The sequence below is a fragment of the Lynx rufus genome, unplaced genomic scaffold (genome assembly GCF_022079265.1).
Source record: "Lynx rufus isolate CCGP_SWC_20201006 ecotype Redwood Valley unplaced genomic scaffold, mLynRuf1.p SCAF_2, whole genome shotgun sequence".
NCBI classification, from domain to species: Eukaryota; Metazoa; Chordata; class Mammalia; order Carnivora; family Felidae; genus Lynx; species Lynx rufus.
This window is the reverse complement of record NW_025814834.1, coordinates 153,708,662-153,780,750: the sequence shown is the minus strand read 5'-3', so window position 1 is coordinate 153,780,750 and position 72,089 is coordinate 153,708,662. Positions and strand designations below refer to the sequence as shown.

At 34.3% G+C, this 72,089-nt stretch overlaps 1 protein-coding gene across 1 annotated transcript; it reads left to right on the top strand.

Moving 5' to 3' along the window:
• The first annotated feature begins 29,078 nt into the window (after window positions 1–29,078).
• On the top strand, window positions 29,079–71,569 carry ADGRL2 (adhesion G protein-coupled receptor L2). Its single transcript, XM_047085027.1, has 15 exons — window positions 29,079–29,522; window positions 30,069–30,172; window positions 31,052–31,237; window positions 34,951–35,134; window positions 45,221–45,346; window positions 45,619–45,824; window positions 46,922–47,095; window positions 48,069–48,278; window positions 49,216–49,436; window positions 50,769–50,835; window positions 58,846–58,937; window positions 60,777–60,945; window positions 63,569–63,697; window positions 64,256–64,352; window positions 69,559–71,569. The coding sequence occupies exons 1-15, from the start codon at window positions 29,318–29,320 to the stop codon at window positions 70,311–70,313; spliced, it is 2,925 nt and encodes a 974-aa protein (XP_046940983.1). The 5' UTR covers window positions 29,079–29,317; the 3' UTR covers window positions 70,314–71,569.
• The last annotated feature ends 520 nt before the right edge of the window (window positions 71,570–72,089 follow it).

Sequence of the window (72,089 nt, the reverse complement as noted above, 5' to 3'; positions counted from 1 at the left end):
CTTAAACTAAGGGAATTTTAAGTTGAGTAAGGTTTAAACAAATTTTTAAGAATGATACTAATGGGCTTTGCTTTTATACTTTTTTCCCATTTTTCCCACTCCCCATATTTGGAAGTTTCCTGCACCCTCACCCCAGACTCCTATTGCAGCCAAGAATCTTATGGAGGAAAAATATGACTTTTAAGTTACTTTTCTTTAGTAATGATTTCAGGTCCATAAGATCCGTAATCAAAAAGTCTTTTAGTAAATCAAACATTTTTTTTTCCTTACTACTCTTGGAATTTTCCAAAACAATGCATCAAGAGGAGGCAAGGGAAAGTATGCCAATTTTTCTAGGACATGTTATAATTTGGTATTTTTTTTCATACATTAAATTATCTTATGACCCAGTCCTAAGATGTTCTCATTGTTAATTCATGGGATTCTGTATATATAATTTAAAAGAATGTTTATAAGTAACTTTTGAAATCTATTTGTGGGTTGTTAGGTGAATGAGACTCTACCCTTTGGAAATGTAAATAAACAGATATGTTAGACAGAAAGATAGATAATGGTCATTACAAATACATTATCTGATAAGTTGATTTGAGACCTTTATATGTGCATTGCCATTTATTTCCACCCTTGACGAGTAGACCTTTATTAAGCTGTGATGATTACTGAATATGAAATGTAACCAAGATTATTTTTTATTCAAATATAATTTAAATATTCATCAAAGAGAAGCTATGCTTGAGACTGACAGAGACTATTAACATCAAAAAATATAATTAACTGCATTGGGTATCATGAAGCAGAGTTAGCCAAATAGCCGAGAGGTCTAATTGCTCTAGAGTTTGAGAAGCAATGGTTTTATTTTATGCCGTAGCTGTGGAATTAATAGTAATGCGGTTGCCTATGTGGGCCAATTAAAAGCTGCCTGTTAAGGTTCATTGCTCTATAGGAAACCCTTTGAATATCGCTTAGTAAACAGGATTGACATGTCAGTGTGTACAAGAAGATGCAATACAATAAAATCTGTGAAAATGAGAAGTAACGTTAAAAGAACTGTTTTTGAAAACAATTCATTAAACTCTGTACAAGTACAGTGTTGTAGTGGCTGTCGTGGTGTGCCCTCGGATTCCCCATTCAGGATGGGGGACTCTTTCCCTCAGCTGCCAAGGCTGTTGCCTGCTGATGGGCTCTCTGTGAGTCCCCGCCCAGGACCGTGGGCTGAAGGGATCTTAAACCCTTCTCCCCAGAGGCAGCCCTCACCGAATGCCAAAGTACAAAGGCTTTGCCTCCTCATCTTTTGCTTCATTTTGACACAGCTCCGAAGGGCCTTCCCAATTCCAGAGCTCCCTCCCTGAGGAATTTGAGGGGCCTTTGTTGCAACTGCATTAGACTTCTCCCCAGTCCCGCTTCCCTGATAGTTCTAAGAGCTGTGAGCCTCCCAGAGATCTCTGCCTCAAATTCTGCTTCCCATGTTACCCAACCTGAGAAAGGTACTGATGATAAATATAAAAACAAGTCCTGTCAGTGGTACTGGTTACATACATTGTAGGAATCTGGCAACTAAACACTAAAGTAGTTTTAACCACTCCCCCCAATTGCCCAATTCAGGTCTACAAGTGGCATTTTATCTTTGTCATGTGATCCTTTTTCTTTAATAAAGGTAATATGCCGACCTTTGTGATGCTATTACGCTTTTTAGCTGAATACAAAAAGAAAGCACTCCTGATTGAACCCAAAAGATTTTGCCTTGCCCAGACTGTAGAGATTTAAAAGTGGGCAGACATTCTCATGACACTTTGACCTTAACGAGGTTGTTGAAATGGAAAGTTGAAGGGCCAAAGATAAGAGCAGTCGCAAAGCTCTTCTCGTGTTTCTTTTCTTAATGATGATATATCAAATACACTTAATAAATTGTGATTCCTAACAAAATATGTAATGTTATGCGTTGAGTGTAGTATTTTAAGGATTAGAATACTTTTTTGCAAATAAAAATAATTCTAACACTGTAAATTATGCAACCTCAAATACAGTTTATTAAATTAAGATATCCTATTTATCTGTTATAAGACATGTCAAAAACTTAGATTAGCTTAATAGGTCTTAATATGCATGAAGTAATAAGGTGTACCTTTTGCCTTTCGTCTGCAGTGATAAAGATGTTTTCCTAGACATCCATTATTTAATATGCTTACCCTGTTTATATCTGTGGCCCAAGACTGCATGTCAGCTTTCAGCGGAGTGGCGTTGCTGCTTCACAACACACAGCCCTGTACTCCCAAGCCTGTACATGGTGTTAGCGGTATTTTAAAGCTCTTGAGTCTAACATTTTATAGGTCACAACGAACTGAGCCTTTCAGACAAGTTACTGATAGGAAGCTAATTCCGGCTAGGAATATAACATGGAATGGAAGGCCCTGCCTTCATTGTAGTTTTTAAAAACTTACACAAACCATGTAAATCAGAAACGTTTTAATTTGGTTTCTGTCCTATGGGTATGGAACTCTGCTTGACTTCTGAAAATTGTATTTTATCTTTCATTCATTGATTTATGCTCCCAAATAATTACTGAGCTGCAGGATGTACAAGCTAATGTGCCGAACACTGTAAAGGTATTTATGAACAACCGGTAAGAATATATACTTGCAAGCCTACATACTGATGTTTATAGAATTAATAAATTTTAGACTAAGACACAGCATTAGGCACTGCACATATTTCGGGGATTCTTAAACTGAGCGTGAACCCCTCAAAGATGTAGTCTGGTGAAGAAGATGAGATGTGTACAGAAATAAGTATGATACCAAATCTCTCAGCACAATAAACTTCCAAAACCTGATGGAGAAGGGAAAGTGATGAGCAATCTCCTGAGGTGGGAAGATATACTATATGTTGAGGGAATACTGAGTAGCTCTGTTTAGGGAGTTATTCAACTTCTGACCTTACCCTCTCAAACTTTTATACTCTGAAGCATCTTACCAGCTTGCTTCTTCCTTTTGGACATTCTTAATTCTCCCCTTGTACTTAGGCTAAGGAAGAAAGGATCTTTCAAAGATTGTGTTCTTTATGTTTCTCAAAATATGGAATAATTCTATACCATGTATTTAAAAAATACATTTTTAACCCTGTAATGTGAACATGGCAAATGACACTAGGGCCTCAGGTCCTTTGTATTAATTCTGAAACGACGACTTCATTTTTTTATAGCAGAGAACTGTAATACACAATTTCACATCCACTTCTTCATTTTCTTCTGCATAGATATTATTTAGTCTGGTTTATTTAGGGTATTACTATGCTTTCAAAATTGTAGGTATTTCTACACCTAGAATGTAATAGCATATGATGTCTTATATTGCTGTTTCTAGTGCCAGAATCACAGGTGGATATTAAATTATCGTGTCCTTCCTTCCTTCCTTCCTTCCTTCCTTCCTTCCTTCCTTCCTCTTCCTTCCTTCCTCTCTCCCTCCCTCCCTCCCTCCCTTCCTTCCTTCCTATTTATTTATTTCTCTATCTCTCTTTATCCGTCATCTATCTATTTATAGATAATTTCTTGCCCTTGAGACTGAATTGCAGTAAGAGGACACTTCCCTTGATCTGTGCTTTTTTAGAAAAAGAGCACTTTGGGTTAATATGCTGAAGACTGAATGCTTATGAGTAGGTAGGTGTTCAGTTATCAAGAATGCCATGAGCAATGCCTTGTTGCTTTCTTATCAGCTACTTCCTGCTGTCAGCTTGGCACTTATTTCAATAGAAAAGGATTTGCATCAAATGTAATGCCTTATTATATACAGCTAACACGGGGTTTTTAATTGTGCAAACACATGAGACTCCTGCAGTGATAGTCAATTTGATAAAAGGATTAGATTATGAATATTTTGTCATGATTAAAGATTAGTTCTGATTTATCATAAGTAAGCCAGTGAAATTTGCCATATTATTTATCAGTCAGGTGAGACTCCATTAATTTTGAGAGTGTATGAACCACAAAGTATCCACCTCTTTATAGAGTCTCTAATGAATTCAATTATTTATATTCAGATTATAGGTATTAAGGATTGTTTTTAGCCTTCCACACCTGCTCTACTGCTAAGAGTATCCCATGAGTCTGTGGTTCCAGCTTTTTGCCTTTATTGTTTTTCATCTCTTGTCTTTCAGAACAGTTAGGTAAACATCTGTACAAAATTTCCACAGTTTTTATTAAAGAAGTGACAACTAGTATGTATCAACAGGACATTTTGAGTTGTCCCTTTGATTAAAAGGAAAAAAAAACCTGAATAAAAAAATAGAAGAGTGAGAATTCTAATTTAGAAAGTATTTATTGAGTGAGTACTTGTTGCTGTAAACAAGACTGGGCATTCTGGTGGATTTAAAAGAAACTTAACAACATCTAACTGGAGAGGGAAGACTAGTGTCCTAGAAATAAGACCTGATACAAATAAGTGCCCGGCACTCTTAGGGGTTGTCTGCAAAAGAATGTAAACAAAACATAACGAGTATATCACTTAATTCTAAACATGGAACATACTTACCAAGTTAAATAAAAACTAAAATGTGAACTATACAAGAGATGACACAAAGTAGAATATGACTAATTGCCAAATTAGTTATATAGACCATTCCTGCCATAGGGAAAGGAGACAAAGATCACTTCCGGTTTGGATAATCAGGGAAGAAAGTATATTATACTGTTTGGCCAGCATAGTTTATGTGTTGGCCTTCTCTGTACCTCCTCCTTACCTGATGCTTCCTGCAAATGTGTTTGCCTCCCTCACACTTAAGTACAGGACAACAAGTTGCTACTCTTAGACTTGTATAGAGAGCACCGCTGTGAGATGGAAAACAGCAGTTCAACGCTAGTAGCCTAGTGTTCTCAGCTCTAAAAATGTTCTGCCTCAGAGACTTAAGGTCCTTCATATGGTGCTTCATATTAAGAAAGAAATAGTTCAAGATATATACATAGTAATTTCTGTGAGAAGTCTGTTCTGGTGCATCTTTCTAGATGAGCAAGAACAACATAAGGAAAACACAGATAATGGTTTTTATGGGATGCAACATTAAAACTAGATAATAAAAACATCCATACCTTTTAGAACAATTATGTAGCACTTTGTTTTCAGAATGACAGTGTTTTCCCTTTGTTGACCTTTTGGAGAAATATTAACTCTATGTACTCTGCTCCAACATTAATTTTTTTCAATTTGTATTAATTAAGATAACTACTCATTCTTTTGCGTCTCCTTTTACACAAGGCATTCCTATACATTTGTTTAAAAGCTATGTCACATATTTTACTACCAAAACATTTCATAAGTTGCATGAGTAAAATCGATTACTTTAAAATAAAAGTAATGTAAGAAAAGTGGATTTAGCTGAAAATTTTTGATGAAGAAATCATAGTAGTAAAATATGTAAAAGATTTTATGCCAAAAGAATTCACTTCAGGTAAAGAATAGCAGTGTTTTCTTGCCTCTTGATTAAAAAAAAATCAAGGCACTTATATAGAATGTAGTCATTTTCATTAAAAAATGACAAAACTTTTCCTGAGTCAGTTAAATGCTTTAGCAAAAGTTATGTTTAGTCTTAAGATTTGCATAGATGGAAATTTTTTTAAAGCCATGCTATCAGAGTCTTAATATTTTATTTCTTTGCTTGCAGTTTAATTGGTATAGGAGTTCTGCGAACATTTGTTGCTGTGCTGTAATCAAAGTGAGGTCTGTAAAAGCAGAAATTATATTAATTGTCAATTAGACCAGATACGTGTTTGTTTTATATGTAGAGATTTATAATACTGACCAAATGATGCCCCATCAAACATCTTGGGAAACAAAAAATGTATTTATGGCATAATTTTCTTGTTTATCAAAATCCTATCCAAACCAAGGGAGTAATCTTTAAGGTGAATTTAAAATAGCGATGACAAAAATCTAGTTTACTCACTGTTGTCCTCTAAAACTCCTTTTAGTTGCAGGTTCTTTTGCATTATCTCAAACTCTAATCCTCTGAGCGGGTAATTAACGGACCAGAAAAGCCATTTGTGAAAAAGAAGAGCCATAAGAGTGGAAATATTTCTTCACAGAATGATCTCTAAGAAGTAAATAATTACAAAAGGAAAAGATTTGGGATGACCAATCTAAATCTGAGGATAATTAGAAGGAATAGAGTATGAAAATCGAAATGCTTGCCATGTACAACAATTCTCATATCATAACAAGACTAATTAAATATTTAGAAACCAAAAATCCCCTCACAATTTGAAGAAAAATAACCCACGACAAAAGGGTCTGCAACTTTGCAGATAATTAGCAAGGGTTATAGGAAGGAAGAACATCACAGATTGGCTCCAAGGCTCTGCAAGGTCATGTCTTATTAGGCTGTGTCTTTTATATGGTCTGGTAACAAGTTTCTTGCTAATTTAATCTAACTAGGGCATCCCATAGCGATTTCCCATTTCCCTTGTTAAAAATGTGATAGTTTCTGCAAGTGCAAACTGTAGTAGGTTAACATTTTTATAAATAATAGCTTTTAATTGATACAGGTCATAATAAATTTTTGAATTATTTAAAGCAGTAGTCTTGAAAATTTGGACATAGAAGCAATATTTTTTAAGTATTTCAAAATTTTATAGTTTTTATCCCCACTTGAATTATCTTATTCCTTTCATTAAGTAGTTAGACCTGATGACCCTGTGAATGAAACTTAGTCTCAGTGGCATGCTTTGTAAATAAATACTTCTTATTTTGCTAATAAAAGCAAGCACATTTATGTTGAATGTGCATTTCTGCAAACAAGAGATTTTGCACTGGATTAATAAGGCTCTGAGTGAGTCAAGCCTAATTTGCATTAAACTGACCCCAAGGTCCAGTAAAAACTGCAAGGAATTTCAGAGGTTTCTAAAACATAGTAAGTTGTTTTTAGCAAGTCCGCACTGCCATTTCAAATGCTTATTTTTGTAATTAATGTGGAATTTTTGAGGAATATTTTTAAGTTTCTAAGATGCAAATTTAACTATAAATATTAACATATGCAAACTTTCTGGTTATAATTCCTGATACAGTATTTTATTCAGACACAAAGTGATTGTGGAAGGCGTCACTTTTATTTTATTCCTGTTTTTATCGTACTCAAAAACGGAATGACAATATTCTGGACATGGGCTTAAACAGGATTTTACTGTCAAAGCTTTTGTTGACTTGCTGTGGGTTACCTGCCTGGTATTTATTTGTCTATTTATATTACACACTGTACACTTTTTTAGTCAAATAGGTTTATGTTTATATATTGATAGTACAGAAAGATATTTTGTATTTTTGCTTCTGGTTATCCAATTAATAAATTGGCTTTTTCTATACCTTTTTCTTTCAAATACAGTTGCAAAGGTTTAGTAAGAGGGGCAGTTTTGTTGTTGTTGTTGTTTTTTGAAATAAGGAATGTTTTGAAAAATTTTGAGAACACCAGCATATAGGAAACTAAATGGAATAGAAATTATTTTTTCCAAATTATGTATCCATGAAAGTACTATTAATACTCAAGCATATTTTCCTAGAGATTCTACTAGTAACTTTATTTCTATAATTTAGCTTTACCTCAGTGACTTTAAAATAGTTCTAACAAGACATATTCTGTAATGCTTCAAGTATAATGTTTTAACATGCTTAAAGAATTAAATACCGTGATGGGTAGAAATCTTCTAGAATACACAAATTATTAAATAAATTATGAGAACATAGTTATGTGACAAATGGGAACATTACTATAGAACACCTCTTCTTTTACCATAATAATTACACACCATTTGGCTTCCTAATGTTATGTTTACCTAGCAATTAGTTAGACTCACAAATCATCATTAATAAATATTTAAAGAGAGCGAGCCCACTTTCCTTAGCTCTACATAATAGAAGTTTAGCTGCTAACAGAGCATTGTATACAATAATAAAATAAGAGGTTTGATGTAACATTCAACTTGGTTTCCCTCTTTGATTTGTGAAAATGATTGTCACCTTATATCTTGGAACATAACTCCTTTTTTATCCCGTCAGTTTTCTTGAGTAAATCTGTTTGCATTGGGAACTTACCTGTTCATATTATGTGCATAAAAATTTATTCTAAATGTAGACTCAAGGTCAGAGGGGTTCTAGTGCCTATAGTACTATACGTTCCTTGGTCTTTTGGAATTGTTAGTGCATGAAGTGATTTGGAAGCTTAAAGGGCACTTTCTTCCTCTGCCTTTAGTCTATCTCCTAAGTGCTGTATTATTGGCCTTCATGAAACAAAATTATGTCCAAATTGACAGAATTCTCTGAGAATCAGGTTCAGCTGATTGAGGCAAAACTGGATGTGTGGTATTTATTTTCTACTAACTGTGTTTATTTACAGGCAGAAATAGCCAGGCTAACCATTCATCATTTCATTCATTCAAAACAATTACTGAATTTCTATTAAGTGCCAGGCATATAATCACCTCCAGAGAAAATGTATAGGCTGATAGTGTCCTTTTTCTTTTGTTTCTTTTTATTTTTGCCCTTTGTAGAAACATAGTAACATTTCTAGATTTTTTTACTCTTGTGTATTTGAGTAGAATAAAGTTTACTTACAGACATAAGATAATGGGTTTCTTTTAGTAATTGAGACTCTGTTTTTTTAATGAGAGAATGGATTTAGTTACAGTAATTCAACTGTAGGTGTTGTATTCATTTAAAAGAAATAATCTCCCATGTGGATGTGGTTTAAACCCTTCCAGCGTGCTCTAGTGAATGTTCTGCTTATACATGACACTTTGGAAAGGAGTGTCATCACATGATGCCCCGGTACCTTGAAAGCATTTATTTTGTCTCCAAAAAGTGAGCAGTTTTAACTAAGATAGAAGATTGCTCATGAAAGAAAACAGAGCTGTTATTGCTAGTATTTTCTAATTGAATTTAAAATGTGACAGATGCCACGAAGAGACTGAAATTGTTGAAGCAATCTTCCCTGAACCTATAGGCTCAATAAAGAATTGGACTGATTCTAGAGGATGACTCCAAATTTCAGCAAACATTAATTTTTAGTTTCTGTCATGATATACTGAGCTTTTCTGTTGAATGTTGGAGTATTTGTTCAAGTCGGTAGATTTTGCATTTTTAATCTTCCTTAGAACTGTGGTGAATAATGGCCCCTGGCAGGAGATAATGAAATTTTCTTAATTTATATTTTCAAGCAGAAGCTTCAATTGAAAATGGCATCCTATGGCCTGGAGACATAGCTCTAGTGCAAGTTTCAGGGGGGATGCAATAATAATGCAGTGCCATCGAGACAGGGAATGATGGGACAGTGAAGAAGTAATTTAAGGAAGAAAAGAGAATGTACCAAAGCTTTATTGTAGCATATCTAATGATCTGCTGAAGATTCCCAATGGTTTTTGGAGCATGACTGGAGAAACTAATGTTATCTTGCCAAAACAGAAGCCCCTGCTTAATCAGCAGAACAAGGCTATTGATTAAAACACCTCTCACAATAGATTACACATGGAATCTCATCTCCATACTTTGCACTTGGTAAAGTGTAATAATGAGCATAAGATAATCAAAAGTAGAGTAAAAGCAATTTGTTGGGCATTGTACAATTCAAGATTAGAGTTGGAAAGGAAACAAATTTGCATGAATAGTGGGCCTGCTTTTAAAGCTGTACACAGGAAATCCTTTGTGTAGTGTAGGAACTACTCTGGAGCAGTAAAAGATATTCTGCCCCTTTAAGGTTTGCAAATCTGTGTCCATCTTATACAAAGGAGTGTACTTATTATTGATGTATTTATTGTTGTTAGTAATTCATATTTGTTGAGGCATTGTGCAGAGAGTTTGCCTCCGTTATCTTATCTATCCTTAAAAACAAACTTCTAAAGAAGGCTCAAAGGTTTAATACATTGCTTACAGACTCATAGTTTAAGTAAGCAGACAAACTGTAACTTAAATTGCAGGGTTTTTTCTGATTCTAAAGCCTCTGCTTCTAAACACTAATCTTCCCAAATAGCAAATGACTCCGCTTCTGAACAGAGTCAAATGATATGCTGTATTGTTGTTTTTTATACTTTATTCCCAGATTATAAGTAATGTGTGCATTAAGCCCTCTTTCATTCAGTTTTAAAAGATTAAGGAAAAGCAACATATTAATAGTTTGTTTGCATTATTAATATTTCATTAGTGATGACTCACTATTATCTCCAAAATAAAAAAGATAATGTTTCTTCAAAGTACTGCTAATTTGGGCATGACAGTTTCTAAGGTAATTTCCATGTAGTAGTATGTAAATTAATGATAATACACATTTATAAAATGCCTTTTCATCAACTACACCTTTTTGTTGGCAACGTTTATCCTAATTTTAAAAATGATTGTGGATGCTTTGAAAGTTAATATTGAAATCTGAGAATATTGATTACATCTGGAAGGTAAAATACACAGTTTTAATACTTTAACTAACTTTTACTATCTGCTAATTGTAATGGTTAAGAGATTCATTAGATACTTTGTATTTTTCTCTTACATATTATGCACAAACCTGAAGAATATCACTGACTTTAAATGTTACACTCTAAATTTTAAAAAAACAAATCTATCAGCATACTTTTATGCATGAGAAGTAAACTAATAAAGCATTAATCTCCAAAATCATGCAGGTTTATTTTCTTAAGATTTTGAGATGTACAAATGACTTCATTCCCAAATAGAATTTTTTTTTTTTCATTTAGAGTAGAAAGACTTGCAGGAATGAATTTTAAACTGATTTTTAAAATTCAGGGTTTTTGCTCCATTAAAAGCAGCTTTACGACCTATAAAGTAGGATTTAGGATTTTCTTCATGGTAGATGATGAGTTTATGATTAAAATACAAGTTTTATGAATATTAATGTAAGAAAATACTTTTATTCTGGTGTTTGAATTTGATAATGTTATAAAGCATTTATTACTGGATTTATTTTAGTTAACATGGAGTTCTCAGGATGAATGTTGTACTTTGCTTTTTACATTTGTAAGAAAATCAGAGGAAAAAATATTCAATATGATAGAAAGTTGCAATCTAAAATAATGTGTAGAAATATTAATATAGGTGAAAATTTTGATAGAGGTTTTAAAACACTGATGTTTTTCACATCAGTGAAATTAGCTTTTTGTCTATACATGCCAACTTCTGGAAATTTTTGGAAGTATGCTTAGAATATTAAAAATGACTAAATGCTTAGAATTTGAGACAGAGTGCTTATTCTGTACCTCCACATTTATTTGCTGTGTGGTGTTATTATTTGCAAGGCCTGCCTTTATGCCCCTTTAGTTCTAAAAATGATATATTGTCTTCCTGTAGTTTAGCCACGTATTACAATTTATTTTGAGAAAGAAGTCGAAGGTTATATATAGAAAAATTTACAGTGATTACAGTGGATCTTTTTGTTGTTGTCATTCTTAATGACATCCTTCCAGGAAACATAGTGTCTTTTCATAGATTGTCAAAAATTTTATTTCCAGATTTATTTAGTGTTAGAAATTTTCATTGGCTAGCAAATATTAGGAAAAGATTATACTTGCCTTTAGTTGTTAAAAATGGGTGTACAGGTCATGTATACATGTACTTAGAAATTATACTAATATAGACCCTCCATGTTAGGAATTTATGGATAAATAACTAGTCTGCTTGCTCAAAATTGCAGCTCCTAAAACCCTTGATTCTTTTGATTAAAATTAGCAAGAGAAGAAGACATGTTTAACACTGTAAACTCTATTAAGAACTTGCTGCTTAAATTATACTCATAGCTTAATGATTTTGTTTCATTTGTAATTTAATAAGATTTATAGAGCAAAAAGCATGAGTTTCCAAATATATTTATTCAAAGTCTGACTTGTCTTAACACAGTGGTTCTCATATGCCAGAATCATTTGCAGATCTAGTTAAAAAACAGAGTGCTGGTTAATTATTTGCCTCTGGAGTTTCCTAGTCTGTTGATCTTGGGTGGGACCTGAGCGTGTTTTTCTAACAAGTTCCCAGTTGATGCTGGTGCTCCTGGTCTAAGGACCACATTTTGAAAGTCAGTGCTTTGACTATTTTAATTCATCTGTGCATCTTTACAAATACAAAATAAAATAAAGTAAAATAAGGTCAGTTATTTAAATCTGAAGTGTTTAAAATATATGTAGCATTAATTTTTTATGACAGTAATTGTATTCAAGTCGTAACTAAAAATCCACCTATTTAAAAAAAAACTTTATTCTTCTGCCTTATTCTCATTCATACTTAATTTTTACGCTCCACATGTAAGAAAAGTCATTTTTAACATAATGAATCCACATAGTATTACCAAAATATGCTGATAACGTGATGGTTAATACAGCCATACCTTTACCAATAAGTCTTCTTCCGTAGAGGAAGAAGGAGAACATGATGCAGGGACTATGCCCAGGACTGAGAATACAAGCAACTGAATGCCTTTCTTTTCTTGGCTTAGTTGTACCTTTTCATTTTCATTAGAATGAAAACTTGAAGCAGAGCAGTTGGTGGGAATTTACTTTGCTTCTGTGGCTAACTGCTTTCTCTTTCCCTATCTTCTTAAATGATAGCAGTTTACAGTTTTACAATCTTACTAACAATATACTGGTTAAGGAGTTTTCAGATTTTTCTGAGTCCTAACAGCTCACATTGGAATTTTCTTTCCTCTTGTGTCCCCAAACTTACTGAATTTGGAAACTTAAGGCTCTCGCTTCATTCACAAATGAATGTACATAGTGGTATTTTATTTCCATCATTTAGTCCTCTGAAAGCTTCAGTATTTTTTTTTTTTTTTTTGCCATGAGGCAAGATACCGGTATGCAAATCTGATAGTTTTATACTTCTTACAGTTGTGTTCCTCTTCTTGCTAACACTTTACTGTTTTAGCCCCTAAATTTCACTTTTTCTCAAGATTAATTTCTAGTACTCCTGATGTATAAAATAAACATTTTTGACATCATGGGAAACTATGAATTTTATAAATGTATATAATTTTATTTGCAAGAACTCCATTAAGCCTCCTTACCTTCAATTTTACTTACAAATAGAGCTCTATAACACTTTTTTCTGTCTTAAAGTAAGTGTTTTTGTACAATGTGATTATTAAAAGAAATTAAAATGTGGTTGATATAAATTATGGTAATTGCTTTTGACATTAATTTGAACTTATAGCTGTGGTCAGGTAACTAATGCACAAAAAGATCTGAAAAAGTAAATATGAGCAATTATTTTTCAGTGTATGGTGTTGGTCTCTTTTAAACAAAATGTAATGGAAGCAGAAATACTTGTCCTTTATATACTTCTTGCAAACATCCTGTGACATTGAAAAATATGAAATAAAGATATTTTTGGTTTCATATTGCAGTCATACTTATCTGATCATCTGGGGAAAAATGGATAATTATCAATGTCATCTTTATTTTTGAAAAATGAGATAAATTCCCAAACCCTTTGAGCTATATCCTCCTTCACGAACTTGGTCCAAAATCCTTCACACTCTTGGTCCATTTCATCCTTGAGTACAGTCCCCTTACTTTAACCATGTTTACCCCAAAACATGGCAGGATTTTGTTGAATGGCTATAAAATGTATACCAAGGGAATATAGAAAAGAGAAGTCTAACTCATAGGGGTTTGGATTTGTTTGTTTCTTAAAGGTGTGGGAATGAGATAAAGGGGGGTCCTTGCAGGTATGAATAAATATAAGGAAGAAAATAAAAGCACTTTAGTTTTTGATAAGGACAGGTAGTGGTTGAGTCTCTTGATCCTGGAAGATCAAGAAACTTGACCTTGAACAAAGTGGTGAACTTGATTGTTGTAAAATCTAAGAAAGAGGAAAATGAACCATTAGTTGAACTATTAGATACTGATCTATTGAGGAATCTTAAATTCATCTGCTGTTTAAAATTTTAAGATATATAATTGGTTCTGTGATTCATGTTAAAATAATTCATTTACACTAGTGGAGAATCATTGGCACGTTTCTTCAAATGATTGAACCCATTGAAGAGAAATACAGATAACAAGAGTAAAACATGATGTTGCCTAAGAATGTGACACTGCACCGCTTACATTGTCCACGCTTTTGAAAATTATTTTATATGGTATAGTTTAAAAAATATATGGCATACAGTTTTCTAGATTAATTGTGGTAAAAGTTATCATTTGTATCTGTACAAGTAATATTACAGTTTATGTAATATTTAAGACTTTTGTTTGAAGTTTATTGTATATACCTTGACCTATAAATGTACCTGTTTGGTCCTGTAGAAGTTTTCAGGTCTTGCTGCTCTTCAGGATGAATCCACCTGGTTTGAGTTGAGATGGCTCCAAGGTGCCTGACTTAACATACCTATCCCTTTTAATGCAGTTCTCCTTCTGCTGTCCTTTAGTTAGTTGTCGTGCTAACAAAAAAACAAACAAACAAAACAACTGAGCCGCTTTTTCATTCTTTACTTGCCATTTTATAGTCCGGTTATTTTATGCACTGTAGAATATCTGGTATTCAAATTGTTGAATAAATTTTGTTATAATGCTCTTGTTCTGCTTGCTTGGCCTTCTTAATTTAGGTACTATCAGAAAATATAATAAAACCATGCAAACATTACATTGTGTTGAGTTGTAATCAAGTCAGATTATAAAGGGGAATAGTTCCTGCCTTTATAAAGCTTATAAAAAGAACATTTTGAGAAATTTATAGAACTCAAATGAATATCATCTTGCCTGAAATTCTACCTTAATCCTAATACTCTCCATGAATTCACAACACAGAAATAGGAGAATACTTCCAATAGTAATAAATAGGGCATGATAGACATCATGTTAGTGCCATTCTCTTCCATGTTTCATTTCAGAGAGCATTAATTTGGAAGAATCTAGGTTCATGGTGATGCCATATTTAGTGTGAGCACATTGTGGTCTGTGAACAAGAGTCACAACAGTCTTATACACAGTATGTGCCAGGCACTGTGCTAACTGCTTAAAATGTGCCCTGTCATATATAAAGCCAGAGCATGGAAGGTGTGCTCTATGAACTTGGGATCTGGTATGGAAGAATGTAGAAAGTGCCTGGAATACAAAACTTATCACAAAACCGATTGAGAGAATAAACTTAAAAACCTGGCTCCTTCTTTGTTTCAATATGTTCTCAAAACTTACTTTCAAGCTATTCAGTTTATGACTCTGTTTCTGTTCATGGTATCATTTTAGTTGTTATTTTAATTTTTAAATATGACAACTGTACTGTTAAGTTTTTTTTTAGTATATGTTTAATATGCTAAAAATTCCAATTAAATGTGTAATAGAATAATAGAGAACTGTTAGTTGCTTCCTTTTTACTTTGAGTTAAAATTTAGTGTGGCCCATGATATAGAAATATTACAACAAAAAGAAAAATAGGATTTTTATAGCTCTTTATTTAAAATAATGTAGAGCAACCTAGTATCAGTTGATTTTTTTTTTGTTTTATGGTACTAGTTGCTTAAAGAAAATGTGGATCAGTTCTTTATTAGATTTCTTTATTAAAAACAAACAAGTCAGTGATTATGTTACACAAATTTGATTTGTTTTGTTTTCCAGGTGCAACAATAGAACACAGTGTATAGTAGTTACTGGGTCAGATGTATTTCCTGATCCATGTCCTGGAACATACAAATATCTTGAAGTCCAATATGAATGTGTCCCTTACAGTAAGTATGAAGTTTGTAGTTTTCACTTTCTCTAGCATTCCTCGTTGATGCTGAAAGACTACACATGTGAAAGAAGCATATGTTTATGGCCTACAAAACCATTATGCATGCAGAGCACTAACAGACTCGGGCCTCCAATTAGCTTCATGAAGTGTGGAAGGAAGCCATAGTGTGATGCTGGCCAAGTGTCTGTCTGTGTTCTTAAGTGTTTGGCTTTTAAGACTAGTGTTTTTCCAGAAAACAAACTTGAATTAGCTATTCAGTAGGGCAGATAGAAATCTGTACTTTTGCCCAATACCAGTTGCTGACAAATTGGTTTGGCTCACAGTTTTCTAAAGAAGGAATTGACTTTGGTTTTAATCGTGAGCTACTTGAATGGCTACCTGCTGTCGTGGTAACTTTAGTGCCTGGTAAAAGCTACCATTGTAGTAACTGAGGCAAGTGCTTTCCTGTTTTGTTTCCTTGTCCTTATAGGAGCATTTCTTTACCAGATCGTGTTGAAATCTTAACAGGAAATAAAATAGACATAACAAAGCCTTGATTATACTTCCATTTTTAATTTGACAACATCCATTAGATCCTGTAGAGGGACATTTAAAATTCAGTTGGAAATTTCATAAGTAGTCTTTAGCTAATGCTCTAATTCTGTGTAGTTCTCCTCCTAATTTCAGAATTCATACTGATAAATTGTATTCGTTACTTTCAATAGAAAAAAGCACTTTAGACAACTAAAAGTTTCAGTATACTACCTAATTTTCATAGGCTGGTTTGTTTGATAGTGTTCTTGTCTTCGTTACTGGAAAACAAGAGGTGTCTGTCACCTTAATTCATAGGCATTTGAATTGAGAGTTCTTTAACAGCAGTTTTATTGATTTGCGATAGTTTTATACACTGCTCTCCTTAAAAAAAAAAAGATTTAAACTAAATAATGAAATTGCTTTTTCCAGAACCTCAACAACTAGATCGCTAGTTCTGATAGATTTATATGTCCAAACTATCAATATTTCTAAAACCAGAGGGCTGAATTCAGATGGATATAGGATGTCCAATATGGTAGTAATACTTTCTTACACATCCTGTGAAGGCGCGGTCTCTTTTTCCTCTGCCCACAGTTTTGATAAATTGGCTTTTTGTGGGTATCAGTTAAAGGCCAAACACAGATTATCTTTTCTTTTCATCCCTGCTCTGTGTTCCTGTGTTACTGTGAAATGGATGCTTTTTATGTTTTCAGTATTTTCTATACCATTTGTAGGATTGGAAGCCTACTGAGTGCACTGATCTTTATACCATTTCTCTTATGTGTAGTGTTGGTGGCTTACATAATCATTCTCCTGTGCCACTAGAGGAATACTGTATTCTTTTGAGCTAACCAAAATTTTGTTCCGTAAAGTTGCTTTCATTTGAATTTATCATGGTTTCTGTCCTCAAATTAGAAAAGGAATACAGCATCCATTCCCAAACAGTGGAATCAGTCAGAGCTGCCAAGAATTGTCTTTCTGGAGCCAGTTCCTGTAACCTAGTCTATAGACCAAGAACAGTGTTAAGCAAATATTATTTTCAGACTCTTAAGTTATTTCTTGCTCTGTTTAAGAAAGAAAAATGTGGATATCTTCTGGAACATCTAACTTTCAAAATTTTACTTTTTCAGTTCTCCAGAAGTGTTGTATATTGTGCACTAAACTTGCAAATAGCTATACTCAGAGAAGTATTTGTTCTTTTTAGTTTTTGTCCTTAAAAAAAAAAAACAAAAAAACCAGTAATTAATTTGCTGTTACCTTTCTAGATGTTTGCACGAATCAGAAATAAGTCTGGCTTTTTTTTTTTCAAATTGTGCCATGTGAACAAATAGAATTATAATTCCTATATACTGTACAGTTGTGACACACTATAAATTGCATGGTTTTCACTAATATTAAAATTTAATGCAAAAGATCTTTTTAGATTGTTTTGATCTTAGGTAGGATCGTGTTTTTCCTTACCTCTTTTCCCCATTTTCCTCTCCTTTTGTTTCTTTATGCTTCTGTCATAGCCATCTCTTACACTTTTATTTTTCCCTTTCCCCTTGTTTTAATAGTGTTTTTGTGCATTGTATCATTTGCATACCCCTCTTAAACTTTGTATAGCTGATAAAAATTGTCACTATAACATTTATTATATGTCATTTACCACCTGGCTTTATGCCAGTTTCTATCCAAAGCAAATTCTCTAGGAATTCATACATCTGAAACTATATCCTCCTTTTTAAAAAATGTCCAAAAATTTCCCATGATTTTTGAAAATCTTAAAATGAATTTACTTAACAGAGTTTATTAGAAATGCTATTGTTTGTTTTACTCTTTATTATGGACAGGCACATGTAATATAATATGTGACATTTACACCTGCCCAGATAATGCCCGTGTCAAAAATGTGTGTATCCAGAGTATCTTTTATCGCTAACAGAAATGTTAGTAATTGAATATATGTGTGTTTAAAGGAAGTCTTAAGGATCTTGTAGGATAAAAGAGAATAATTATTATACTTTCATATTTTACAGTCAAGATTTGGCTTCAGTTTTTGTGCCCTCTTTTTCAAATTGTCATCAAATTATACAAGTTATGCCATAATTTTAGCTATGTTTTCTTCATTAGAATGACCATTACTATTGATTAAATATTTTTCGTGAATAAGTGTGAGATTATTCAAAATGAAATAGTGTGTCACTTCAGGTACAGAGTATGTAGGCTTAAGTTTGTTTGGGTCAATTTTGTGTCTTGCATATCCATGTAGTTGTCCTCCACTGATGTTAGTGGGTCATGTATTTATGTTTGGTCTATAGAATAGTAAATGTATTGTTATGAATTAATTCATACAGTCCTGTAAGACAAGTTGCAATATACATTTGGCATGTGATGAAGAATGCTGGTTTTATTAATTTTATTGTATTTTTATATTCTTCTGGGTTGATGGAGTTTGGGCTGGTTTGACAGATATCTATCTGTCCTTTGAGTTTTCATAAAAATCATAATATAAAGACTTTTTTTTTCAATACCCATATCTTATGTGATTCATCAATCATCAAAAGTTTTTAGATCATTTTTACATTTGGGTGTTACTTCTGTTTTCATCAGAACTATAAATTATGTACAATTTATCTACATTTTATTCTCTTTAATATGTGATATCAGTTAAATCACAAAGGAAGAATTCCCTATTTAATATTTTGCTAAGTAAATGCACTGTCATTTTAGTGTATTACATGATAAAGCCTGGCCATTTTCAATTTATAGAAAACAAATATACTTTATAAATTCTTTATTGAACTTGTTTTAAGTTCTGTTCTAAATATGTAACATATTTTAAAATGTATTATTCCCATCCTTTACATTTACTTGATTTACTCAGTAAAATCATCCTTTCCTCAAAAAAAGAATACAGATCTGTATATAAATATAGACTGAGAAGTCACAACACTAATGATTTCTCTTATGCTCATTTTCCCACGACGCCCTTCCGTTATTGATTCTAAGCAGGTATAAGATTGCTCTTCCTTGAGGAGTAAGTTTAGAACTAGTGGTTTATAAAAAAAGAACTGTTTCATATCATTAACACTGAACTTACTTTTACCTGATATAGTCAGAATTACACACGATAGAGCAAGTATGTTTCCTGAAAGTGGTTAAGTAGACCCAAGTCAGATGGGAAGGTGGTAGCGTAATGCAAAAGGTTATATACGCTATTCCTATGGCAAAAATATTTGTGTGATATTTCCCCCTGAGGTATTTCAGGAGGTCAGTATTTAATCTTGATGAATTATTATAATTTTTAAAAATTAATCAGGCTAAGACATCTTAATGAAATGTGCAACTACAGTATCTTTGAATAATCAATTTGGAGATAGAGTATTAGCACACCCTAATGCATTTTAATAAGGAAAGAGGGAGAATCACAGACATTAATCTGGTCACTTTATGAAATTCAGGCAACATACTTCAAGGCCTACATACAGTCTAAAATAGTGTTTTATGGGTTGTTATTATTACAATTCTATTTACCAGGAAGAATCTTACATAGCAACCTTCCTAACTGTATAATCCGTTTCTTTAGACTTCTTGGAGGGAGGATTTTTTTTTCTCATATAACTGTACTAATCAGGTTTGTTTTATGAAAGCATTTACCTTTTATGGGGTCTGTGGAGTCAAGGTATTTGCTTTGAATGCTCGGTATGATTGTCGCTGCATGCTAGCTTGCTTTCTGTGTAAATTGATGATGGTAGACGATGTCATAATAAGCTAACCATAATTCTTTCTTCCTTTTTCTCCTTGCCTACTCTGCTTGCTTTTTCCTTGTATGTATTTTGCTTACTTTTTTAAAAAATAGACTTAATACTACAAGTTTGAGATATGTGATATAGAGAATTTAATAAGAATTTTATAATATAAAACATACAAAAATTTAAATAAGTAAATTTACTAATTCTTAATGGGGAAGAAAGGTACTATGTTACCCCACCCTTAAAAATCCTTATTGGGGTAGCAGGAGAGATTTATTTATTCCGAAAAGGAGGCATTTTTTCCTTATAATTAAAATGGATTTTTCTAGAAATGAAAGATAAAAAAATGAAGTGTACTAAGATGCATAATTATATATATTTATTCTTACATAAATATCTTAGAAAAGAATGTTAAAATATAACAATATCAATATTCTTTAAATCAGACCTAAGCTCCACAATTGAGTTATTTTTATAAATATATTTTCCTGTTGTTATGCTTACCTGTTTTTATCAATTTAATAATGAGTTCATATGATAGATGGGGATGATATACCTTTGCATGCATTTGTGCCTGTAGCATACATAGATACAGTAAAACTTGGTAAAAATGCTGAGCGACTTGGAAAGGCAAGAGTATATATACCGTGCATTAGTGAAGAGTTTCATTATTTATTCAGGTACCCTAAGTGAAACAACATGCCAACATATTTGTATTGCCTCCTTAATCTACTAAAATGATTGATCCATGTTCTTTTATGTAACTTTAGAATCTTTCTCCTGCTAGGTTTTCCTGTTGTATGTTTCTCTTTATCCAAAGTAGTACAGCTCTTATTCTTCCTATATTTAGCATCTATTACGAATTCAGTCTTAGACTAATAGTCAATTTATTTTAATCTTTTTTCTTTTTTCCTTGCACTTTTTTTTTTGTTTCTCTTCCGATGCTTAAAATAGAAGTGGAGCAAAAAGGTAAATAACGTATACAGTCTGAACCCCAGCTCCCTGTTATGTGCCTTATGGATGTTACCTCCTCCCTTCCCTCTCCCCACAATACTCCTGACATTAAAGTAATCAGCAGGATCTCATAAATGCACCTCATAAAGAAGTCGACTGTTTACAGTGAAATTATATGACTGCTAAATCTGGTGATGGGGTGAAAATTCTGAAGTCGGCCAGGGGGAGCTGCTCCTCCATTCTGTGTTTCTTTTTCACCCTTTATCTCTTTTTCTGACACCTTTGGATATTTTATTATTAAAGTGTCATCCTGCCTGGCTTCCAGAACCCTCTCCATAGCATGCCATGGTTCCAGGGTCTCCTGGTCGTTTCATCTCTGCTTTTCTTGTATTTACTTTTCTCTGTTCCTAATTACATTTTCCGAATATTTACGTTTCTTCAATTGAAGAACCTTTGTTTTCAGTCTAACTTTATAAAAGTTCTAAATAAGCCTTCACATTGGGTTTTTGTTTTATTTGCTTTATTTTGGTGTTTTGCTTTTTGAGGGTTTATAAGTGTGCTAGGGGAAGGAGGGTACAAAGCTGGGTCTAAATATTTTGTACACTGCTATGCACAAAGCTTAAAAGTTTTAAAGTATAAATTACCAAATCAAAAGCTTGAAAACACATAGCAAAAGTGCACATTGTCAACTTAGCTGTGAATGATCTTAAACTTAGGTTTGCCCTTACGAAAACAAACCCCAGCCACTTTGTATGCTGGTACATTGATTATGGTAACTTGAAGAAGGAAAGGTGGTACTTGTATTAAGTATAAATTACAAAAAAATCAAATGTTAATAAAACAAATTTTTTTCTCTTTTGATTTATGATCATTAAAACTTGTGTTTGCCTGTTTAATTTTTTAACTTGGCTTAATTGTTGTCTTTTCTCTGTGACTGTTAGTTTTTGTGTGCCCTGGGACCTTGAAAGCAATTGTGGATTCACCATGTATATATGAAGCTGAACAAAAAGCAGGTGCTTGGTGCAAGGACCCTCTTCAGGCTGCAGATAAAATTTATTTCATGCCCTGGACTCCCTATCGTACCGATACTTTAATAGAATATGCTTCTTTAGAAGATTTCCAAAACAGTCGCCAAACAACAACATATAAACTTCCAAATCGAGTAGATGGTACTGGATTTGTAGTATATGATGGTGCTGTCTTCTTTAACAAAGAGAGAACAAGGAATATTGTGAAATTTGACTTGAGGACTAGAATTAAGAGTGGAGAGGCCATAATTAACTATGCCAACTATCATGATACCTCACCATATAGATGGGGAGGAAAGACTGATATCGACCTAGCAGTTGATGAAAATGGCTTATGGGTCATTTATGCCACTGAACAGAACAATGGAATGATAGTTATTAGCCAACTAAATCCATATACTCTTCGATTTGAAGCAACGTGGGAGACTGTGTATGACAAACGTGCTGCATCAAATGCTTTTATGATCTGCGGAGTCCTCTATGTGGTCAGGTCAGTTTATCAAGACAATGAGAGTGAAACAGGCAAGAATGCAATTGATTACATTTACAATACCCGATTAAACCGAGGAGAGTATGTAGATGTTCCTTTCCCCAACCAATACCAGTATATTGCTGCAGTGGATTACAATCCTAGAGATAACCAACTCTACGTGTGGAACAATAACTTCATTTTACGATATTCTCTGGAGTTTGGTCCACCGGATCCTGCCCAAGGTAAGAACGTTTGCTTGCTAATGCTCATGTCTTTATGAATAGCTTACTTTTAAAAGACTCAGAGGTTTTTTGTGTTTTTTTTTTTCCTGTCCGTTTTCTTCCCCTTTTCATGGTTAAAGCTCAAAGGATGATGTCGTGGTATTTCATGTTGGCATGTAGTGTGTACATTTTACCCTGATTTTGGCCCATTTTCTTTCTTTGAATTTTTTAATTTAAATGTTGACTTCAAAAAATTGTAACATCATTAGTTGGTTTTGTTTTGCATTGCTAAGAATGTAATACCAGCTACGAGCCTGTTAGCTTTGTGTTTTTTTTTTGTTTTTCTTTTCCTATTCCTACCTGACTTCTGAATTGATTACAATCTATGTGCAGACCTTTTAACTTCTTGGCGCCAGTGGTTAAGGGAAATGTGTGTTAGGAAATCCCAGGAGAATTGTCAGGCTTGATGTACAATGTCAGGCATAAGTGTTCTGAAGTTGTGGTGTCTGCTATCTGGGTAGGAAAGGGAGTCATCCAACATCTTCCTAGTAGAATCACACATTTTTATTTCCTGATAAATTAGTGATGGTTTTAAGTAAATATTTCTGTGACTTCAACTGTCACACATCGACTAAACATTAAATGATCCCAAGTGATGATTTATGAAGATGGATAAGCTAACGTTTTCAATTTGTGTTCTCTTTAGGTACTTTATGGAGGATCATTACTTTAGAAAGTAATGTAAAATCTTTGGAAATACATTTTAGTTGTCAATTATATTCAGTTCTGTGGAAAACAATTTTTGAGGGTAAATTAAATGAATATTTCATTAAAACCAGATTACCTCATACTCATGATAAAGTAACTGATTCATATATTGCTATAAAGCTTGCATTATGTCTTTTCTATTTGAACAATAGCATTTGTGTTTTAAAGCTGAATATTTCAATTTACCTAGTTAATTGGAATGTTCAAATTACTGAGTTACTTCAAAATTTTAGGAACCAGAAAGTTCTTTGGAACTTTGACATGATTAAATCAGTCTCTTCAACAAGGTGGAAAAGAAATTAGTAACTTTTTCTATTAAAGCAATACATACACATCCACAGACTTAAACATAATTACATGTACGTATACATATTTTTAAAATATGTTATTACTGAGTTCTAAATATTCTAATAGGGTCAGGACCTAAGAACAGAAGCCACAGCTTTTTATAGTTGAAATTCTCATTCGAGTCTTTCTAGTATACCAAAAATATGTAATTTTTGCTTAAAAAGAGAATAATGGCATATTGTTACTCTAATTCATGTATGTCTGAAATTTTTTAGCTTAAAATTACAGTGGTAATGTCTGTTGTTAAATTTTCAGCAATTAAATCTTTGAGGCATAAAAATCTTTATTGATAATATAGAATCATTTACTTTTAAATTTAGACATATCTTTTTTCCCATAGGACCAGTAATTTGGGATGTTTCCTGTATCTCAACTGTCTAGTTACCATCCTTCTTCTTTACCCTATAGGTTTGTTAAAGGCAAACTTCAGAAATTGACAAAATTTGACATTGTGTATTGATCCTTGTGTTAATCTTTTTTGTAACCTGTATTACTCTCACAGCTGTTAAATTTGTTTTGGGCAGCAAAAAATCACTTGCCCTCTATGAGGAAAAAAAGAAATAAATACTTTTAGAAATGCAAATTCATAGGCAACAACTGAAGGGTTGTGAATAAATTGAGTTACAGGTTCAATTCAACAAAGAATCATTGGCCCTGTCCACTGGTCACACAATATAAGATGAATAATAATGTCATTTTCCACATGTGGCTTATTTTCTGGTAAATAGTTTGATCCATTTCAGATGAAAAAGTCTGTGATAATTTAGATATTTTTGGAAAGAGCGGTTATCTGCTTTTAAAATGAGAAACTTGGCATATTTGGTAGTTGTGTTCCTACAACTGTGTTTTGTTATCCAGTATATTTAGCCATTCTTAAATACTCCTGGAAAGTGAGAATTCATATTGACCCCTTATTAAGCCCTTAATGGTAGAAAAAGTTTTATATGACCTAAATTTCTCTTGCTACTGTTGGAACCATATTCTCTTCTTTCTTTCTTATAATTTATCTTCATATGCTTTTAGAGACTCCTGTCTCTCTCATCCAAGATGTGTGCTGATATCTATATGCATGGAGATGGGGCCTTGTAGAACTATTCTGGACCATCAATTTAGGTCAAATCAATAAGCTACTGTCAGCTTTTAAGAAGCAAGATCCACAAAACTGATAGGACAAAGCAATCAGAGAATTCAGGTCTTCAGCTGTCATAAAGCAATGATTGACTGGTTTGGCTGTAATTCAGAGTCTTATGTACTGGCTTTGCTTAACCATGTGTGTTACCAAGGTGTATATACATTGGTGTATAAAATGGTAAAATTACCACTCCTTTCATTTTTTGTTGTGGACTGTTGCATAGTGTATTAACTTCAATACTTTTCCCCATTTATAAGCCCAAGCCTTTTTATTCCTAACAGGGCAAGTATATTATTTCTTTACCCTAATCATGGTTTTCAAATACATCTTTTTTTTTTTTCTTTGAATTTTTAACCTTATGTGATCTCTGCATAGTTCATTCACTCCATTTCTCTAAACTAAGTCTGTTTTTCTTTTCACCTTCTCCCTCTCTAGAGTGGGCTTAGGAAAAACTTTTTCAGTTCTTTTTTTATAAACTCTTTTATATTTCTTAATCTGGATTGCTTTATATTTACTTTATCTGCAAATTTGATATTTCAGGTATTATTGAAAAAACACGATGTCTTGGGTTTTGAAAGTTCCTGAATATTTGTCTTGGAGTAATTTTAAAGTATGACACTTCAATAATAGGAGAAGAAAATTTTATCAACAGAAATAGGTTGATTTATTTAGGAAGTGGATTCAAGAATCCTCTTTCTTGAAACCTCTTTCCACTGATCATGACTGCTCAATAAAAGATGATCATTATTTTTAGACATTGAATAAAAGTAAATTTAATGAATACACAGTTTTGCCTTTCCAGGCCATGGACTCACTGTAATAACTGGAGTTTATTCAGTGAACAGAACAGTGAGTGGGTTCTTGGACCTGGATGAGGGAAGTGCTACCCGTAGCATAAATGGATGCTGTTAGTAAACTGTAGTTAGTAAACACCATCATAGTAAATTGAAGCATTCTGTATGTGCGTGTTGAAATTTTCATGGGTAGTTCTTAAGTGTGTTTATTAGCACTTTCTTAGCACTGTTCCTACATCTCTATACTCAAATGATAAGCGTAGGCAGAATGCTAAGTCATTTAATCTGAGTGTTTGACATAACACCCTGATAACTCTGGGACAGAACTTTGTAAAATCAGACTAGATTTGAGATAAAATTCTATTGTGGGTTGCCGTGTGTTTTCTGTTACCATTTTTAGGGTATTCTTGAGTTTTGAATCTTTTGCCATGTCAATTTCATTATGAAACTTTTTATCATCTGTTGCTCTAGTATTTTATGTTATCTTCTCGCATGTTGTCTTGTTTTAGAGATTTACACAGAAAAGTCTCAGTTAAATGCTCTAAAATAAGGGCAGAATGTTTTGGGGGGGGGTGCCATACTTTTCGAGAGTCTATGAAAATCTTTTATGTAGAAAAGATCATAACATTTAAGAATATAGCCAGGTGACCCTAAACAAATTGCCTAACCTTCTCCATGGCTCAAGTTTCTCATCTGTAAAAGGAAGATAATCATAGTGCCTACTTCACGGGGTTGTGGCAAGGATTAAATAAGATGATCTGATGATCCATGAATGGTGATTAGCATAGCATCTGGTACATAAATGCTGAATAAGTGTAGGCTTTTATCATTATCAGATGCCCTGTTGGGACCTGTCTTCACTTCTGGAAGAAATAATTAATTTTTAGAAACAACCTCTGCATTTGTGGCTTTGTCATTAGAAAAAATGGCTTTCCTTGAAGGTGCTAAACTTCAGCCTTGCAAAATTCCAGAGATCCTCATGGTCTTTAGGAAGGGTTTAATTTTGCCACATACAAGTTTACTTTCATGTTTTTCACAACGTCCCAATATTTCATTGATTTATCTTTGAAGAATGTGTTGATTCCCTTTAAACTTTTGATGAAGAAAAGGTGAAAATGTATGAAATTTTTTCTCAAAAACACATTGCATGTTGCATGAAATGTTGTGCATTTACCAGAGGTCATTTTATTACCTACCTTGACTCAGTTTTTGTGAATCTCACCTGGATGTTTAGGTAACAGATCGCTAATTGCAGTATTGTTAATTCGTACTTCAGTGATTAAATATGTACCACTTAATGCGGTGTCAAGAGATACATAAGACGGTGTGGCACTAAACCATTTTGCTCTGCCCTTTTCCTTTTGCTCCGATTCCCCACTACTCTTTAAGATTTGATTCAGAGGCAGTCATTTGACACTTCTGTAAAAGATTGTGATGCTTTTGACAAATGTTAATTGAGAAAGCACTGAAAGCCTGGCTGCATTGTAATCAAAAGAAAATTACAGAGGTTTAACAAGATGTCAGGCAAGTGCTTTACAGGAAAAGATAGACAGGTTTGAATAGGTTTCTGCAGCAGCTGGCTAGACATGATGTTTGACTAATGTACACAGGCATCTCTCATATGGTCAATAAATTATGCCCTGGAAATAAAACACATGATTAAGAAATTTCTCTTGCGAAAGAAGGAAAAAAGGTGTAGAAAGTGTGCAGTATGCATTTACGGACAACAAGAGGTGTCTCACTGCTAAAGAACTAAAACAAACGCACACTACTTTTTGTGGTGAACTTAGGAAACTCTGTCAGTAGTGGCAGGAATATATAAATAACTATTTATGGACCACAGCTTAAAATATGAAACATATTAGTGATTATATAAACTTGTTTTCTAAGTTCTAAAGTTCTAGTTTGTTTCTCACATTATAGAGAAAGCATAAAATAACTTAATGTTTTTGTAAGATTTTTGAAAAATAGTTATTTTTAATTTGCTGTACTCAAATCATTGAAATTTACAGCATCATATGTATAAGGTTTTAAGAGACAGTAATCTAGGGGCGCCTGGGTGGCGCAGTCGGTTAAGCGTCCGACTTCAGCCAGGTCACGATCTCGCGGTCCGGGAGTTCGAGCCCCCGCGTCAGGCTCTGGGCTGATGGCTCAGAGCCTGGAGCCTGCTTCCGATTCTGTGTCTCCCTCTCTCTCTGCCCCTCCCCCGTTCATGCTCTGTCTCTCTCTGTCCCGAAAATAAATAAACGTTGGAAAAAAAAAAAAAAAAAAGAGACAGTAATCTATAAGTGTTGATAAAACTTTAGTGTGATCACCTAATAGATTTTATTTAATGTATTTTTTTTATTTTTGAGAGACAGAGGGAGACAGAGCACAGGTAGGGGAGGGGCAGAGGGAGAGGGAGACACAGAATCCGAAGCAAGCTCCAGGCTCTGAGCTGTCGGCACAGAGCCTGATGCCAGGCTCGAACTCACAGACCCAGAGATCTGGCCCTGAGCCGAAGTCGGACGCTTAACCAGCTGAGCCACCAAGGCGCCCCCTAATAGATTTTAAATGATAGCATTAAAGTTTTACTGACAGAATTTTCGTTGTTTAAACTAATTAAATGGTAGTTAATGAAGGAAACATTAAGCTCCATTATTTTTTAACCTGGTGGATTTAACAGTTGGAAAAGTAATGCTAGAAGTCAACCTTTTAAAATAATTTCCTTTTTAAGTTTATACTCTAAATGTGTAACTGTGGTTCCTTTTATACTCTTTGTTCAAGTCGGTAAGATAATGTAGGGTTGTTTTCAAATTAGGCATGATTTGATCTAACCTGTTATCTTGATAAGAGATTGCATTGTAACCTGTGACCAGAAGAGTTGCTTTTTCTGCCTACATTTTCAAATGTAAATATGCCTAACGAAGCCTCAGATGTTTCCTTACTAACACAGCACAAGCATGCCAAGCTTATCTTCTGTTTGGATCTAATCAGGCATGCTCAAAATTCTCTCAAGCAAGAATGGCTGCTGGGTGGAAAGATGTCACAGTATTTATTTTCCTGCAAGATGTAGAGTGGGTGACTAAATTTTCTGTTGTCTTAATTATATATAATTGTCAGGTTTTTATTGATACTTTGATTATTTATAGGGTATGAATTTATATAAAAAAGAATTTTTCCATATTGTTTCATTTAACATATAATATATTTGGTGTGGACACCACAACTTTATTTAAAACCGACCTTCGGTTTCTGTTGGATGATGCATCATAAAATATACTTAAATTGTACTCTCAAATATTTCATTGAGATACAGACTTAACACAATTCGAGTCGAACAGACAAACCGATAGTAAAGCCTCCACGACCATCACTTAGTCAATGATATGAGTAAATTAACATAAATGAATGGATTTATTCTTTCTCCGACCTTACTGGCGTTCTCACTAATTCTCATTTCGTTGGACTTGGGGTAACTGGATGGGAGGGGTTTTGTGTTGTGTTTGTGCCTATACACGTTCCCGTGTGTGCCTGTATGTGAGTGCAAGTGTGTGTTTGAGGTTAATATACTCATCTTTTTTCCATAGTGCCTACCACAGCTGTGACAATAACTTCTTCAGCTGAGCTGTTCAAAACCACAGTACCAACCACAAGCACTGCTTCACAGAAAGGCCCCATGAGCACAACCGTAGCCGGATCACAGGAAGGAAGCAAGGGGACAAAACCACCTCCAGCAGTTTCTACAACCAAAATTCCTCCTGTAACAAATATTTTTCCCCTGCCAGAGAGATTCTGCGAGGCATTAGACGCGAGGGGGATAAAGTGGCCTCAGACACAAAGGGGAATGATGGTTGAACGACCGTGTCCCAAGGGAACAAGAGGTATTTCTTGTAAAATGCCAAACGTCTATTTTTAAATTCAGTAAGTTGGTTCTGAATTACACCGAGGTGATTTCGAGGAAAGAGAGACATTGATGATAACTACCTCTGTTATTATTTTTGTTAACTTTGGTAACAAAACATCTGTAGACAACTTAACGGTTAATAAACTGCAAAAGTTATTGAAGGTCGGGCTGTGAATTACCTCTCCCTTTTAAAGACCTGGGTCAAGCGTGGCATTTTTTGCCCATGGACTCCAGTGAGGCTTCTTACAGCTGCCTTTCTCATTAGGAGTATCATTTTGGATGAGTCCCAAGAAAATCAAGGGCTTTTTGTTTGTTTGCTGTAAATGTCTGATACTTCAATGCTGACTTTATATTTACTGTTTACAATCTGCATTATACCCTACTTTTTGTCAGTTACTGTCAACCACTTCCATTAGCGTTTATTCAAAATTTAACATGCAGAGTAGTATCATCCTAGCTGATTTCCCGAATGCCTGCAGAAAAATGGTTTCAATTTCACTGTTGTTTTCTACATCTGTTGTAGGAACTGCCTCCTATCTCTGCATGGTTTCCACTGGAACATGGAACCCTAAGGGCCCCGATCTTAGCAACTGTACCTCACACTGGGTAAATCAGCTGGCTCAGAAGGTTGGTTGGAACCTTTTAATATGATACACATTGGTGATTAAGGGCTTTAACGTCTAACATAAATAATTTAGCTTTGTATGTTAAAACCAGCTTCATTGCTCTTTGTTCAGTATAAAAATTTAAAAAATTATGCATAGTTTTGTCTGTAAACTATTTGTTCAAAGTTACATATGTTTTGGGGCATGCTGTTTTCTATGTTAAGCTTTTTAATGAATACATACTTGCTTAATTTCATTCATATTTAGTTTGTTCTGTTTCTTTTGATGTTTGTAAGACAAATAGTCCATTGGCCTAATAAATCAAATATCATTAAGTTTGCAACTGAATCCACAGAATGCAAGCAGATGTTTATGCTTTATATCACAGATGATTATAATAGAATCAATAAAAATGACTTTAAAAGGCATTAGTAACTTTAATATTACAGTGTAATGCAGTGACATTTTAGTTTCTCCTTCCTCATTCACCTTTCTGAAATGCAAGCAAGTGGTAGATAACACCTCCCAGTATCATGCTGATTACATTCTGGTTTAAATTTCTGGATCTTTGGAATAAATAAATCAGATTTTTAAGCAGCTGTTTAAAATGGTGGTAGTGAAATTGAGAGAGAGCCATCTAAAAGATTTTTTTAAAAAGGGATTTCTGGTTTTCTTCTTTTCATTTCTTTTCAAGGTCTGGTTAAGAATTTCTTTTGTGTCTTGAGGATTTAAGAACCTTTAATCATATGAAATGAAGAGAAAGTTATTGGTCTCAGTTAGTTGCAGATTTTGACATATTTGCAACTATTTCTCTCACCACAACAGAGATACTCGGGAAAAGAAGAAGAAGCCACAAACAGAACAAGAAGTCATACTGACATAATATAAATTGTCATTTCAGATCAGAAGTGGAGAAAACGCTGCCAGTCTTGCCAATGAACTGGCGAAACATACCAAAGGGCCAGTGTTTGCTGGAGATGTGAGTTCTTCGGTGAGATTGATGGAGCAGTTGGTGGACATTCTTGATGCACAGCTGCAGGAACTGAAACCTAGTGAAAAGGATTCCGCTGGACGGAGTTATAACAAGGTAGGTAGGAATTTCCTGTTATTTAGTCAGACATTTTATATGGCAGCTCTTCATTCTTCTAGCGTTGGACTGCCAAACCCCTGCCCCCCATGCTTGACATATACTTAGAAACAAAATTTCTAATTCGGTTAATTTCCCAAGAGAGAATTAGAGTTGAGAAAGGAGCAACATGACCAAAAAAAAAAAGTTAAAATCTCTGAGGGAGATTTTAGTTGGTAGCAAACATTGCCTGATTGTGGTCAGTACTCCCACTTAACAAACGCATTATCTGCACTTGAAGAGATTATGTGTTACACACCTCATACACTCTGGACGCTAATACATGCAACTCTTACGGTGGCAGCAAAATTGTACCGCATAGAGGAATGTTAGCCACTGTAATACTGTTTTCAATTGCAGGTTTGGGGAGAAGGACAGGTTTCCCTCTCTAAGAGGATGGTGTTATTGGTGCTCTTAATCTTTCCTAATATGACAAAAACTTGGTAGCTCTTTTAACCATACTATAAAATAAGCCTATGGGATTCATATTAAGCCAAAATCCGTGGCTAATATGGTTTTATAGGGTTAAAAAGTAGACACTTTTGTTTCTTTTAACCACATATTTTGGCTCTAGTTTTATCACAGTGCTTTGGATTAGTATATTTAATAAAATGCAGCTATAAACTGTAAATGTGCAGTTTTGGCAGTCAGCGTAAACTCACAAAAATCCAGAGGACTGCTGTGCATAATAAACTTTGAGCTCAGGAACACAAGCCTAAGTTTTGAGGATTTCTTTTTTCCTCATTTCGACAGATAAAATCTAACCTCTGATTTTCTTTTCTTTTACTAAAAAGCTCCAAAAACGAGAGAAGACATGCAGGGCTTACCTTAAGGTATCTCTCCTGTGCTGTCACCCTGCTTTCTCCCTCCTTCAGCTACCTGCCACGCTTTCTCATCTTGCTGCATGATCCAATGTATTTCAGTCTTTGATAATTATATAATGTGCCCCATATCAGCTGTACAAATGTTGGCTTTTCTCGGGTATATTACTCTCAGAATAAGCAAATAATTTACTTTTATAATTTTTGCTCTTTCTTCATTTATCCAAACATGCAAGAATTTTAATGAAATATCCTCTGAATTGGAAAGTAATCATACAGTCTCTTTGTTTCCTGTTGTCATCTCTGTGGATTAAAAAACAACTTGAGTAAAACAGCTATGATATATTCTTGGCAGTTTATCATATCAAAGACTGTAGAGTCATAATGTATGTGCATGAAAAAGTCACTGCTTTCTTATCTCTGTGGTGTACTCTTAAATAAAAAAAAAAAAAAAAGGCTTTGTCCTGAAAGTTTTAGGAGTCATTTCTAGAAGCAGGTTGATATGGGGATGGGTTACTAGAAATGAAATATAAATAATGTGACAGTGTTATCAATATATGTTCTATGTTGGTTTTTATCAGGCTAATAGAAACAGAAAGCCTCTGTTTGGCTCAGAATCCTTGTTCACTCCAGCCGATTTTTCTCCCTGGTATATCCAAGTAATAGGAAGCATGCTGAGGCTGGCAGTGGAAGTGTGCCACGCTAGTTTTGTGTGATAGATCAAAATAATAATACCCGATTGCATTTTGTTTTATTATGTGAATTTTAGAAGTTTCTTTTGAGGGGGTGGTTATTTTCTAATCCTACTCCTCTGGGGGCCGTATCCTTAATAAATCATACCTTGAAGAACTAATTCACATACATAGGACAACAAAACGAAAAACCCTGTAGTTTTGTAGAATAGAGGTTATTCAAAAGCCATGACTACCAGTTTTAGTTGCAAGAGCTTAAAAAAAAGGGGGGGCCTGTCACTAGCTCGTAATAGACAGTGTTGGATCTGAAAACTTTACAAAAGGAAAGGTGTCGGGAAAGTCTGTTTTTAGGTAGTAATATTCTGAATTTCCTTTTTAGCCTGTTTAATGGGGGCAAAGAAATAACTGCTGAAGTGTATAGAATTTGTCATACTGAAATTTTCAGTTCACCTTTAAGGTGTTAGTTAATGTGTGAAATGTAATAATTGGTATGTTGCCCAGGACATAGATCTCAGTGGGAAAAGAATAGCCTTCTTTCTTTGGCAGGAAGAGACTACTTAAGGAATATGATTAGGCTAATGATCATTTTTGATTCCGCTAGAAAAGTACAAATGGTAATAAATACGGAGTGTTTCAAATTAATAAAAACTTGTCATCAGCGAGTTATGTGTATGCGTAGTGAGTTTCAGCGTGACCTTAATTTCTGACCAGTGTCATTTTCAGTATCTCTCAAATGAGCTTCTCTGCCCAGATAAGACTAATAAAACTACTTAAATTACAAATCAGAAGCTGACTTACACTATGCAAATGAAGTGAGTTCCCACTTGGTGACAGAGGATTCATTTGTAACTTAGATTAGAGGCTCCAGTCTGTATTTCTTGGTGACTAATGAATCTGGCCTCAGCAGACCAATTTCTGTTCCACTCTAGTTAATGGCTGCAGCAGTATCACTGTGAGCATTTTGACTATTCTATCTCCCATTAGAGAGAGAAAAAAGCCTTTAACGCTACTTGGAAGTATCTTCCACCTGCCAGGAAGGTCGTGGTGGCTTACAAGGCAGACAGAACGAGGATATTAAGATGGATTAAGCTAATTAATCTTACTCTGACAGTAGCTTCAAACAACTTTTCCCCTTGCTTATTCCAATATCGTAACGCAAAGTAGCGATTTTTGTTGTTCTTTGCACGATGTATGTTCTTTTCCCTCAGTGATTACCAGTAGATCAAAACAATTTATATATGGCCTTAATGACATATTTTGACTAGGTAAATGGGATAGAGTAAATAAACTTAGTGATTTCAGCTCTCCAAGCCACAGTCAATGTACGCTGTAGTTATCAGTACAAAAGCCTGCCTTCAGTTGCTTAACTGACTGGGTTGTATTTTTATTTAATGTTATTTTGTTGGTAATAAATTGAATCTACAAATATGAACATTTACAACTTGGATGGTTGTGAAGACCTTATTCTACTTTTCTGTTGTCCTAAAATTATTAGTATAGGCTTTAAATATTTGGATTGTTCTCTTGATTCTTTTAAAAACAGATCATTGTTTATGAACTAAGGTATACTCTCAAGTGTTTTCTAGCTGGACAGGGAATTGGAAGAGTGAAATGCGCACAGATAATTTATAAACTTTGAAATCATCTTGGTTTTTTTCCCAAAGGTAATAAGTAGACAGTGGTATAAGGCACTATTTTGATTACTGTTTTAGTTCATGTTCTAAAAGACAGTGTGGTTTAACTTTTCAAGCATAAATATCAGGCTATTCTAGAGATCTCAGGGCTTTCTATTTAGAACATTTAAATCTTGAGGTTATAAGTAGGAATGACATGTGTGTAAGAGTAATTCCTCAGGTTAAGAGCTGACGTTGGTTGTACTTCTCTTTGACAGTTGAGATACTATTAGATGAGTATAAACGAGCCATCTTTTTACGTTTACCCATTAAAATCAAATAGTGTTCTACTAATCTTCAGCTCCATTTTGAGATGGTAAGATATGTTTCAAGTTGGCCAGGTAGATGTTGTTCAGGTGCTCTTCCATCTTGAAATGAGAGTAAATCATCATGACAGATAAATATCACAATTGTCACTAGTCAGTGAGTGAAAATCACCTTGGTACTAGAAGCAGTCAAAACTAATGATAGTTTTCTAATGGATGCAGGCAATTGTCGACACAGTGGACAATCTTCTGAGACCTGAAGCTTTGGAATCCTGGAAACACATGAATTCTTCTGAACAAGCGCACACAGCAACGATGTTGCTCGATACATTGGAAGAAGGCGCCTTTGTCCTGGCTGACAATCTTGTAGAACCAACCAGGGTCTCAATGCCCACAGAAAATATAGGTAAGTGAATATATTGTCAGCTTTAATTTTGACTTAGAAGGTACGTGTTTAAGAGAATGATGCTTCCCTTCTGAATCTGTTTTTTCCCAGAGCCAAACTTCTCTTTTGTCAAATTACAATTTATTGATCACACTTCATAAAATTAATGCAGAAGCCAAAATCTTTCTGTATCTTTTAAAAGTTGGTTTTATGTAGGTTTTTTTTTTTCCAACTGAAAAATCATTAAAGAAGTTTAGAGTACTTAAATGCCAGAATATGGATTGCGTAAGTAATGAAAGTGCTTGCTGTGGAACTGGGGAAAACGCTTTCCCATTTTATATAACATGTTCCTAATGAATTTAAATTACTTTCTGGAATGTATCCTCCCGGTCAAATATTTTAGGCACACAGAATTTGAGCCAAATGTTTATACTAAACACAACTGCCTTCAGGTGAAAATGTGGTCAACGAACTACATCTCCCATAATGCAGAATATACATGCTTCATAGATTGCAAAATAGCTGCAGATAGTTTCGAAGCACAATTTAGCATTTAAATGCTGGCCGTGAGAGGTAGGAATTCACTTTTGATGATATTTGAAAAACTCAGTAAGTACAGTAAAATTATATTAATATAGGCTTGAATGATTTAGAATTGTTGGTTATTCAGAGAGGGTGAACTCAGATGACGTTTATAATATCTTAGTAAAGCAAAAAAGTTTCCCAAGCATAAATATAAACAAACAAACAAAAAACAAAAGGGAACACAGACTATTCCTTCCACCAAAAGAGTGCATTGGTGCAATAGATACTGGAAAAAACTATGTGGGATCCCATATCTTATTGCCTAATTGTACCTGCCTAAATCGTGGGACTTCATGTTTTAAAATGCAGAAAATAAAGGTGTATAAATCAGATTATGATAATTGCATTTAAAGTCAAAGGCTTAAGTTTATTTTAAATAACTGAATTTTTAGAAAGAAATAAAGTGTTATTAAAACCATATGTTTTTGTGTACTCTGAGCTTTGGGAATGATAAAGAACTCAGTAACCTCAAATTAGGTGAAACGAGGCGACAGTATGTAAATTGGCCTGCCATGATCTGGGATAGCGGTCATAAGGAAAATGGTACTCTGCCACAGCCTTAGTAGTAATACAGAATGAATAAACCTCTCTGTTTTGTCCAAAACTTTCATTATTTTTGGGTAATTTATTTGCTAGCCCAATAAGATTCCTAAGATATACATTGAACAGTTCTTCTCAAATTTTTCCAGTGATATACCTATAAGGATAAAAAAGTGTAAAGTTGATCATCTTAGAGGATGAATTGTAGAAAGTATTATTTGAAGTGGCACGTTTGACTTACATTTGTTTTCAAAATCTTCTAATGGCTATTAAAAAAAAAAAAAACACCTGAAATTTCCCTTTTATACCCTTTCCAGGTATGCAGAAATATTTGATGGGCCAGGCTGATATGCTGTGCTCCCATCAGCTTCATCAGCTTAGCATATATACAGGACACATTGTTAATTAGATATCTGAGATAATTATATGGCAGCTTGAGACCTAGTCTGAAAATGTAAATGTCTGGGAATATTTTTTTTCTAATACCTGTTTTCAAGAGTTCTAAAGTATTACACTTCATGCTGGTTTCTTTTCTTTTCTTTTTTTAAATTTTTACCTGAAAAAAGACAGGGCACCTGGCTGGCTCAGTCAGTAGAGCATGTGACTCTTGATCTTGGGGTTGTGAGTTCGAGCCCCATGTTGGGTGTAGAGATTACTTTAAAAACTAAAAAAAAAAAAAAAAATCTTAAAAAAAATAACAAAAGACATTGTTGGTGAAGTTTGTTATAGAATGTAGTACACATGTACTTTTGATTTCTAAAATACAAACAATTTGGTGGCAAATACCATCCATGATTTAGTATGAGGAAAGCATTTACCTTTTTCCTGGGACTTGTTCTCTTTTTAGACATGAGGACTAAAATAGCCCATTATTCCTTTATGTCCTCACTTTCCCAAAGCTCTTAACTAAATTTAGGGCATGGCTACAATATCTTAGGTATTAAGACAATTTGATTTGACTCCTTAGCGATTTCTCCTTGAATCCTTAGTTTAACTTTATTGTGTGATTTACCCTTATAATACATGACCTCATAAAAATTGTATAATTATATCTCATATAATTATATTTGATTATAGCTTTTTAAAGTCAATTTGGAGGTATAATTTCTATATAATACAAGCAGTGGTTTTAAGTGTACAGTTGATGAGTTTTGACAAATGCACACCCATGTGACCAACATCACCTCAGAAGGGCCCTTGATTCTCTTGCAGTAGATCTCCTCATACCCCCAGCCCCCAGTGATCGCTGGTCTCTTTTCTGTCACTAATTTAGCTTTGCCTTTTCTGGACCTTTAGTTGAACGGCATCATGCCATATGTACTCTTTTTGATCTTGCATTTTTTACACAGAACAATGTTTTTGAGATTCATCTGTGTTGGTAAGAGCATCAATAATGCAGTCGTTCATTTTCCTTGCTGAGTAGTATTCCATTATAAGGAAACACCACTAATTGTGTATTTATTCACTTGTTAGGCATTTATGTTGTTTCTACTTTTCCGCTGTTACTGATAAAGCTGCCATTTTCCCACGTGTTTATACTGTTTCGTACTCCTAAGTGCTATGAGACTTCCAGTCACTCCACATCCTTACTAACATTTAGGATTGTCAATCCTTTTGATTTTAGCCATATGAGTAGCTTGTAGTATCATCTCATATTGGTTCTGTTTTGCATTTGTGTAATTGCTAAGTTACTTACTACTGATAGCTGTTCAACTCTTACATGCTTATGGACCATTTCATGTATCTTTTTGTGAAGTGTCCATATATTTTGCCTATTTTTAATTGGATTGTTTGTCTTCTTAATAATGAGTTATAAAGATTCCTTATGTATCTATTATTCAAGTCTTTTGCTGGTTATAGATACTGTGAATATTTTCCCTCAGTATGTGATTTTCTTTTCATTTTCTTAATAATATCTTGAGAGGAGCAGAATTTTTTCATGTTGACAAAAAAATCACCCATCTTCGACATCTAGTTAACCCTATTTCACTTATTACTCTCACCATTGTATTTTAAAGCAAATTTTAACATCATATTATTATTACTTTCAATACTTTAAAATGTATCCCATGCATTAAAAACACAGTTCCATTGTCATACTTTTAAAAATTAACATAAACAGGTTCAAAAGATAACAAAAGTATGTTTAAATTTACTTGATTTTGCGGAGTCACCTGGCTCAGTTGGTTAAACATCCAATTTCGGCTTAGGTCCCAATCTCATGATTCATGGGTTTGAGCCCCACAGAGGGTTCTCTGCTGTCAGCGCAGAGCCGACCTCGGATCCTCCGGCCTCCTCTCTCTCTGCCCCTCCCCTCCTGGCTCTCTCTTTCAAAAATAAAGAAACATTTAAGAAGTAAAAAACTAATTTATGTGGTTTTTGTAAATTTGTTAATGCTTAATTTGTTTTGACCAGGATACAAACAAGTCCCTGTGGTACATTTGATATATTGCTTGAGTCATTTCTCCCTACATCTTTTCTTTAAGCCTTTTTCCTTTTTTTGAAGAAATTGAGCAGATGATTTGTACTATGAAATTTCCCACATTCTCAATTTGGCTTATTTCTTCCCACTATATCATTTTACATAATTTTTTTTTTTTCAACGTTTATTTATTTTTGGGACAGAGAGATACAGAGCATGAACGGGGGAGGGGCAGAGAGAGAGAGGGAGACACAGCATCGGAAACAGGCTCCAGGCTCTGAGCCATCAGCCCAGAGCCCGACGCGGGGCTCGAACTCACGGACCGTGAGATCGTGACCTGGCTGAAGTCGGACGCTTAACCGACTGCGCCACCCAGGCGCCCCTTACATAACTGATATGTACTAATAATTGGATCTAGAGGCTTGATGAGTTCAGGTTTATTTGTTAATTTGTTTTCTCCAAGAACCTTTTCATTGCATCCTGCAAAAGAGGCACATGTTAGGTTGTCTTTCTTTGAGATCTTATGACTGATTAGGTGGTTTGGGTATTATCAGCCTAATCCACCCATTATAAAATTCCCTATCATTTATTTTCCCAGTGGGCTTAGCAGCCAACATGGCTGTCAATTTAGGCTTATTTATATTGTAGTAACAAAAACCCCAAAGTCACAGCAGCTCTCAACAGCAAAGATTTATACTCCTTCAAGCCACGTCACCATTGAGGCTTGGTTTTGGCCCTGCCAAAGTCGACACCGTGTTGTTTGTACCCTGGGATCCAGCCTTACGGAACCTAGAATGTTGCTGGTCTCCCGGCATCGGCCATAGTTTTTCCTGTACGTTCTCTTTTCTTCCCCTTTCTTCTCATTGGAGCTACTACTTGGTAATGAATTTGGAAACCACAAAGACAGAAAAATATATTAAAATCCTGTCTACACCATTGGTTGTGAGTGAGACTGTCCTATGAATGAAGTGTACTGGCTGTCAGGAAACTGTTGAACAAGGCATATGTTATTCCAAGCATACAGAATATATAGATTAAGAGAATATCAGAACTGTCTGTATTCTAGTCACCCAACTGAGCCACACCTGAGCATTGCACCATCTTCGCCTCACATTTTGGGGGAGCTAGTTATCGGTAACATATAAATCCCTTGGATCCCCTCCTTCTTGATTAGATGAGTGTAACCACCATTCTTAATTTGTTTGCTGGCGTTAGTAATTTTTTTTCTAATTTTGCTCTCCAAGTATGTACGTTCAATAGTTGCTTTTTTGTGGTTTTAACATTAATGATTTTACACTGTAGATGTAGTTGTATAATTTTGCCTTGCCATTATAGTTTTCATATTTATGCACGTTGATATGTGCATCTCTAGTTTATTCGTTCAATCTAACAATACACCACAATGATTTGACTGCCAATGATAGATATTTTAGTGGCCTGTGCTTTTTGGCTGATAATAAGGAAAACCGTGAAGGTTTTTGTATATCTTCATGCTCATATGTATGTGCCTTCCTAGACATATATGGACACACACCTAGAAATAGAATTTTTGAGTGATGGAGCAGGCCCATCTGCTTTATTAAATACCGCCAAGTTGCTTTCTAATATTGTTTACCAGTTTACATTCTCACCTTTAATACCATTGTTCTTCATCAACCTCTTTGCTAAATACACTTCATTATTGACATAAGTGTTATTCTAATGGGTTTGAATGGACCACATTATTGTTTTAATTTGCAGTTCTCAGATTACTTAATGTCTTTATTGGGTATTTTAGTTTTCTCTCCTGTGAATTTGTTGTCCACAGGTTTTGCCTATACATTTATTTTTCTGTAGCTAATGTATTCTGGACACCGATTCTTTGTAGACTATATAGTTTGAAAACATTCCTAGCATCCCTTCTCTTTTTTACTTTGCTTATGATATCTTTTATTTTACAGGATAATGAAGTCAGATTTATCAGTGTGTTCTTCTAGGGTAGGACTTTTTGTGTCTTAAGAAATACTTTAATTGGGGCACCTGGGTGGATCGGTCAGTTAAGGATCCAACTCTTGATTTCAGCTTAGGTCATGAACTCACGTGTTAGGCTCTGCACTGACAGCCCGGAGCCTGCTTGGGATTCTCTCTCTTTGCCCCTTCTCTGCTTGTGCTCTCTCTCTCTCTCTGTGTGTCTCTGTCTCTCTCTCAAAATAAATAAATGAACTAAGAAAAAAAAACTTTCCTTTTTGGTGTCCTCAAAAATTTTCCCTGCTGTGTAGTTATACTTGTAACTTTATAAATGATCTTATACTTTAGAAATGACAAAATTGTGCCTTTTTTTTTTTACAATTATGTTCTAATCCAGCTGAAAATTATTTTTGTTGATGATATGAGGGAAGAAACTAATTTGGTTTTTGTTTTCTGTTGTCTTTTTTTTTGATAATATAGATAATGTGTTGTTTCGGTACTTTTAGTTCATAATTCATTTTTTCCCCCAGTGGTTTGTAATGATATCTGTCATTTCTATGCATGTTAGAAGTGTGTTATACATTGCTCCTTTTGTTTTTGTTTCAATACTGCTAATGTCTGGTAAGTTCTTTAAATTCTGCTCTGTGAGGAATTACTGTAGCTGCTCTTGGCATGTCTTTTCCATGTGAATTTTAAAGTCAGTTGTCAAATTCCACAAACTCAGAAAATATTACTGGACTTTTCATTAGAATTAGGCTGATTTTGTAAATTAATTTTGAAAGAAGTGTCACAGATCTATTTACTTATTGAGGTCTCCCAAATAAGACCTTGTATAATTCTCCACTTTTTGTTAGTTCTTCTAATAAAGTTCTGCATTTTTTCCATTAATATCTTGCATTTTTAAAATCAGTTTTATTCTTAGATAACTTACACTGTTTGTTTTTATTTTAAATAGTATCTTGGGACCCCTGGGTGGCTCAGTTGGTTAAGCATCTTACTCTTTTTTTTTTTTTTTTAATTTTTTTTTCAACGTTTTTTATTTATTTTGGGGACAGAGAGAGACAGAGCATGAACGGGGGAGAGGCAGAGAAAGAGGGAGACACAGAATCGGAAACAGGCTCCAGGCTCCGAGCCATCAGCCCAGAGCCCGACGCGGGGCTCGAACTCACGGACCGCGAGATCGTGACCTGGCTGAAGTCGGACGCTTAACCGACTGCGCCACCCAGGCGCCCCAAGCGTCTTACTCTTGATTTAGGCTCAGGTCATGATCTCATGGTTCCTCAGATTGAGCCCCATGTCAGGCTCCACACTGACAGGACAGAACCTGCTTAGGATTCTCTCTCTCTCTCTCTCTCTCTCTCTCTCTCTCTCTCTCTGTCTTTCTCTCTCTCCCTCCCTTCCCCTTCCCTCTCCCTCAGTCACTCCCATCCCCCCTCAAAATAAATAAATAAACTTTAAAAAATAGTACCTTTTTAAAAATTGCATATTGTAATTGTTTATTGTTTGTTGTACAGGATCACATTTGATTTTGCTGACTGCACCCTTGCGAAATTCTTTTACTTCCAATCATATATAGAGTCTCTCTTAAAATTACTGTGCTGTTAATTATATTTTCTGTAAATAATAACATTTTGCTTTTTTCTTAAGCTCTATAACATTTTTCTTGAATTACTGCATTAGGTAGGTCTTTTAGTACAATGTTAATAAATAAAACTCCTAATAGGAATCATCCTGACTTTAAAAAGAATGTTTCTTGAGTTTTTCATCAATCTTTGCGTGTCCGTTTGGAAAGATAAGCTTTATCTGATAACAAAACCTATATCTTGGCAAAGATTTTTTTCTTTTATTCTTACTCTTCTGTAAAGTTTTTTTTTTTTAATAATTTAATGGGTATTGAAGTTTGTTGAATTATTTTGGCTAATAATTTTTTTCATCTTTAATTTCTTAATTTGGTGAATTACTTTAATGTATTTTGCAATGCCCTTTTGAGTTAAACTCAGTCTGTTCAGGATATTATACTTAAAATATATGTATGATTTATTAAATATTTTTCACCCTGTTAATAAGTGAGAACATTCTATGATTTCTTTCCCTGTGCTGTTTTATGCATCAAGATTATATAAGTCTCGTGCAATGAGTTGAAAAGTATTCTTTTTCTATTTTCTGGAGCGGTTTTTTAAGAATCAGCATACATTTAGCTATCAGTTATTTTTTAATGGTCATAAATAGAGTTTTTCATTTATTTTAGGCAGTTTTTTTGTTTCTTGGAAGTTTTCCCTTTTATCGATTTTTAAATTTACTTATTTATTGATACAATTTTATTTATTGATATAAAGTTGATTATTGATTCTCTACAAAGATCTGTATTAATGATCCTTTTAAAATTCAAATTATTAATTTTTTACTATGGACATGATTTTTAAACTTATGTAAATATATGTTGAATTAAAGCTTGAATTAAAGCTTTACTAAAATTAAAGTAAATATTTGTTGAATGAAATTAACTCTTCGTACATGTAAGTCTGTATTTGGAACTTTTCATGAGAACTCAAAGGATTTCAGTCTTTCACCCTGTCTTCTGTCTTCTGTAAGAAAAGTTAATAGTTGAGAGTCCCTTTCAGCATAAAAGGAGTGAGGTATACATTAGATGTATATTTTTCCTCTCTTCTTCCCCCCTTCTACCTCCTTTTCACATACATGGAATCTGATATAAAGAGAGGGGATCATCTACCTACCCACCTACTTAATATTTCTAAGCATGGGTCAGTAAAATAAATATTTTTAACCAGCTTCTGCAGCTTATAGAATTCTAAAATCTGTATGACTCTGATTATAAACTTGTAGTTCAGGTGCTTGACATGTAGCCTGATAGCTTATAAAAATCTTCCAATGTTATGATTTCATATTTACTACTAAGTCTATATATACTTTACAGAACAAATTTGTGAAAGATTAAAAAAATAAATTATTATCCAAAGGTAACTGTAATGGTATAAGCCCATATTTGTAAAAAGAAAGGGGGTAGGTGAATTAATCATATCTCTGTGTGTGTATGTGTGTGTGTACGAACACATACACACATTTATCTAGGTATAGAAATCGCTATGCAAGAATATACACCATTAGAGTGAAATTCAGAGAAAAATGTATGGACTCTATTGAATTATTAAGAGTATCTGTTACTTTTTAAAATCTAATGGATGAAACTAATGAATTTTGTATATAATCCCTCTCATTTCATCAGTAAAATGACATATTCTAATTATTAATATAAAAAAGTTGACTTTAGTAGAACCAATAATGCTTTTCCATTCTTTTAAAAACTTAAATGAGGGGCGCCTGGGTGGCGCAGTCGGTTAAGCGTCCGTCTTCAGCCAGGTCACGATCTCGCGGTCCGTGAGTTCGAGCCCTGCGTTGGGCTCTGGGCTGATGGCTCAGAGCCTGGAGCCTGTTTCCGATTCTGTGTCTCCCTCTCTCTCTGCCCCTCCCCCGTTCATGCTCTGTCTCTCTCTGTCCCAAAAAATAAATAAACGTTGAAAAAAAAATTAAAAAAATAAAAACTTAAATGAATATTGATATAAAGTATTGCAATCTTTATTGGAATTAGAGTAGACAGTGTTTATGTTATGACTATTATATTTTTGAAACAAAGTTAAACAACATTGGTCTTGTTGATTAGGTAAATGTTCTTAGTGTTCTATATCAGCCTGTTCCCTTTCCATAAATTTTTGAATGTAGGAATAAAGTACAGTGGTTGGTAAACTTTTACTATAAAGGCCCGAATAGTTAGCCTAAGCAACTAAACTACATGGTCTAAGTTACAAATACTTAACTGACATTGTAGAAATTGAGCAGCTATAGACAATAGGTAAATGAGCAAACATGGATGCATTCTCATAAAACTTTATTTACAAAAAAGAGGTGGCAGGCCAGATTTGGCATACAGGGCATAACTGTTAAGTTATGGCATACATAACTTAAAAATGTAAAGGTTATTAGTTACTAGTGAGAATTAATGGGAAGGTTTAAAATAATGCCAGAACATTTTCTCATAAATCTGCTGTGCTGGTCTCACTATGTTCAGAAATTAGAGAAAACCAAGTATTGCAAAATTGAGCTATATAATCTTATTATGTATGAAAATATCATCTACATAAAAATAGATGTATACATGCAGTAAAGGCATTCAAATTTATACTTCATATTTTATTTTACCATTGTCATGGAATGTGCCTTGAAAAGTTATTTAATGTACGGAACAAAAAAAACCACTTTGAAATATTTTTGTTTATTTTAATGGTATAAATGAAATTTTAAAAGTTGTGTGCTTTTAACTCTTACGCTGTTCCTAGGATAAAAGTCAGGAATTAGTTCATGACAGAAGATACAAAATCATGGGAAAAAAAAGTTAAAATGATTATATGAAATGTTTTAGAGTTATCAATAAAGGTTTAACTTAGAGTAATTTAGTTTATGATTTTGTTGAAATTTAACAGTAAAATTTTATAGGCAGAAAAAAAAAGAAGCAGTGGTTTTCCAGGCAATTATCATGTGCCGCTTTGTAGTTTAAAGAATGTCCTTTTTTCCTCCCCTTTATCTTTTGCCTCCTCCAGTTCTGGAAGTGGCAGTGCTCAGTACAGAAGGACAGGTCCAAGACTTTAAATTTCCTCTGGGCATCAAAGGAGCAGGCAGTTCAATCCAACTTTCTGCAAATACTGTCAAACAGAACAGCAGGAACGGTAAGATGGAGCAGAATCTTTTAACAAATGACAGGATTTTTTGTTCATTTAAACCTGTTAATCCCCAAAATGCTGCATATTGAACTCTTAATATAACAATACTACTTATCATTTAAAAGCAGATTTAAAATAATGCCTTCCTCTTTCCCAAGAAATTTAATCCAAATAAAGAGTCCAGAAGGATTCTTCCCTTTCATTCTTATTTGGATGTATCTTTTTTCATTCGTAAGCATATTTCCCGTAAAGGCATACGACTGTTTTTACCTTCCTAGGGCTTGCGAAGTTGGTGTTCATCATTTACCGGAGTTTGGGACAGTTTCTAAGTACAGAGAACGCAACCATAAAACTGGGGGCTGACTTTATTGGTCGGAATAGCACCATTGCAGTGAATTCCCACGTCATTTCAGTTTCAATTAATAAAGAATCCAGCAGAGTATACTTGACAGATCCTGTGCTTTTTACCCTGCCACACATTGATGTAAGTTATATATGCTAATGAAGTTACAGAAGGTTATAAAACCAGTGAGGACGGAATGCAAAACTTGAAGTGCTGGGGACAGGGAGAAAGGGAATGGGGAGAAGGCAAAGAGGAAAGAAAAGACCTTTCCATTTGAATTTCAAATGTTGGACTAGGTCAGAGACATAAGTTTATTTAAGTCTGTGAACATAAAATTAAATGAGCCTGGTTCAGTGATTATTAGAACTTAAGTGTATTCTTAATGAAAGCTAATTCAGTAATCAACAGGAAAATGTAAATGACTGTAATTTGTTTTAGAATGAAAATTAACTCTTACCTTAGCAGCAGGATAGCCTAGTATTAACTGTTAGGACTCTGCCTTTTTAGCATGGCAGACCTTTTTGTTTGTTTGTCTTCTTTTTGATTTTACTGATCATATGCAACACAATTGTGATCAAGTATTGTGGTGTTTTTAAAAATCTAGACTTGAAGAGAGGTGATTCCTCTGCTGTGCCTTAGAATGAAGTTGGCAGTTAAATCATTATCCTGTGTTGGAAGATTGGCTGCAGAATTTTGGCTTCTGTTACAATCAGAGTGAATACGTGCCCACAGATAGCCAAGTGATCCCCAGAATTGGCAAAGAAAAATGAATTTGTGCACTGTTCTCTTACATCTGCTGCAGTTAGTTCACTCTTTTAAAAACCTTGACGATGCTGACATGTCACTTAGAATAAAAATGGGCCCCAAATAGATTTTTAAAATACTTGGTCCTTACAGAATTTTCTCAGAACAAATTCAAGGGTCTATTTTTGTCAGAAAAGAAAAAAAAAATGATTCCAATGTACCATCAGTATGTAAAATCATAAGATGGAAATTGTAATTGTGGAAAATGGGTCTTTGGTAATTTAGAGTACACTTTAGAGTGTTTCGGACTATAAAACCCCTTTTAAGTTAGATATCTGCCTTGTATAACATAGTCTACAATTTTGCTGATGAAAAACTTTATAGTCCGAAACATGCAAAGTTTAATCTAAATTACCTTTTACACATATTAAACAATTGCTATTGCCATCTTAGAGTGTAAAATCCTAATTTTATCTTGTCATTTTATTTCCCAGCCTGACAATTATTTCAATGCAAACTGCTCCTTCTGGAACTACTCAGAAAGAACTATGATGGGATATTGGTCTACCCAGGGCTGCAAGCTGGTTGACACTAATAAAACTCGTACGACGTGTGCATGCAGCCACCTAACCAATTTTGCAATTCTCATGGCCCACAGGGAAATTGCAGTAAGTATTTGCACTTCTAATTAGTAGCAGAGAAAAACCTCAGAGATTCAAAACAGCTTGGGTAACAGTCCCGTCTTTGGGTGCTTATCGGAACTAAAACTTAGCAAACAAAGTAGTGTGAATTTCTGATTGTCTCTACACTGTCCGTATATTTTAGGAGGTCTTGGCCCTATATTTATTGTTACTTCTCAAAATCTGCTTTACAGACTTGTTCTGAGTTTTTCTCCTTTGGGCAGGTGTTCGGCAGAGGCAGTCAGGGATTTAAAAAAGGAGCAGAAATAGGTCCTACAAAAGAGACTGAGGATTCTAAAATTTAACACACCCTCCCCATCTGGAATGTCTGAATCTCGTTTTACAACTTTGGCTTTAAGTTTTCCTAACAACGTTGCACACTGCAAAACTGCAGATTTTGAAAGGTCAGGATAGCTTCTGGAACGTTTCTTCGTGTTCCTTTCCGTGATTAAGAGAATGATAGCCAGAAGATAAAACATTTTAAGAAATATAGCGTGAAAACTCTCAGGTCTATTGTGTTCTTTGACTCTTAGTATATAAATAAATATAAAAAGTCAAAGGGAAAATGGAAGCTTAAAATTTTTTGTCAGCCAGGATAGTCATTAAGATGCCAATTATTTTTTTATCATAACTGAGTATCCTTTATTATAGTATATAAATATTCTTCTGTGTTTATGTAGGTAATTATCTCAGTCATTATTTTGAAATAATTGGGCTCTCGCATTATTTTGTATGTAAAATCTTCCACTTTCGTAGGTCATTCTTTGGATATAAAAGTTAATGAGATAATATTGAACTCTGTTATACGATCAAGTTTCCTTTTTAGTTTTGAACCTTGTTTGAATACATAAGAATGTTCACAGAGTTTAGTATTTAAAGATGAGCTATCACAAGTGAAAGCTACCTATCTTTAGTTGATACAATGCAGAAATACTAACGTTTCTCATTGTTTTTATTTCAGTACAAAGATGGAGTTCACGAATTACTCCTTACCGTCATCACCTGGGTGGGAATTGTCATTTCCCTTGTTTGCCTGGCTATATGCATCTTCACCTTCTGCTTTTTCCGTGGCCTACAGAGTGACCGCAATACTATTCACAAGAACCTTTGTATCAACCTTTTCATTGCGGAATTTATTTTCCTAATAGGCATTGACAAGACGAAGTACATGGTAAGCACCCCTTCAGCTTATTGCCCTTGGATCTCTGAAAATTACTATAACAGGTGTGAATCCACACATGATGTCGATATTGATATTTGACCTTGTAAACTTAATATAGTTGACGATGATGATGTTGGAGGGTAATTTGTAACAAATTAAAAGAGAGTGCTGCAATCATTAAGTATTATTACTGTGAGTTAATTCATTTCTTGTATCAAGGCGCAGTAGCATTTTTCTGGGTTGTTATTAAGACATGTGATTTGAATAGAAGAGCTCTAGGGATACTGACGTGAAAAAATCCTATTTTTACCATTTTCACTTTGCTTATGGAGTCATTCTGACTAGTGATCATTTCTTCATCTTCTAGCAATTTGTTCATCACCATGAGGTCTCAGTGTCAGTACTTCATAATTAGTTAATGCTTTACCCTCTATCCATCTGCGCTGGGATGAATTTAAGAATGCTTCACATACGACAGGAAAATATCATTAGGAATCACAGCCAGGATATTCATCATTAAAGTGAATTTTTAAATTCTGTTATTGAAAAAAATAGAAGTAATATATTTTATTTAGAACAACTGTTCCAAAGATCTATGGAGCAACTAATCCGTACGTAAAATATTCTGATTTAATAATAGATAATTCTAGAAGAGAAATTCAGGTATGTTTTCTTATCTGCACTTAAATTTCACTAAAAATAGTTATATCTTCCAGTGATGAAATTTCTGGCACACCTGGCCTTATATTCTATAAGCATTAAACTCTTCAAATTTGGCGTTTAGAACTCATTTCCATTTATTTAAAAAAAATTTTTTTTAAAGAAACAGTGGTTTCTTTAACGTTTATTTTAAAGACAGTGAGAACTATCAGTGAATATTGTGTAATTTTGGTGTAGTCTGTACTCATGTGTTCTCTTTTGTGCTTTTTTTTCTTTTTCTTTACAGATTGCTTGTCCAATATTTGCAGGACTACTACACTTTTTCTTTTTGGCCGCTTTTGCTTGGATGTGCCTAGAAGGTGTACAGCTCTACCTAATGTTAGTTGAAGTTTTTGAAAGTGAATATTCAAGGAAGAAATATTATTATGTTGCTGGTTACTTGTTTCCTGCCACAGTGGTTGGGGTTTCAGCTGCTATTGACTATAAGAGCTATGGAACAGAAAAAGCGTAAGTAATTGCAAGCGACCTGAGTGTTTTTCAAGTGAATAATTTTTTAAAGCCTGTTAGCTGTCAGTGAGGGGCCCTGACAGACTAAAATAGCATCTGAAAGCTTTATTGGTAAGAGAATGGGCATGCCGTGCACAAATTACAATCAAGTCTTTTGTAATTTTCTAGGTTCAGAGGATTTGTACTCTAGCGAGGCAGATTCTAAATTATGGACTTTCTTTTTAACACAAAAGATTGACCTGAAACAAATTGAAAAAGTAAATAACTTTTTGGCCTTAGAAAGATATTAAGTAAAAATTCTTCTGAACTTAAAGCATCTGACAGGTTTAACTACTCAGTTTTAACCTAATGCTTCATTAGCTCTCTTTGTGCAGCCGACCCTCTAGCTAACTCTCATTCTGAATTGTGACAGTAGCACATTCCATCCCATATGTTCTACTTTGATAATATTTTATCAGGCAGTTTGAAAGGATTAAAATAAGTCACTGTCTTTCATTTATAAAAAATATAGATATTTATGGAAAATGACAGAAGGTAGACAGCCATGTTTCTAAGCCATGTTTATTTGCTAGAGGCATGAATTTGCCTTCCAATTCTGTTTATTTTTTCCTTTGATAAAATTAGTTATATAAAGATTTCTTGGACTAAAGAAAGCTTTTTGACTATACAGATGATGAAAGACAAATAAAAGAAATTCAGTGGGGATTCAATGTTATATGAAAAATGAACCACTAAGTAAAATCTGTCTTAATAAGTTTATGCATCATTTACTCTAATACTAGATGAGTGCTATGCTTTGATTTTTTTTTTTATCTCGTATTCATCCATTCCCAGTTGAGGTATTATATTTATGCTGTACTGTTTTGAAACAAACATGGCAGCTGAACATTTTATTTTGTCTGTTATGTTCCATAGGGTTAAGCACTTTATCTCAGATACAGATCTGATAGGCAAATTTTGAAGATAAGAACTTAAAAATAATGAGACGATTTGGACTATCGAGTTTCAGGTTTTTCTTAGTGAAGTTAGAGATCTTATGAATCAGGGACTGGGTGTTGTGGGGTTTATTCTTCTCCCCATACAAGCATAATAATGTATGCCTTTACCAAATTTAAAAACTGAAATGAAAAACAGTATGTTGAAGTAAATAAATTACTACTGTTTACATCAAAGCCAACTCAGAGTTATTAAAATTATTCTTACCTGTGATAAGTAAATTTTCAAAAGCAAATGTAAAGATAGTTTTTGATAGATTTTTAAAATTCAATTTTTTTTGTAATTTTGAGGATCCATTGAAGCTACTTAATACATACTCTTTTCTTTTCATAATAGTTGCTGGCTTCATGTTGATAACTATTTTATATGGAGTTTCATTGGACCAGTTACCTTCATTATTCTGGTAAGGAGACTCTATTTTCCCTTCATTTTTAGTTTGCTGCTTTAGCAGTGCTATTGAAACAGGGATAATTGCTTTCATTGTTAATTTATCTATGCTTTCAAAGATTTATAAACATATCTAGCCTACAGGGTAAAATTATAAAGTATATTTTAAATGTTATACCATTATTGAGAGTTTATATATTGCTGATTAGTAGTATTTCTGAAAAATCCTCTTTCCTCTAAAAAGTAATTTTTTTAATCTAATTTAGTTTGCTACAGTGTGATGTCATAATCTAAAAAAATTATCTCTATATATAAGCCATGTAAAATTTATCTATATATAAGCCATGTTAAGATCACATGATTTGAGCCTAGTTTAACAATTAGTAAAGAATAACTGAAGTGTATATTTTGTTTTTGAGTAGTGAATTTTTTGCTAAGAGTTTTAGTTCAGAAAGTTATGTCTCCAAAACCTGTAATACTAGCCCTGTACCAAGTTATGTGGCATTTATAAATTAAATGAATGTTTTATGGAATTGAAAGAACATTAGCTTAATATTTATTACATTAATTTCCACATAATTTAGTACTTTTAAATAAATATCCATACCCTAAATTCTTGTGGGGGAACAAAAAGATTTTAAGTTGAGATTAATAAATGAATAGAAATATAAAAAAAAAATAATAAATTTGATACAAGTTAACTATAGTGACATTAACGTGTTTAACTGCTTATATTACCATTAGTCAAATATTTGAAATATAGTTGAAATAAAAGGATGTAGCTAAAATATTTGGACTTAAAACTTTGAAAAGGAAACATAAACAAGTTTAAATATTGCCTATATCTTTTAAGTACCTATTTTAAGGATTTTTTTCTTCTTTAAAAGAAATGACACCAATGAGCTTATTAGGATATTTCTGTAGTTAACTGGTGTTTCATAAAATTGAGAAAAAATTTTAGTAGTTCAAGGAAACTCAAAACTACTTCAAGTGTATGTACTTTTGTCCTTAAAATGAATTATTTTATACACCATACAAAGCAAAATGAAAATTTGAGGTGAATGCCTGTATGAATCAAACCAGTAAAACATGTTCAAGTGTTCCTAGAAAAGCTGATTTCTCACCAGAATTCTTCAATCCAAATGATTGCCCCATTTTTGTTGTTGGTTTAAGTTAACATAGCCTAAGCCATTCTTAAAATAAATGGTAAACAGCTGACAAGAAGTGGCATGATCCTTAAAGACTTCTCTTTTTTCCCCTGAGCCCTTGGCTAAACATATTGATACTTTGAAAATTGTAGAGACCATTTTAGGGGTATTTGGTCTATAAAAGTATCATGTGTTCACTTCTGTTGTGCTACAGTTTTGTTTATTTCTATCTAAAAATAAATACTGACTTTAGAGTATTAACTTTGTCACTTGGCCTAAAGACTTTAATGTTCACATATAGTCAGCTTCTAGGAAGAAAATGGGTAAAGCACATTTTATTATATTTCCCACCTACAGTGTGAGCCTACTATTATTTATTAGCCTTGTTGTCATTATTACCCTGTACCAAATAATTTAGGTTGAAATGTGAAGGGCTTTTGGGAATAGTGTTCCCAACTTAAAAACAAAAACAAAAACACAGCAGTTAGCTGTTTTGACAGTACAGATCCTAGGAGTAATTCTCCTGTAACTGCCTTGCCCTCTAATTATCCCAACACAGAGAGACAGAGTGATATAGAAGGGTAAAACATCTTGCATGTGACCTAAATTGAAATATGATATGATAGGATTGTACAGCACATTTGTTGAATATTAATATATTTATATTACATATATCCTGATGATAAAGGATATTTAAAAGTCAATTCAGACACAAATCTTAATAATACAAGTTATATCGTATACTACCCTTTGAAGGAGTACTCTTACAACAAAAATTACTTATCAATATTCCTGGAAAGTATAGTTTTGCATTTCCAACTTTTCTGAATTGAAGCCATTTAATTTAGTAGTATTAAATAAGTGTACATTTTTAATAATGTTCTATGAAGAAAAATAACATGCTATGGAAGATAAAACTCCTTGCTTCTGTATTTCTATAGACTGTCTTGCCTACAGGCACTAGAGTTATTATATCTATGAGAAAAGTGCTTGTAAGTAATGAGCAGTGGGAAACCATTAGTATGCCTGAAATGGTTTAATGAAAGCTTGGATCATGACACGTCAGGAGCTGTTCTTATCATTTGGACAGCTCCATCTGCATCGTTAATAATTAATTCAGTTCAGTAAGAGTTCAGCTCACACACTCATTTAGAAGTCTTCTTCAGAGAACACCTCTCCGGCTGCTAGTCCCAGGGAGAAATAGGTTTCTGCTTGGCTAACAGCAAAGATCTGGAGATACAAGTGCAGTTTTAGAGTTGCATTTGCCAGGTAGCAAAAGCTCCAGGGAGGACAAAAAGGGTCAGAACATGTGCAGTTCAGTTAGGTTACTTCAGAGTGGTGTTTCTGTTCTTCTGTCTTATCATATCCATGTCAGCACTGCAAGCTGTGGAATGAATTTTAAGCTGCTAAGCCTAGACGGATGTGATTCAATTGAGCAGGCTGACGACTGTAAAACAAACTGTGGGCTCCTATAACCGGTGGTACCTTATTCTTTTTCTAAACTTCTTTGTACCTTTGTGTCATCCATATGGGTGATGATTAGCTACGCCGTATCATTAAGTGGAGAACTTTATCAACAAATTACACTAGCAGACTATTTATACAATAATTTATGAAATTATTGTTTAGAGATAGGTAAAAGTGTGTTATTTGTCATTAGAAGAGAAGGAATGCCCCATTTGGTGATTTACTCTATTTAGCTGAGTAGGAAAAATGTGCTTCTTCTGAATTTGCTTGCTGTCTCTTCCACATAGAATTCTATTAAGAGATATCCATCTACCTATTTACCCGTGTGTACACACAACACACACACACACACACACACGCACGCACGCACAGCAGAGTTAAAATCTGATTAATTCCTGGATGAGTTGCCTCATCGTTGCCTCATCTCTAAAATTAATCATCAGTATGGGCATTTAGGCTAATGGGTTGACATACACTATATAATTCAACCCTAATACTGTGCCCACTAGTGGCTTCTATGTGGATGATTGAGTAAATGACATGCACTTCCCAGGTTTAGACAAATCTTTGTGTACACGGTTTTAATTCTGTCTCTTTCCTTTCTCACTGATGCATAGCATCAAAGTATGTACTATCCCAAAATCTGCACTATGTTTAAACTTAGTAGTATTTATGTTAGAAAGAAGAAAAAAAAAAGCAAGTGGACAGAAAGTGGCTGCATTGGAATTTGGAACAAGAGCAGCACGTGAAGGGCTGCCTTTTTGTATGCTTTCCAGGAAGAAATAGGGGAAATTCCATTTGATGGTTGGGATTTTTTTTTCTTTTATTTTTTTAAATGCATACCAAATGCAGGAAAGTAAATTGGGAAGAAATAAAAGCGAGGAGAAAGAAATCCCTTACTCTAATCAGGAAAAAAAAGCCACACACACACAGAAGTTTATGGCTGTAAAGAGCCAAATATGTCCTGAGGAAAATGCAAAGAAGGAAGAACTCAAGATTTGCAGTTGGTACTTCATCTGAAACTTTTTTTGCCTTTAAGTGACTATTGTGTATGATAGATTTAATCAGAGGTATTTCTATCTGCCCTTCAATTTCTTGTTCTGATTCTCTCAGTTACATTTTAAGAGAACAAGAAAGGAGAAGGGAGAGGGGGAAAAACATCTACTGAAATAGTTTACTGTACAAAATCATGACTCTTATCAAGACTGTATCACCTCCTGAAAAAGATCACAGCCAACAGTATTTTTTCTATGAAAATAAATATATTTACCTTTTTTTTTTTTTTTTTAGCAGTGGAGACAGAAGAGAACTCTAAAACCTCATTTTAAAAAATTATTTACACTTCAGGAATCGTTCTATTTAATTCCAGAAAGGATTTCACTGTCATCCATTTTGGTGATAGTATATTAAAATGTTCAATACCTAAATGACATGAGTGTCTTTTTCATTTCTTTAATAGGACTAATAAATACATTGTTGGTGAGATTTTTATTTTTAGTGTGGAACTGGGGAAAAGAGAGTATCTTACACTTAGCAATTTTTTTTTTTTTGGCCATTTTATATTGTAGTTCACGATATGTCTAGTGTGCCTTTTTTCATTACTACTTTGTCTTGAAATGATGGTATTTTGTCACTTTGAAGATACCGTTCCCTCATTATTTGTATATTTTCAAGTCATATTTCAAAGTCTAAATTAGTATTGGCTTTAACTATAAATTTCTTGGCACCTAAATATTAGTGCATTGGTTATGATTCTTGTGTTTAGTTTTTTTTTAATTGGAGAACTCAGACATTTTTTAAATAATCTGAGTGCAAAACTCCTTCTGTGATTTTATGATTATTTTTCTGATATTTTTAATTGTTTTTAAAGAGATTCATTTTTAAGACATCTTTTTAAAACACTAAATTAAAGAATGTTAGAAACTACAGCCTCTTTTTAGACTCAGTTTTATGGGTTTGTATGTTGTTTAGCTATGTGAGTAGAACACAAACAGGTTTGAGAAAATAGAACTAAGTGTTAGATATACAATTTGTCTCGTGGGAGTAGAAGTACGTGGACATTGTAGCCATTTGCTGATTATGGGACAGCAGTGTTTTACAAAGAAAAAGAGAAATAGTTCTTCCAGCAAGCCAATCAGGGAGAAGTCATTTGAACAGCATACCTCTTGTGTTCAGAATTTCTTTGAAGTTGTAATTTATTTATTAATGTACTTATTGTTTATCTTCAACTCATTCACCAACTCTTCAGTGATTTCTAAAATGGATTACTCTTCATAGATGTAGAACCCTTTTTTTTGTTGTTGTTAAATAGAGAGCTGGTTTAATTTTGTTTTGCTAGCAAACTCTTAATTTTCTCACCAGAATAAATTGGTCAGTTTTGTTTGTAAAGATGCTGGACCGTGGAGCCTGTGCACAGTATATTGAATCTCATCACTGACATTATAGTGGCTAAGTAATCTTTGGCAAGGCATTTAACCTCTCTGAATGTAACATGGCTCTCCAAGTGCTTCCTGTTACCTCTGGAGATAGATAGGTAGGGTTGTTGTTGGTTTTCCCATTTTGCCGAACTTGTATGTATTTTGAATGTATTATATTTGTAACTAGAAAGAAGCATTAAACACATAACATTAACAAAAAAACCTCAGTAAGATGAGGAGAGAGGAAGGGGAGATGTAGCTGACACTCTGTTTCTTAAAGATTAAATAAGAGATGTTTTCTGTGTCACATTCAACTTGGTTAGTCTTCAGTCTTTAAAAAAATGGCTTTGTATCATATATTTTAAAATGTTTATTTATTTTTGAGGGAGAGAGAAAAAAAAAGAGAGAGAGCACAGGCAGGGGAGGGCAGAGAGGGGGGACTGAGATCATGACGTTAGCTGAAGTCAGATGCTCAACCGACTGAACCACCCAGGCGCCCTGCTTTGTATCACATTTAAGCTTTAATTCTATTTTTTATAGGTAGATTTCATTTTCATTTCCAGTGTTACTGGAAAATGTGTTCCTTCTTAAATAACAGATTTTTGTCTAATTGTCTTCATTGAAAAATATGTTGGGATGTGTTCATCCTCAAGATTTCACATTTTCTACTCGTTTTCCTTTAATAGCAATCCTTTATACATCCACATCTTTTCACATTCACATTCTTTATTTTTTTTCTAATTTATGCATTATAGTGGGTAGCTTTTTTCCTTCCTGCCATGTACTACTAGTAACTGCTACTACTACTATTATTTTATTCCTGAGGGAATAATTAACATGCTCAGAAAGTGATGAACATCAAACTGGGGCCCTGTGTGCTTCAGGAAATTGTGTAAGAAAAGGAAGAGGGACGAAACAGCACCGGGTGCAGAATTATGGGGTGAAAGAAATCAGTGTTTCTATGAGGACATGCGAAAAGAAGGGTTGAGAGATTTAAAGGATTTTAACTCTGAATCTGCAACTCTTTCCTAAGAGTTGCATACATTTTTGTGTTTATTTGGGGTCTGGTTTGTTTGTTTTTAAGGTACGTAGCATTCTTATTTGTAACTATTCTCTACTTTTACTAGTGAAGATGTACTCTTGCATAAAATAAAGAGTAAAAACACTGTTGATTTTGCCTTTAAAAAAATTAGAGATATACTGTACCATCATTCTTTAGAAACTAAATCGGATATTTACCGTACTACCAAAAGGATCTCCCTAATTTCTCAAAGGAAGAAAATGTGTCTTAACCACAATACAGTAAGCACATTCTTGTGTGGAGCAGTAGGGTCAATAGATATTTGTTGAATGAATTGCCCGTGAAAATGCAAGCCATTTGCTTATATCGTGACCAACTGGAATAATCATCAGAATATAAAGGTAGAAAAATGTTTCTACAAATCGGTTTGCTTTTTCTCTAGACAAGTATTTTAATAAATTAATTTTTAAATAGTTTTTTAAACAGAGAGCTTCTTTTGTCCTTCTTTTGTTAATGTTAAGTAATTAACATGAAACGATAGAATGCTATCTGCCAACACTTGCAAATTATGCCCATTAACCTCATTTTATCCCTTAAGAGGAAATTCTACTTCTAAGGGAAATAATAAGGCACAGTTGACAAAATGAGTGATAAACAGCTTAGATTAAAGCCTTCACTCTGTTCCTAAACTCATCATTAGGAAGGGCTTGGAAATTTTATTTATTGGCCTATGTAATTTTTTCCTAATGATAAAATCAGAAGTAGTGATGGATGAGTAAAATAATGTTATCACTTTATCAGATGGTGTTGTGACTCAGTAAAAATGATCATGTTATTATCACAAAATTATATTGAGTGTTTACCACCAAGGAATTGCTTTTGTCCCTGTTTGTCCTTTTCTGAATACTCCATTTGGGCTTGCTTGCACTCTCTGTAAGCCAAGTAAAGCTCACAAAATATAACTTTGTTTTGTCTTTCTAAAAGTAATAATCTGAAGTGAATAAATGTCAAATCCAGGAGTGATCAAGCTTTTAAGTTCTATTTTTGGAGCATAAGAATGGAGCTGCCTTCTCTCTGTCCAGCGTTCTTCCAGGTTTCTGTAGAAGCAAATGCAAATTACAAACCCTTATCTCTCTTCAGTCAAAACATGTCTATTCTTCTGAGTTCGCTCATGTTGACCTCCCAAGCCTTCCTTCCCTGTCAGGTTCCATCTTCCCCAGTTTGCTTTTGTTTGCATTTCGATTTCTCTGCACAGCTCAGTGTTTGGAGGGACTCTAACACTGTTTAGAGGGACTCAAAATAGCCTTTCTTCAGAATTTACCTACGTCCATACAATAGAGAGACATAAGGAAAAAAGGACTGATGGCTTTTAACAGTTAAATAGCAAATATATACATATTTTAAAAGTTTATCTTACTTTATATAACTAACGGATATTCTTTCATCATTTTCCATGTTTTCTTTCATTTGAGCCTCACAATTACCTTACAAATAGATTGTGCAAATGTTACTGTCCTCATTTAATCAGTCAAAATCAAAAGCTAGACTCTCAGCTGCATCTTAGGGCCCCAAGTCCAGCAATTCTTAGAAGCTACATGGTATGATGTAAATGCCCCTTCTAAAGAATTCACTTCAGTGTTTCCATTAGATGGCTTTTAGGCCCTGGAGTACCTCTAGCTAAAGAAACTAATTTAGGTTTTCTAATTTATTTAGTCGTCACCACATGATGCTGATTTAATGAGGTTGCGATTTCATGTCAAACGATCTATTAACAAATCGATCATACATAGCCAGAGTATTTCTTTGGGGGGGGGGGGATTCAACTTGATCATTGCCTGTAAAATGGAGTCAGTGTCCACCATGTACTCATGTCATTGACACTTAACTGCGTTAACTCATTAAGTGTATTTGCAAAAACGGATTCGTTTTTTACTCTTCGGTTATGGTGTCTAATTCTTTATTTGTTATAACAGCTAAATATTATCTTCCTGGTGATCACATTATGCAAAATGGTGAAGCACTCAAACACTTTGAAACCAGATTCTAGCAGGTTGGAAAACATTAAGTAAGTATTTGGTATTTTAATTCTAGTGCTTGACAAACTAAGTGAAAGATATTCTCCACAGAGAATACATGAATACCTTCTATCAACTGTAGAAATTATTCAGAATGATGTTTTACTGATCAAGGTTGAGCCTTACGTTGACCATGTCACGGACATTGGTCAAAAATTAGATAATAATTTCTGTCTTCATCTAGAGCCAAGAAATTGTTTCGGTAGCTTTGTGGAAATTCCATATCACTGTAGCAATTTCATTTGAATTTAAAATGCAGTTCAAAATGATGTTCCTGTTTGCATGGCTGATATGATTATATTGTTTGTTTTGTTAAATGGCTTTCCTGATTTAAGGATTCTGAGCAGTTTCTACTTCTAATCCCGTTTTCCTAAAATAATTTTTTCTATTACTGTTGTTAACTTGGAGATTATCTGTTGTTTTCCTGGCAATTAAAGAAATGTTTACTTTATTTCAATATTGAACAAAAACTACAATGTCCTATCCATGGAAAATGCTATCTAATTAAAAAAATTGATAGCTGTTGATTCATTAAGTCATTCATGGAAGCACTTTAAGAGTTATCTTTTAAATGTGAGTTAATTTAAAATTGGAGGAGGTATTATTCAAGTTGGTTATAATGGGATTGTGAAAGATATATTTTTAATGTAAAAAATGGCAGATCTATAGTAAGGGCAATTTAAAAAAAAGCAATTAGATGTTTTAGATAGGTCAGTGCCAGCTTCATTGCATGTTGCATGGTAAGAGAGAGAGCTAATCTTTAGCATCTCTCTCTTTTCTTCCTTTTCCTCTTTCTATCTTCTCATCTCCACCAGTAATTACCGTGTTTGTGATGGCTACTATAATACGGACTTACCTGGGTAAGATAGAACCCTACATTAACAAATTTATGGCATGATTTATATTTTTTACAAATCCGTCAATATCATGAATTGCCCTTAATTTTTATAATTATTTTGGAATATCTAATTTGCTATAGTATTTTTAAACTATAATATGCCTTTATTTTTTAATTGCTTGCCTCTGCATTTTGACTTTCTTAATTTTGACTAATTTATAAAATATATAAATGCTTTCTTATTACTTTCTATTTTAATTCTGTCTAATAATTTTGTTTCTCTTTTCTGCTTATAATGCTTTCTAGCTATGAAGATAATAAGCCATTTATCAAGTAAGATCATTAGTTAGACATGGAATGCACTGACTTTAAATCCTTTTCATTCCGTCCTATTTTCTACAGTTCTTTTCTCCTTAAGCTATTCATGATGAAATCTCTCCAAAATTATTTTATTTTGAAATTGTTCTCATATTTTTGTCCCATTTCAGCTAGGCTTCTTCATGCTTTAGTTATAAAACCTTAGGTTCACCTGAGATTAGTTTATAGAATTTGCAGTTTAGGTGTTCAGTGATTATCTGCCATTTAACCTTTCTGTATGTGTCACATTATTCAGTGTCATGAGTACACCACAAGAATAAGAATATAGGAGTAAGCTAATTAAGGACTCCTTAATTCCTTTTACTAAGATGCACATAAAAGTCAATAAAGTCAGGGGGGATGTGTTACACCTTGTATTTTAATATAGTTTTGATACTTTGTTAATGCTGGAGTGAGAAAAGGTCATACCTGCTGTCGCTGTTTTCTCTGGAGGCTGCAGTACTAAATGCTATTGTTCTTTCTCTAATCAATGAAAGGTTAAAGCCAAAATGCTGTTGAGTTTGAGTGTGAACATAGAGAAAGTCAACTGCTACTACTGATATGTGAATATTTAAGTGTGATACGTGTTGTTCTCTCATTGGACTCGTTAATAAAATTCGCTCTATTTTTTCAGGTCTTGGGTGCTTGGCGCTTTTGCTCTTCTGTGTCTTCTTGGCCTAACCTGGTCATTTGGGTTGCTTTTTATTAATGAGGAGACTATTGTGATGGCATATCTCTTCACCATCTTTAATGCTTTCCAGGGAGTGTTCATTTTCATCTTTCACTGTGCTCTCCAAAAGAAAGTAAGTGAAGACACTTCGGAGCTCTGCCGGCTTGTTCTTTGGCTTGAAATTAATACGTGAAATAGAGAAGGTTGTACAGTTTTATAGCTGGCAGATTACCAAATAGAATCACATTTTTAATCTCCAGTTGGTTGTAATGCGTGTCTGGAAATGCAGGCTTCGTAGATAAAATATGTCAATCCCAATCATCTTTTGGATCTCGTTTTGGGAATATTATAAACCAGACACTAAACTAGTTTAAGAGTTCTTCGTTGCTAGTGGAGTCTACAAAAATGCTCTTCGTGCAAGGGGTGTACGAGATAACAAAAAGGTTAAGTAGTCTCATGCTTTGCTCGATGAAGGGAGTGCAGCGGTCCAAAACGAAATTGAGCATAAGGATAAGTGACCTTGATTTTAAAAGCACCAGACGTGCAAACAATTAATATTAATGTTACCTTTTGAGTAGTTGTGAAAGATCTAAAACCCGGTAATTTAATATCTCACGTCTTATTATTTTGTCCTGATTTTCTGTTAAGTGGAGTCAGCAAAAATGATTCAAAAACGAAAGTTAAAGATGAAACATTTGCACGAACATGTAAACTAAGAGAATAGCTTAGCCTCCATTTAACTAGGTATCATCCTTTCTCTGTCTGCGTATCTAATATAGTCTTTTTATTCTGTTATTACTAGTTGGTCACTAAATTGAACAGAGAAATAGAATTGTGAAAGCAAAAACGATTATGTTTTCAGTCCTGACAAGATGATAGTGTTGTCACTTCCATCAGTTGTTGAGGAAGCTGTAATTTTGAGATAATGACAGTGGCATCTGCAGTACTGACAGATCACGCGCATTCACAGCAATATAGGCATTAGGCAAAACCAGCGTTGGAGGGTATTATTTGGATAAAATGCCATTTTGATTGCCATCGTCTTGGTCATGCCGCGTTTCAGAGCAGTTAATAGCCATTAAATGTAGAAGACATTTTTTTTCTGAGGTATCAGGTGTTATTTAATAACCCTGAACTTTAATTTTCTAAACATTATACAGGTATAACGTTGTAATTATTGTGGCTTTTACTATTTCTTACACAAGTGAGCATTTTGTATACGTGTATGTGATCACATACCATAATTTCTTCCAAATGTGTTTGACATAAAGCATAAATTTGGCAGAGAAAGACTGAGGTGGTCATTATTTCCTCAGAGAGGTGTGCGGATTGATTGAACAAAGAGATTCTGCTGTGCTTTTTTAATTAACAGTTATGTTTTGGAAACACTGTGTTGCACTTCTTTTGAACACATTCTACTTAGTCTGGGATATGTCCTGTTGGGTGCTGCCAGGATGAATGGTTAAGAATATGACATAAAATGATTTAGTTAAAATCACACTTCTTACTGCTCGAGTGAGCATATTTGGGCGAAGAAAATGCTTTGAAAGTTCAACTCCATTGTTATTTGTTCTAATAGGTGTCATTAAATAAAGCTAAGAGGATGAAAATGCAAGCGCACTTAGATTTAAAAGGTCGTCTAGTAACTTTAATTCTCCAGTTCTTCAAGGAATAAGTGTCAAAGTCATGGTCTTTGTAGGCAGATACAGAACATAGAACTCTGAGGAGGGAAAAGTGTTTTTAGTGTTTTTGCAACCGACTAGAAAATAATTTCTTAGGCAGCTTCTCCTCCTCGTCTGTTCTGATTTCATTCTGGCTCTAAGCCCGAGCAAAACTTGTTCATATGCCAAGAGAGCTGCACAGAATCCAGCCCTCTTCTCCACTCCCCCCCTCCCCAATTCTGTACCACCTCTCTAGGTGGGGCCCTATTATTTAGCAGTTGTTTGGACTTTACTTTTTAAAGTTCACTTTAAATTTTCTTCAGGCCTAACAGCTTTTCCATCTATTCATATATCCAAGCTTCAGGGGAAAAGGGAAATTACATGGGTATCTCATTAATGTGAATGGAAATTGCATAAATAGTTCCCTTGTGTGCTAATGAAGTGAATAGGCATCTTAGACTCTCTACGCTAAATGTTAAAGCTAGACACATCAGAAAATGAAGAAAACATTCCATCCTAATTAATAGCATATGTATCAAAGTACTTTTTTTTTCTTTATTCTTGTGCCAAAGTAGTCTTGTCATTATAAAGAGGTTACCCGCAAAACTATGCAATCCAGTAAAAGAAGTTTATGTATTGACCTATGTAAAAGGACATGAAGCGTATAAACTTTAAATGACTGAATTATGTGTGGTTAAATGTAATTAAGCGAGGAAAGTACTAATTTTTTGTCATATTATTATGAAATATAAAACTGGGGTTACTAAGTATGTAGATAGACTAAAGCTTTAAAATATTTTATATATATATATGTATGTATATAAATAACACTTGTATAATAATAAGGCATAAAGCATTTCTACATATTACATCACATTTAGAAGGTCTTCCTAGCCAGTCTGGTAGACAGAGATATTTTTCTTATTACTGTGTCAGCCATTTCAGTTGAACTTGGTTTTGTACATTCATTGTATTTTCTCCACTGAAAAGTGTTAGTGGAACTTACTCCTCTCAGTCGTCTCCACTGCTCATTTAGAGAAAAGAGGGGCAAGTATATTTGTATTAATCTCTCGGTCTCGTGGTTCTTCAACGCAGGTACGCAAAGAATACGGCAAGTGCTTCAGACACTCCTATTGCTGCGGCGGCCTCCCAACTGAGAGCCCCCACAGTTCAGTGAAGGCATCGACCACCAGAACCAGTGCTCGCTACTCCTCTGGCACACAGGTAACAAAGAATTTGACAGCGTCTTTAATTAACCTTCTTTATAGAAAGCCTACTGAGACATGTTCTGTTCAGATGCACTAATTGTCTCCTCGTTATAATGATCTAGGTAGCAAATACTTACATTTTTAGTACTTTGGTTTTAATTTCTTCCTAAGTATTTCTTCAAGGTGTTTCTTGAGGTGTGAACATCCATTTTTGAGAGTGCATCCTTCTTTTAGAAGTCTATCGTCATTTTGGGGATATTTGAAAGTTCTATAGCCATAGTGCTCTCTCACAGTGGGCACTCAATAAACATGTGTTGAATAATCAATCATCTCCTCTTTTTTAAAAAGGCCATTAAAAGTAAAACTTTTTAGGAGTGGAAGATTAAATATTCTTTAGTACAGAAGCAACAAAGCAGTATAGACTTCCTTAGTTTTAGACCAGAATCCACACACATTTCTTTTTAGAGGCCACCAGATAATCCTACACAGATTGTTTAGGGTAGATCTTTGTGTGTCTTTAAGGTGAGCTTGGGGAAACTAACATAACATATGTCTTGCTATTTTATATTAATAGAGTCGTATAAGAAGGATGTGGAATGACACTGTGAGAAAACAGTCTGAATCTTCTTTTATCTCAGGTGACATCAATAGCACGTCAACACTTAATCAAGGTCAGTTACTAGGAAAATTTGAGTTTACAATATAAATTTTGTACCTTTTGCCAATTTACAAGAATTTCAGAGAAAACACTGATATTTTTTTCTCTCAAAATAGGTTTACATCACAAGCTCTTAAACCTGTTGAGTCAACTTTTATCCTTTATGAAAGTACATATAAATTCATCTTGTTCAGTAATGTAATGCAAAAAGTATACTTTCAAAGTCCACGTTAACAGAATGAGCCTGGAAAAAGTAATTGCTAAGAACATACTTTGCCACAGATTAAACTGTTTTCCTTTAGTGAACACAAGTTCATCCTTTCTGAGGCATTTATGAAAGTTTTCTTTTTAAAATATTAACATAATTAGAATAACTACTCTTCACATTAAACAGTGCCAATTTTGCAGTGAAAATTCTTATTTGTAAAATTATTTTATTTTACACTTCTTTCAGAAAGTACAAAATCAGTATCAAAAACCTTTACAGTAAGTCTTCATAAACAAACAGTTAAGTACATGAGAATCCCAAAGCAATTTTTTCTATTTGAATTACTAGTTTTAGTGTCTTTACGGCTTGAAACTTATCATATAATCAATATAATTCCTAACTTAAAATAAGCTGGCAAATAAAATACTAAAGACACAAGTGCATATATAAACACATAACCCTGAACGCAAGCCTAATAAGTTTGAATTTGGTATGAAAAAATCACATTATTGTATATATCCTTAGAAAGGTAATTTATCCAGCTAATTTGTCTTGATGTACTGATTTGTAATATAATATAACGTGCTATATATTATCACAGATATTAAAGACATTTTTCACTGTTGACATTGTTCTGATGAGATTCTGGTTTAAAATGAAAAAAAGGAGTATGTATGACATCAAAACCAACTTGAATTTTAAAACATTTTTTTGCCAAATTACATTAGCTATGCAAAACGTATGTTTGATAAGTATTGAAAGGTTTGTAATTTGTCAATTAAGAGTGAGTGAAATGTGTTTATTGCATTGCTCTGATGTTTTACCTAATTCTGTTAAGATGACTATCAAAAAGGAAATGAATTATTCAATGATTCATTTTTGAAACCTGGCAAATAAGATTACAGAATGAAAATTCTCACGATATGGAGTTTGTGAATGGTCTAATAATTCGTTATGTACACAGCCTCCTTCTTCCCCCTCGGCATGTGTGTGCTCTTGCATTTACTAAGAGAAGCTTTGTGCAACGTGTCCTACTTTTTTATTTGTTTGTGAAAGTTGTTTTTCCTCCTGCTTGTGTCAAAGTTGGTATTAACACAGATGTTTTCATGAGGGATAATCCCACACCTGTAAATTCTGGAAGTTTGAGATTCCCTCTTCTGGGCCTCAGTGGTTAGGTTTTTAATATTAAGCAGTAACATCTTGAAACATAATGTTGATCTCTGTGCATTTAATTGCCATTTTTGTTTAAAAGTGATTTTGTATAAATTAGTAAATGTCATCCTCAGCAGGTGTTTACTTAGGGGACTTAGAAAGCACCTGTGAATTACTGAAATTTAACTTCCCTCTCCCCTTTCTCCTTCAAATTAGTAGTTCAAATACAGTCAGAAAATTTCAGCAGATTATCCATTGCCAACTTGTCCACTACCCTTGATGAATACAAAAAGTACTTTACTGCAACTATAACACGAAAAATAAGAGAACTGATGTACTTTTTTTTTTCTGTTTCTTTGCTTTAGGAATGACTGGCAATTACCTACTAACAAACCCTCTTCTTCGACCCCACGGCACTAACAACCCCTATAACACATTGCTCGCTGAAACAGTTGTATGTAATGCCCCTTCAGCTCCTGTATTTAACTCACCAGGTGTGCTTATACTTACGAATAAAACTACCTTTCTTTGCTGCTAAACAGAGCTCTGATCTTTACCCTTTTTCTAGTATACTCAAGTTGCCATATATTTATTATTTCCTCTTTGATTTCTCAATTTAAAAGAATTACTGTATTGCCCATGCCAGGCTTCTAAAACTGCACTATATTATAGTAAAAATTCAGTCATGATGGTATTTACCAATAATTATCCATGTTTCCAACACAGGTGGCATAAATCTTAATATATTATTACAGGACTGACATCACATGGTCCGAGAGCCCATCTTCAAGATTTATATCATTTAGAGGTATCCTATCTATGTAATATACTGTTTAGTTTACTCTAAAGCTTGCGGACAGAATTTGCTTCTGGAATGAATTAGCTAATAAAGATAATTTGGATGCCTAGGTATAGAAAACTACATCCAGCATTATCAATGTAACCAAACTATAGTATAGTGCAGCTTTATGGGAGTTTTTTTTTTCTTAAAAAAACTTTGAGAATAAAGTTAATATTAGCCAGTTTATACCTATAGTTTTTTATTGGGGGAGGGGGAGAGATTGTCACTAACCCATCCTGTATAACTATGTTTTCTAATAGCTTTTTTTTAAAAAAAAAAAAAAAAGCACTTGTATTTAATATTAACAGAATTTTCAAGATTTTGGTAAAAGTTATCACGTAATTACTGCTAGCATGTAATATTTATTTGTGGTTGGTATTTGCCACTAAATTAAAGAACTTCGTTTCCGTTTGTTTTTTTTTTTTTCTTTACTTGAAATTCTTTTTTAACGTAACTGCGGTTTCTCTTTTCATTCTCTTGTTTTTCTTACTTTCCTTATGCTTTCCTCTAGCAACCTACAGAGAGACAAGTATGGGAGTCAAACTTAACTTTGCCTATCAAATGTAAATTTTTTCAGCATGATTTTTAACCGGCACAATTAAAACATAACTAGCAGTCATGAAGTAGACTCAGCGGGCAAGTGGTTCACAATTTCCAACTAAAGTGTTACCAAATTCAAACAGTACATCTATCTGTACTGCCTTTTGTCAGTAATAGAGGTCTGTAGCAAATGCTGTCCATACTTAAGTATACGCAATGCTGAAATAATTTGCTCTTTGAAGCCTGAGGTGCTGTCAACCAGAATGCTTAATAATTGACTTATCATTTCTGCATTCCCACAGTAATCTTGCTACAGGCTGTGGAAAGTCTTCAACTGAATTACCTGAACTTGGGCAGAAAAAGTTGCCTCTTCAAAACCAGTCAAAGATGTGCTTAAATCTGCAGTATATCATAGAAAACACCTTTTGGATTAGCCAGTATATATTTTCATGTTTATTAAGCAATGATAAAAAGAAAGAAAAAAATGACCAGACTGAACCTCTGTGGAGGAAACAAATGCTAACAAGTGCTCTGTGTGTCGCCTGTAACGTACAACACCAAATGTTTTCTAAGTAAAGATGGTGGCACATGGATGAATCGAGAAAGCTAGAAAATTGCGTCAGTCAAGCTAAAGGAAGCCTTACAAATGCTATCATGACTTCCTTTTGTTATACGTGGCGCAGGATAAAAATTACAGTGTCCGTTTTTCAAATGTAGAAGTTGGATCTGAGTTTCTCAAACAATATGAGTCACCAACAAACATCCCCCCCACACACACACACACTTTCTCTTGTTTCTGCTAATGAGAACTTCTTGAACAGTTACCACATGTTTATTGGTCGTGAAATTGAGTTTTCTAGGATAATCTGCAGCTTTAAGAGCGGAGTCAGCACTAAAAAGGGAAATTTCCTATTTTTTCCAAGAATTCAATTTTTCCTAGACTCCTCCAAGCCTTGCATACAATGCAGCAGCCTCACAGTGGTCAGTTTCATTTCAATAACATCATTTCATTTTTTTTTTCCAGACCTATCTGTAAACAAGTGATTTTTTTTTCTCTAGGATTTTGAGAATGAATAACCTAACTTTCCATGGTGCAGACCATTTAATTTTCTCTGAAACTTTTGATTTTCATTTGCCTGAAAAGCACTGTGATGTCTTAGTTTACATGTTTATGTGTCTGTAGAAAATACAACTCTGATTCAAAGAGAGCATGTTACCATATTTTTTTTCCTCCTAAACCTCTTCTCATATCTTCAGCAGACGTATCCAATCTTTCATTCCTTTAGAGATAAAATTATATTAGCCAAGGCTGACACCCTTTTCCCATTCCATAGTTAATATTTATTATTGGTTTAATTTCTGTGACCCATACTTAAGAAACCTCCAACATTTCTGCGTTTAACCTCCATGCCCATGGTGTCTGTGGGCCAGTCTCGTACCGTAGACTCTGCTGGTTCATTCGGTGCTGTCACTGTGACTGATGCAGACTGCAGGGCTGCAGGCAAACTTTGACCATTAGGAGCCTGGGGCCATTGCTGTTAGAGAGAGTCTTAGTGCCAAAAGAACAAAAACTCAAGATAATGAATATTAAAGGAAAAAGTAAAAGGCTGCTATTGCTGGTAATCTAATTTGTTGAACCCTTGCTCTGACTAAGTTGCTGAGAAGCTTAGAAATTCTTCATCATGTTACAATAAATCATTTTACTTTCTTTTATATATCAGCTACTCTTAGGCCAGATAGCCTGAGCAGACAGACATGATGTGAGTTGTCCAAAGTGAGTCATTCCACCTGCTGTCTACCGTGTTGTTGGATGGTGCTTGTGGGCCCCTGGTCCAGTCAGTATGAGAGATGGCTGTGGCTGTCTTTGTTTAACATGAATTCTTTGTACCTGTCCCATTTTTTTTCATTCTTTTTTTTACTTCATCTCCAGAAAAAGGAAATGTTAGAATGTTGTTTAAAAAGTTGCTTGCCAGTTATGTGGGTTGATGTTGTACATTTGCCTTCGGTTTTTGTATGTGACTTATTCCTTTTTAATTTAGTGTTGTTTAGGACAAATTCTGTTAATTTTATTTTTACAAACCATAGTCTCGTACTTTAAAATGTAAATGTCACTAATGAATTGCTTTGCATTAACTATGCAAGGGCATGGAGTGAAGTCTTCTTTGTGAGAGTGTCAGAGAGATTTGACCAAAAAATCAATTAATACTTACTGTCTCCCCCAAATTGATAAAGTAATATTCCATATGCCGTCTTCCCTCCCTGGAAAAATAGTAGTATTCTTTCACACTTTCTCCTGTTATCTAAGGGGTTGCAACTGTCTACAGTTGGGAACGCGGGAAAGCCTGGCACTTTTCGAGGGTTAGCTTTCAAATACAACTTTGTCCTGAACGACATTAAAAAGTTTTGTGCAAAAGAAGTAAAGGCTCTCTGGGAAGGAACAGAGGCAATAACGGAAACCTCCTCCCTTTTCCGTTTCAGGACATTCACTGAACAATGCCAGGGATACAAGTGCCATGGATACTCTACCGCTAAATGGTAATTTTAACAACAGCTACTCACTGCGCAAGGGGGACTATAACGACAGCGTGCAAGTCGTGGACTGTGGACTAAGTCTGAATGATACTGCTTTTGAGAAGATGATCATTTCAGAATTAGTGCACAACAACCTTCGGGGCGGCGGCAAGACTCACAACCTCGAGCTCGCGCTACCAGTCAAGCCCGTGATTGGAGGCAGCAGCAGCGAAGATGACGCCATCGTGGCCGACGCTTCGTCTTTCATGCACAGCGACAACCCGGGGCTGGAGCTCCATCACAAAGAGCTCGAGGCGCCGCTCATTCCTCAGCGGACTCACTCCCTTCTGTACCAGCCCCAGAAGAAGGTGAAGCCCCAGGGGACTGACAGCTACGTCTCCCAGCTGACGGCCGAGGCGGAGGACCACCTGCAGTCCCCCAACAGAGACTCTCTCTACACAAGCATGCCCAATCTTAGAGACTCTCCCTATCAAGAGAGCAGCCCCGACGTGGAAGAAGACCTCTCTCCCTCCAGGAGGAGTGAGAACGAGGACATTTACTACAAAAGCATGCCAAATCTTGGAGCTGGCCATCAGCTTCAGATGTGTTATCAGATCAGCAGGGGCAACAGCGATGGTTACATCATCCCCATTAACAAGGAAGGGTGTATCCCTGAAGGAGACGTGAGAGAAGGACAAATGCAGCTGGTGACAAGTCTTTAACAGTGCAGCTGCGGAATCCCAGGGGCCACGCGCAAGTATTCGTGAAGACTCCGCTGGCCCAGCGCAGCTCCCTCGGCCTCCGCCTGAAGAGATGGCCCTGTTGACCTGTGGTTCTCCAGTGTAAAAAGAGGACTGAACCTTGAAGTTCTGTGAATTTTTATAAAACGTACAAAAACTTTGTATATACACAGAGTATACTAAAATGATTATTTGTTACAAAGAAAAGAGATGCCAACCAGGTATTTTAAGATTCTGCTGCTGTTTAGAGAAATTGTGAAGCAAGCAAAGCAAAACTTTCCAGCCATTTTACTGCAGCAGTCTGTGAACTAAATTTGTAAATACGGCTGCACCGTTTTTGTAGGGCCTGCATTGTATTATATACAAGACGTAGGCTTTAAAATCCTGTGGGACAAATTTACTGTACCTTACTGTTCCTGACAAGACTTGGAAAAGCAGGAGAGAGATTCTGCGTCCGTTTGCGGTTCACTGCAAATCTTTTACATTAAGGCAAAGATTGAAAACATGTTTAACCACTAGCAATCAAGCCACAGGCCTTATTTCATATGCTTTCCTCAACTGTACAATGAACTATTCTCATGAAAAATGGCTAAAGAAATTATATTTTGTTCTATTGCTAGGGTAAAATAAATACATTTGTGTCCAACTGAAATATAATTGTCATTAAAATAATTTTAAAGAGTTTGAAGAAAATATTGTGGAAAGCTCTTGGTTGCACATATGTTATGAAATGTTTTTTCTTACACTTTGTCATGGTAAGTTCTACCCATTTTCACTTATTTTCCACTGTACACAGTGTTCTGCTTTGACAAGTTCGTCTTTATTCTTACATTTAAATTTCTTATTGCCAAAAGAGCGTGTTCTGTGGGGGGAAAAACTCTTTGAAGCCAGTTACGCCATGCCTTGCACAAATGTGGTGAAATCTAGAAAAGAGTGTGTGTTCCCCCTCTGTTTATTCTTGAACAGAGGGCAATGAGGGCACTGGGCACTTCTCACAAACTTCCTAGTGAACAAAAGGTGCCTATTCTTTTTTAAAAAAGAAAATAAAACCTAAATATTACTCTTCCATATTCCTTCTGCCTATATTTAGTAATTAATTTATTTTATGATAAAGTTCTAATGAAATGTAAATTGTTTCAGCAAAATTCTGCTTTTCTTTTCATCCCTTTGTGTAAACCTGTTAATAATGAGCCCATCACTAATATCCAGTGTAAAGTTTAACACGGTTTGACAGTAAATAAATGTGAATTTTTTTCAAGTAGTTAACGTGCACTTTTATGTATGATACGTGATTGGCTTTAACACACTGGTCCTTTCTTACCCCCCCCCACCCCCACTGCCCCATGGCATACATAGGTCCTCTCATAATAATAACCCATGGGTATGAGAAAGAATACAGTTAAGTTGCCTGATGGTTCTAGGTGCTGTAAAGAATATATTTGTATTCTAATTGCCCATTACCCATGCACAGAATCTGGCAGATGAGTTTCAGAAGACAAACACACGGAACGTACTTTTGCTTGTTGCATTGCATCAGACCTAAAACAAAAATAAAAAAAGAAGGGTTGGAAATTCTACAGTAGAATTTGGGCATCATAAAAAACATTGATTTTTCAGCAGAATTGAGAAGAAATTCTGTAAACATACTTTTACGATTTGAGGATTATAGCTCTCCCTACAGGCAGCTGCGAATGACGATATTTGTTATCATGAAAATGTTCAAAAATCATATAATTGAATCTCAACAAATAGATTTTT

What these genes read in the sequence shown, in the direction of transcription:
- ADGRL2 (XM_047085027.1), top strand. Translation starts at nt 29,318, where the DNA reads ATGAGCACAACCGTAGCCGGATCACAGGAAGGAAGCAAGGGGACAAAA. An exon ending in TTACCCTGCCACACATTGAT is followed by an intron (nt 45,825 to 46,921) that starts GTAAGTTATATA and finishes TTTATTTCCCAG; the next exon opens with CCTGACAATTATTTCAATGC. An exon ending in AGCTATGGAACAGAAAAAGC is followed by an intron (nt 49,437 to 50,768) that starts GTAAGTAATTGC and finishes TTTTCATAATAG; the next exon opens with TTGCTGGCTTCATGTTGATA.